General features: G+C 40.8%; 1 protein-coding gene across 2 annotated transcripts; it reads left to right on the forward strand.

The window, feature by feature from the left end:
* The first annotated feature begins 27,516 nt into the window (after positions 1 to 27,516).
* On the forward strand, positions 27,517 to 57,559 carry LOC148032056 (uncharacterized). 2 transcript variants are annotated; one of them, XM_087682678.1, is made up of 7 exons: positions 27,518 to 27,791; positions 28,016 to 29,368; positions 29,456 to 29,515; positions 55,674 to 55,874; positions 56,108 to 56,324; positions 56,518 to 56,862; positions 57,102 to 57,559. In XM_087682678.1, the coding sequence occupies exons 2-7, from the start codon at positions 28,034 to 28,036 to the stop codon at positions 57,227 to 57,229; spliced, it is 2,286 nt and encodes a 761-aa protein (XP_087538804.1). In that variant the 5' UTR covers positions 27,518 to 27,791; positions 28,016 to 28,033; the 3' UTR covers positions 57,230 to 57,559. The 2 variants fall into 2 exon arrangements, with proteins under 2 accessions (XP_087538803.1, XP_087538804.1); XM_087682677.1 differs by having other exon boundaries at positions 27,517 to 29,368.
* Positions 57,560 to 72,089: the final 14,530 nt, after the last annotated feature.

Below are 72,089 nucleotides of genomic sequence, written 5' to 3' on the forward strand. Positions count from 1 at the left end.
ACATTGCGTTGTGTTGGATGGAAGAAAATTAACTTCATGAAAGATGGCACTTCATCCATAAATAAAGACCTTGTCAGTTGGATCATAGAAGTGATAGGCCTTGTGACCATATGGCTCACCATATCCTGTAAAAGTTAGTTGTGTGGCTCTGGGAGAAAACTTGGATTTGTGATCTTAATTGACAAGAAATGCAATGCATCCAAAGACTTTAAGATGTGATAAGTTAGGAGGGTGACCAAACCACAATCCGTAAGGAGTGTTATTGTGTAGAGAGTTTGAGTACAACATGTTTTGAAGATATGTTGTTGTAGCAATTGCTTCTTCCCAATATTCTTTTCTCAAATGAGCTAGTGATAGCATGGCTCTTGCGGCATTGAGTAGTGTACAATTTTTGTGTTCGACAACTCCATTTTGATGTGGATGATGTGGTATGGTAAGTTCATGTGGAATGCCAAAAGCCTTGCAATAATCTTCGAACTCATTTGAAGTATATTCTCCTCCATTGTCTATACGAAGAGCTTTGAGTCATAACTCGTGCTTATTTTCAATTGCTTCCTTATATTCTTGGAACTTGGAGAAAACTTGTGAGTTCCTCGTGAGAAAATATACAACAATATATCTTGAATAATCATCAATAAGCACCATAAAGTATTTTGTGCCAGTGAGAGATGTAGGTTTTATTGGACCACAAATGTCGAAGTGTACTAATTGAAGTGGTTGAGTCGTAATGGAGTAAGATTTGGGATAAGGAAGATTTGTGGCCTTACTGAGAGCACAAGCTTGACAAAATGGAAGTTGAGAGAGAGAAGCTAGAATTCCGCAGACAAGCTTCTTGTGAATAAGTTGTCGGAGAACATTTTGAGAGGCATGACCAAGCCTAGAGTGCCATAGGAGTGTGTTCTGTGATATACTTGTGAGTGAAGTGGAGTCATCTGAAGCATTTGAAGGAGGTTGTAGAAGTGAATACCCAAGTGTATAAAGCTGACCTACTTTGGGGCAGGTAAGTTTGAGAGAAGGTGAGAGTAGCTATAAGATGCAGTGGTCTTTGTAGAAGTGAGCAATGAGAGAGGATTGAGAAGTGATACTTAATAGATTTTTTTTGAGATTGGGAACATAATAGACTCTATGTACCTTGATTATGTGATTGGAGGGAAGCTCCACTTGAATTGTGCAGTAGCCTTGAGCTTGTTGAATGCTGTTGTCCCCCATGGCAACACTGAGTGGAGTGGTGATCTCTTTGAAGTTGACTAACCATTCCTCATGAAAAGTCATATGATGAGTAGCTCCAGAATCTAGAAACCATGTATATTCTTATTTGGAGTTTGAGGAAGGTGCCCAAACACTTGTGGCTAGGCTGATGATAGTTTCTAGTTGCTCTTTTATGTCATAATTGCCGATGCTAACAAAGGGAGCCTGACTTTTTGATTGATATTTATTGAATCTATTTTTTTGACAACAATCCTTTTCAATATGGCATTGTCTTTTGCAAGCATCACATATGAGATGATAATGAGGGTTTCTTGTTGAGGATAGGGATTGAAAATACTGGTAAGAGTTGGCCTTATGTTGAGGATGACCAAGAATTCCTTTGAAGCTAGACCCAGAAGAAAACTTGGGCTTTTGTTGAAGATGTTGAGCTCTTTTGTGAAAATGTTTTGGGTTGTAAGCAGTTACAGCTAGATCCTTGGATTCTTGATTTGAAGAAGTAGAAAGAGTGTCTCTCATGACATGCTCTTGATTGATTCTATTAATAAGTGGGCTAAAGCTTGAGTTTATCAGTGGAGGTTTGAGTAGTAATAAAAGCTCTCCAAGATAGAGGCAAAGAAGAGAGTAGAAACATGGCTTGTAGTTCTTCTAAGATGAGTAAACTAGATATTATGGTTTCATCTAGCAAATATTGCCACTATTCTAAGAACTTAGTGGCAGATTGATCTTCATGCATGGTAGCGGTATATAGTTTTCTAAACATGGTCATTTGATAAACAATATCTGTGTGTTCATATGTATTGTTGAAGAATTCCCAAATACATTTTGCAATGGGTATTGTTCTTACTAGTTGTACTTGTCGATCTCCACAATGGACAAGTATTTCCATTCTTGCAACTACATCTCTTTGCATCCAATCTTCCTTGTCCGCTCCTTCTTGTTTAGGGCAGTCTTCCTTGCCATTGATAATATTCCATAGGTTTGCTTGAGATAGGTAAATTTCCCCATCCTTAGCTTCCACACTTGATAGTTGCTTCCATTGAGTTTGTCAATCTTGATGTGTCGGTTGTAGGAGGTAGTGGCATTGATGAGAGCCATTGGAATAATGAGAGTAAAGGAGGACGAGTAGTTTGTGAATTTGAGGAGAGTATGATAAGCTAGAAAGATAGGACCTGGTGCTCTGATACCATGTAGTAAAAACCAGGAACTTGTAGATAAGAGGATAATGTGCACAATAAGAGATAGAGACAATATAGAAAAAGGAGCGAATTGTAAATGAACATTTCATTACTAGTAGTTGTATATATACATGGTACATTAAATGAGGTAGGTGAGCTTTATCTCTAAATATTTGACATATTTACAAAGTGGATATCTATGAGATCCTTTTGTCCACATACTGACTTGTCCTTATCTTATCCAAACTTTTATCCTTATCCACAACTTTATCTTAACACCAAAGACGTGGTGAAAAGGGATTGTTGGGGTTGCAACTTTGGAGTTTTGGTGGTGGTGCGGATGAAGGTGGTTGGTGGCACTTTGTTGGCCTGATTGGTTGGTGATAGGGTTGTTGAAGTTGGTGATAGGGTCGGTTTTTGTTGGGAGTTACACTCATGGGTTGGCACAGGTGTCAATGTTCCAGGGATGCTGGGGTGGGCGACAATTCTTTGGTGGCTTGCAAGTCGATAAAGGATAAGAATTCAGAGTTGAGGGTTGATGAAGAGCTGACGGTACTTTCATTAGAGTCTGCAATACCTACAATTGAAAACCTTTATATGTGGTATCTCCCTGGGGGTAGTGCTAATCTTCTTATCGTGCATAAGACGTAGTTTGATTAGTTTGGGAGACATGTAGAACTCTAAGTAAGCTAAGAGTATTGTCCTGCACTTGAGGACCCAAACTGTGTATATATTGTGGTGCATATATTATGTGAGTGTATGTGCATACTTAGATATTACGTAGTTAGAAGACTGCTAGTCTGGTTCCTTGTACCAATGGGTGCATGTGTATACTTGAAGGCTTTTTGAGACATCATTTGTGATTTTGACAACACGATATAGAATAATTGAGCTCATTGATGCCTTAGCTTTGGTAGCTAGTGGCTACTTGTAGTGGTTGAAGAGTACAATGTACTTTCCAATGTGTGCTTTGTGCAGGGGTGATTTTCTCTTCCAGCAAGCAGGGCTTCTATCATGGCTCTTTGTTCTTGGTATTTTTTGTTGCTTTCTCCATAATGGTTCTTTGTGGGGTTGGTGGTCTTGTGGTGACTTAGACATTAAACACTTTCGTACAAAGACCTATGTCATCCTACATTCACTTGGCAACTCATGAGAGTACATGCAAGTCATATGCTTCAATTATAATGGACAGGTGTAGCTCAAAGAGACATCGCTTATCTAAATCCCCTGGTGTTGACTTCGATGCATATCACATGTGCTTGATTATCATTGCTTGTGTGTGTGCTGGTTTTGCTTTTTTGGTATTATCTATACACAATTGCAAAACCCATTGTTTATTTATATACACATTTATAAATTCATGTCAATTCATGAGGATAAAAACCAATTGTAGAACTCAGGATTGTATTGTGGCACATGCATCTAGTACTCGTGGTAGCTTGGTCAATAACAACAGATATTTTGCAACATCGAGTAGCATGGTACCTTGTCCGAGTCTACTCGCAACATGTAGCTCCTCCTTGGTGAGAATCTTATCAACCAGAGAGTTCTCTTAGCTAGTTCCAGCTAAATCCATACCCCGAATGGCAATTAGTATTCGAAAGGAAGTTGGTGCCACATAGGTTGGGTCTTTTTGAGACCGCCATTTGGCTAATTACTCCTCTGAGACTACTGTCATGATCCGGGCTCCCAGTTTGGCCATTGTAGCCTGGTTTTCAAACGAACATTTTTCAAATTGACTTGGAATCTTTGATTATCGCTTTAGTTGCTCTATCTCTAAGAGATTTGGTTGGCAAAGTGCTTCTTTGAATGTCATAGTTAAGTGTAGTTTGTCGGCCTCCTCGTCAGAGATGAGTTGCATGCATTCATGTAGGAGCATGTCATAGTGTTCGTTAAGATATTCCTGCTCTTCCCATGATAAAGGATGTGGCAAGTATTCCTCAAGTTGCTCCTTAGGGAATGTACCCATGTCTGTAAGGATGTAGACACGTGCGGATAATTTGAGTTTAGCATCCAACTTAGTTAAGCATTCTGTGACACTTCTATGTTCAATGAGGGCTTTCTCAGTTGCTATCTCATGCAAGGTTCTAGGAGTTTCCCTAGGCTTTAGCATAGCTGGGGGCTCAGTCCTAAATGAGCAAGATTGGTCAATGCTAGGATTGCTTATGTCCTCAGGGTTTCCATGTTTCTCTAGAGGCTTTGCTGTTATTGTATCATGGTTCTCCTCAGATGTGACTGGTATAGTTTTGTCACCCTATTGTGACAGTGTCGTATCCACTCTTGATTGGTCAATGCAAGTTCTGTTGTTATCGATGGATTGAGTGTTGCAAGCAACTGTTGATGGTAATGATTTCTTTGACTTATCAGAAGACACGGGTGTGTCTGAGGTTTCACCACTGTTGGGAGAGATGGCAATATGTTCCTTAGTGGGTGGACACGATGCTTTATTCCTCAACTCTTCAGCACTCTTGGTCTCAATCTTCTTGGCATCTACAACCACTTGCAACTGCCGTTGTTTTCGTTGTTTTCTTCTCTTTTTATTGGGAAATTGAGCTGTACCCTTTAAAGATTCAGGACCCTGAACTAGGTCAGCCGTTGATGTGCTTGCTCGGGCCTCATCATTCTCTGTTTTTGGTGTGCCCTCATGGGACATAGCCGCGACCTGCTGGACAGCCTTGCTCGGTTGATTGGTCAGATGCGCCATCTCCTTGGCCAAATCTTCAAGAGATTTCTCCTCAAGCCTAGGCTTTAGGTGCTTCGGTAGTGCTAGAGGTGTCAAGGATGTTGGTTGCGACACCTCTTCCATGGGTGAAGTGCTTAAGGACACGTTCCGCAAGAGGTATCGTCACGGCCAAAGGCTGTGTGACTACTATGATTCTTGATTGGAAGTAGTAGCAGCTAGTTCAATGGCTTGGCCACTTTTGGTAGACTGTAGTGTCAAGTCCTTAAGCATATCAGAAGTGGTCGTGTCTTTTTTTCCCATTTGTGTATTCACTTGTGCAGATCAAGCATCAATTGAGCTAGTCACAATGGATTACACATGCATATCTTTAAGCTAAGAGCTAATAGTGGTCTCATGTCCCACATCTTGGACATTTGGAAGCTTAGATAGAGATTGAGATAGGAATTGAGCAACTACACTTGACAACTGCTGTCGTGCCTCCTGTGTCCGTTTAGGAAAAGAGGGTGTAGGAGATTTGGGACTCCTAGGTGGTCTATGCACTGGCTGGAAGATTTGCTCGTGGCTGTTAGATGATTCTCCATTTGCTTTATTGAGTAATCAGCCTTATCATGAGCAACATTGCGTATGTGGTGCTCATTATCCTCTTGGGAAGTCAAAGGCTCCTTGGGTACTAGAGGTCTTTGTGCACACTCAACGCTTACATATGATGTCCACTTTTTAAGCACGCTAGACTGAGGATCTACCTTTCGAATAGTCATGTTTGGTTCGTGCCTCAAGACTTGGATTTTAGTTTAGATTTCCTCCTACGCTTCTTTGCTTTTGATGCGATTTGGCCTTCAGCTAATAGAGGAGGTTTAGCAGGGGGTTTTGGTACCCAAATCCATCGGTTATCTGGGTAATACCCACGTGCATGTAGTAATGCTTTGGATATCCATCACGGCGTTGTGCTGGCTCTCCATCAATACCTTCGTCTATAAGGCTTGGGCTTCTTTTGTGGTCTTCTATGGTGCCACGCACCATTTTACTAGCATATGCCCGAAAGGGCAATGCTAATAAAATTGCAAAGAGAGGGACAACTATGGATGCTTTGCCTCACCCGACAAAAGCACTTGTGTTGCCTATAATCCTCAAACTTGGAAGTTGTTTGGATTTTAATGTGAACACAAGGTAAATTCATATTGATGAAAAGCCATGATAGAATCCACCCTGATAATAGGAGTTTCTTTCCCAATGAAAGTAGCATACACATTCATTTGGATTCCATAATCTGAGGCTCGGAGATGAAGCTATCAGTATGTGCAACATCAAGAAGAAATAGAGCTAATTGAACTTTTAATTGCCTCGTAGCCTTGCATATTGTCCTATGTTCAACATATTTCCCCATAATAGTGTGCACATTGGGTATCACATGTAACATTCACTTTAGGCTCTTCGTGTATTCTTGAGATTTTGGTAGACTTCCTAATAACCTGTGCATCAGGTATCGCATTCACATTAGGCTTCTCTTACATGTGTCAGATGCAAGTGAGGCCTTACTGACACATCCAATGCGTTTTCCTTCACCTATTTAATCGAGTCTTTGCTATTTGGACAAGCCATGATCAAATGATTCACCATTCCTTGTAGTGCATTGTTTAATCGAGACAGGTGAGCATCCATCAAAATATAGGCTATTTTTGCCAAACTACAAGAAAGTCGAAGGTAGAAACAACATCCCCCCCAGTATCCTATTTTTTCTATACAAAAGCCTCTCACATTAGAAAAGACCTCCTGTAGACAAGAAAGAAGCAAAGGAGGTCTTAGACTTACAATGAAAGGTCAAGCAAGGTGAAGAAAACAAAGCCTATCCTTAGCATAGTCTCCTAACCTTCTTGTTTTAAGCATGGCCTCGCTCATCACTAGTTCTCTCTGTTCAACATGCGCTCGTATCAACTCTTTCAACAAGTCCTTGCTCTCGTCACTAGACTTGCATGGTATGTCAGAATGTTCCTTGTCCTTCCCTTGAGGTTTAATGAGGTCACCCTTACTAAAGGTTGTGATTATCCTCACACCCAGTAGTGTCAAGTGTATCCTCTGTGCTGCATAATCGGCCTCACACTTCGTCTGAAAGGTGAGAAGGATCGAAGCTTGCACGCGAGCTATGGCGGGAGAGCAAGAGCAAGAAAGAGAGAGACAAGAAATGGGAACTCCAACAGTCACAGTGTGTGACCGGGCCTTCCTTTATTCAAACTGTCACTAAAAGAATAAAGAATAAAGTGACGTGACGGGCGCCCGCCACCTGCAGTGTGCAGTGGCGGGTACTGTCAGTGTAGTAATACACGGGGCGACACGGCGGAGGCGCCTTTACCCCCAATAACCTCCCACTTAAAGGCGAATCTGCCCTAGTGAGAGAGAAAAGAAAAAAGAAAAGACAGTACAAATGTACATAGGTACAAGGGATGAGGAAAGGCAACATCTCATCCAATGCCCATCAATCTCCTGAGGAAGGCAAAGCGCTCAGTAGTGAGGCTTTTTGTGAGTAGATCTGCAGGATTCTCGTCAGTGGAGATCTTGACAAGGTCAACAGACTTGTCCTCCACAACACCACATATGAAGTGATACCTCACCTCAATGTGTTTTGTCTTCGCATGGAAGACCGGATTCTTAGCCAACTGAATGGCACTCATAGAATCTGAATGCAGTGTAGATGTAGCATCAATCTCAAGGTCAGCAACTAGATGGCCTAACCATATGGCCTCCTTGCAAGCCTCAGTGGCTGCAACATACTCGGCCTCAGTGGTAGACAAAGCCGTACACTTCTGAACCCTGGACATCCAAGAGACAGCCCCTCCAGCATAGGTGAATACATAGCCAGAAGTGGACTTCCTACTATCTGCATGTCCTGCATAATCGGAGTCAGTGTACCCCACGACCCCTGTATCCTGGCTGCCATAGCAAATACACATATCTACTATGCCCTTCAGGTACCTCATGATACCCTTCACGGCATCCCAATGTCTGCTGCCAGGTGTAGCCATATAGCGTGCCACAACACCAACTGCATGCGCAATATCTGGACGAGTGGCTATCATGGCATACATCAAACTGCCCACGGCTGAAGCATAAGGGATCTTGGCCATCTCGGCCCTCTGCTCATCTGTCTGCGGACAATCGGCCTGTGATACCTTCACATAAGAAGGTAATGGACAGCCAATAGGCTTTACGTCCTGCATGCGGAAGCACTCAAGGACTTTATGAATGTACTCCCACTGTGAGAGATACAAAAGCCCCTGATGCCTATTGCGCTTAATGCGCATCCCAAGTATATGTGAGGCCTGTCCCAAATCCTTCATCTCAAAGCTCTTCTTCAGCTGAGATTTAAGAGCATCTAGCTCATTATGAGCTTTCCCTGCTATCAGCATATCATCAACATAGAGTACCAAGATAAGCAAACTGCCATCACGGGCTTTCTTCGTGTAAAGACACGGATCCATAGCACTCCTGTTGTAGCCCTGTGACTGCATAAAGGCATCAAACTTATGATACCATTCCCTAGGTGCCTGCTTCAAGCCATACAAGCTCTTCTTCAACTTGCACACTAGGTGCTCCCTGCCAGGTTCTGCAAAGCCCTTAAGCTGATCCATATAGATCTCATCATGCAAGTCCCCATGTAGAAAAGTCGTCTTGACATCCATCTGATATAGATCTAAGTCAAGCTGTGCAACCAAAGCCAAGACTAAGCACAGGGTGGTCATCTTAACCACAAGAGAGAAGACCTCATCAAAGTCCACACCATGTTCCTGCTTAAAATCCTTTGCTACCAATCTAGCCTTGTATGCCGGCTTGGGGTGTCCAGGGGTACTTTTCAGCTTGTACACCCACTTGCATGGCAAAGCCTTCTTGCCCTTAGGCAAGGCAACCAAATCCCAAGTCTCATTCTTATGCAGGGAGTCTATCTCAAATTGCATAGCCCTCTCCCAGGAGTGACTGTCACCCCTGCGCATAGCCTCATCATAAGTGAAAGGCTCTCCTGCATCTATAACCAAAACATAATGCATAGAGGGCTGAAATCTGTCAGGTGGACGTCTGTCTCTAGCAGACCGTCTCACTGCAGGCTCTGCTGCCTATCTAACTGCCTGTCCAACACCTTGGCCCTATGGAGGAACTGCTGCAAGCTGTACTACTGGCTGTGCTGGAGCTCTAGGCTCCTCCTGAAAGATCACTCTGCAGATCTCAACCACCTTCTCAGGCTGCCTGTGCATCTTGTCTTCATGGAAGACGACATCATGGCTGCGTACTATTTTTCGCGCCACCTGCGGATCCCATAGGCGATAGCCCATCTCTTCTGACTCACCATAGCCAAGGAATATGCATTTAATGCTCTTTGGATCCAATTTACTCCTCTTGTCCTTGGACACATGGCAGAATGCCTCACATCCAAAGACACGGAGATGCGCATAAGAGGGTGGCTTACCAGCCCAAACTTCCTCTACAACCTGGAGATCCAATCCATTGGAAGGCGATCGGTTTATGACATGCACTGCCGTACTAACTGTCTCAGCCCAAAAACTCTGGGGTAGGCCTGCATGGCTAAGCATAGAGCGGATACGCTCCTGAATAGTCCTGTTCATGCGCTTAGCCAAACCATTCTGGGGTGGGGTGTAAGGGGCGGTCAACTGACGCTTAATACCCCTGTCATCACAAAATTGCTCAAAAGCACGTGAGACATATTCTCCCCCATTGTCAGTCCTAAGGCATTTCAGCCTATACCCAGTCTGGTTCTCAACAAGAGCAAGCCATCTCTGAAAAACTGCCAAGACATCGGACTTCTGCTTTATGGGATAAGCCCACACTTTCCTAGAAAAATCATCAATGAAGGTAACGAAGTACTTCGCGCCACCCATAGACATGCAAGGCATAGGCCCACAAACATCGGAATGCACCAATACCAAGGGCTCACTCATGCGTGGCCTACCCGATTTCTTATGCGTAGACCTATTCTGCTTACCATAAAGACAATGATCACACGAGTCAAAATGTGCATAGTCCAAAGGCGGAAGATACTGCAAACCAAATAACATTTTCATTCCTTTCAAAGACATATGCCCCAAACGGGCATGCCAAAGTGATACATGTGGGATAGAGCCCAATGCCAAAACATGGTCAACTGAGGACCCAGATACAACAAGAGGATAGAGGCTGCCAGCCTTGGCGCCTCTAACAAGCACATCTGCCACGAGTAATCTTCCAGGCAGAATCCCCAAAACATACATGAAATCCTGCATCATCCAGCTGTCCTGCAGACATAAGACTGCACGTAAGCGCAGGTACATGACGTACATCCCTAAGCAAAAATGAACTGCCAGTGGAAAACTGCAACTGAATATCACCCATGCCCACAATGTCAAGAGACCTGTCGTCTCCAAGTCTGACTGAACCAGATATAGTGCGGTAAGAGTGGAACCACTCACGGTAAGGCGTCACATGGAAGGATGCTCCTGAATCCAATAACCAGCACTGTGCATACATACTAGATGTCTCAGTCAAGTGTGAAGCATCAGAAGAACTAGCTGCAAGTATAAACTCATCACCACCATCGGACTCCTCAGTCTGCGTGACATTAATTTCCTCAATCTTGATGCTGGACTTCGCAGGTACTATGCTGCGATTAGAGGACTTCTCCTGCACTTTATCTTTGCCCTTATCCTTGCGCTTCTCATTGCGCAACTCATGACACTGTGGTCTGATATGGCCCTTTTTCCCACAATGATGACAAGTGACATTAGTGTTGCGCCCACGCGACTTACTACTTGACTTTCCACGAGATTTAGACCGACCCTTCTGTGAGTCACGGCCACGGTTATTACCACGATCATTCCTGTCATTCCTGCCTCTAACTGTCAAAGCATGATTACCACGAGAGGCATCCAAGTTTTTGCGATTCACCTCTTCCTGAAGAAGAGCACTCTCAACATCTGCCAATTTTAGAGTAGCACTAGAGGCACAAAGAGCAGTGCGAAATACATCCCATGACTCATTCAGAGTCCCAAGCAAGAAAAGAGGAGTTACTTCCTCTCCAAAGGTGATATCCTGCGAAGTCAGGTTCTTCAGTATAGCATGGAACTGGCTCAAGTGAGTAGACATAGTCGCATTATCCTTCATGCGCAAATCCATAAACTGCTTCAACCAGTACATCTGACTCGCCGGACTTTTCTTATCATAAAGATTCTTGATCTTATTCCATAGATCCCATGCACTCTGTGCTTCCTCAAATACATTATAATGTACCTGTTCAGTGAGAGACAATACAATCGTGGACTTGCATAGCTCATCAAGTTCAAGCCAGTCGTCATTGTCCATAGTTTCAGGCTGCTCCCCACTCAACCGAAGTGTCTTAATCTGAGATTTCTGCACCGAGACCTGCCAAATTTGACTCTTCCAATAAGAGTAGTTGGTACCATCCAACTTTGTAATGTTAAAGATGGCACTATCATGCGAAGATGATGCCATTATGCAGGCTGGAAATGCCCAAACAGTCCAAAACTGCTTGCTGTTTTACTGCAGAAACTGCCCAAAAATGACCAAAACGGGGTCCAAAGGGCGAGCAAAGTGTGCCAAAAGTTGCTGCCCACTTAGTACTAGGTGCGGTCACCAAATTAGGATATTTCAGCATGAAAAGTACACCTCAGTCCACCAATAACTGCTTGCTGTAATAAATTGCAGGTATGCAGTCTAGAGAGCAAACTGTCCCAAAATAGGATCCAATGTCAAGCAAACAATGCTAGGTCCAAAGCCGGCATGAAACGGACATAAGCAAGGCCAATGACAGTGAAAAGAACATGAGCTCAACACCGAAGCATGTCAAAATAACATCTGCCAGTGAAAGGCACACCCCCAGACACTCTAGGCAAAGTGTTCCTGTAACTGCCAAAACCTGACACAAATAGGTGTCTGCTCAAAGAGAAAGATCCAAATATGAGACTTAGCTCATAAGCATCCTGTGAACCAAGAGTACATCAATGCATATCCATAAAGATCGAAGTATTATCCCAAAGTCTCAATGCGTATGTAGCTGCTGAAGACATAAACTACTCCAAATACATGTAAGTGCTCCAATAGCATGCAACTGTCAAAGGTCAAGCAAGCATGTAAAATGCTCCCACTGGCACAAAAGGCGTACAAAGTGAGCTCAGAAGCTCAAACAACCCAAGAGAAAGCACCAGTGATAAGTGACCCTGTTAATGCATCAAGTGGATCCAAGAGAGCATGACATACATGAAGCACCGGTCGTATTAACCATGAAGCAATACATAAGCCCAAATAAGCTCTCGGTCAACTCAATGACATCCAAATAGCAACCAAGATCAGTGATCAAGTAAGCCGGGAATGCTCAAATACATCCAAATCCAAGCTCCAAATGTCGGTACGGCATACACGAACCAAATAGCATATGTCACGAACCAAAGCATGTAATGCAAAAGCCTAACTGTCAAGCAGAGATAGGAGGCATAGGTGGTCCAGGAGCATGCCAAGTCGGTCCAAATGCCAGTGAAGACGGAGCTAATGCGAAGCTCAAAAGCATCCCATAATCTCATACATATGCTCCAAGTCGTCCCCAAATGTCAGAGACATCATGCCAAAGCTCAAAGCATACATCTGGTATCGGTAGGTAACTGCCAAAGCATGTAAAGTACCTTCAGCCCACTGTTATTCCAGCATGTATTTACTGTTCTAAACAGTAGATTTCAGCCCCAAATTCAAGCCAAAATCATGGTCAAACCAAATGTATACATCTCCAATACATCCGGGTAGAAAGTAGACCGCATACGGGCATCAAATAGCTCCAATGGAATGAGGCATAAGCAACAAATGTCAGTGTCAGGGGTGTTGCCCTGTCTCCAGCACTGTTATGCAGTGAATGACAGTTTCAAAACTGAGAATGATCAGCTTCCAACCTCAATGTCAAGCCAAAGCATCAAAATGACATCCAAAAAAGGCTCAAATGCCCTCCAAATAGGCCAATGATGAGTGCTCCATGAGCAACAAAGCATTCAACTGTAAAACGTGGAGGTCAAAGTCTGAAAATGGGCGCCATATTCAGTGTGTTGAGGCCTGGAGTGTTGCTGCCAATCACGTGGAGTTATGATGGTTGGGGGGGTTCAATGATGGCCCTAGGTAGGCACATACCAAGCCATGAAGGCCCAATGCAAAGGGGAGGTAAGATATGAGCTATGGAGCTCAAGAAGAGTGGCTGCCCTTTGTTCCTGCCCTGTTTAAAACTGAGAATACACTCAAATGCCTGCAAATGCTGAAGGAATACCTCAAGGGCAAGGCCCTGATGAAGTTCAAGAAGGCTGGGATGGAGCTCGGGAAGCCGGGGAGAGTTGGGAGCTCGAGAGGTCGGCTATGGGTGCCGGAATGGAGACCCAATGCGTGAAGCAAGTCGATGCGAAGGTCAGGAAGCACCGAGTCGAGCTCGAGCAAGAGAATGCCAAGCTCTGATACCAGTTGAAAGGTGAGAAGGATCGAAGCTTGTACGCGAGCTATGGCAGGAGAGCAAGAGCAAGAAAGAGAGAGACAAGAAATGGGAACTCCAACAGTCACAGTGTGTGACCGGGCCTTCCTTTATTCAAACTGTCACTAAAAGAATAAAGAATAAAGTGACGTGACGGGCGCCCGCCACTTGCAGTGTGCAGTGGCGGGTACTGTCAGTGTAGTAATACACGGGGCGGCACGGCAGAGGCGCCTTTACCCCCAACACGTCGCCCTTTTGAAGGGTCATCCTAGGAGGTTTTCCTTTCCACAATTGGCACTATTTGGAGGAACATGGAATAGGATAGGCAAGCTTTCAATTTCAATAGTTACAAGGATTTTGCACTTCCCTATAAGTGCTTGTGGGTGTCCCCCATAAGGATTAAGAGTTGCATCAGTTGGTGTAAGCTCTGGTTGGCCTAGTAGGGTCCATGCTTCATAGGTCAAGATATTAAAATAAGCTCCTTCATCGATGAGAGCGTCGACACAATGCTCCCTTTCTCCAATGAGTTTGACCCTAAGATAACCAGGCGGTACTATGTCTTCATCTTCCAGGTCTTGGCTTATAAATTTAAGCCTTTTGATACATGCCTTTAAGTCCCCAACTGCACAACCCGATGTGGATTCTCCACTGATGTCTTGGGTGGTCTATGCAATGTCGTTCAAGGTGCATCTATCATTAGGGTTGTCATGTCTAGTCATCCTCGCAGTTGTAGCTTGATATTGTTGCATTCCGCTTTGACTAGATGCAGTCCGAATGCAACCTATACATGTTTTTGTGGTGTGGCCTTTTTGCCCTTGTTGGCTAGATTGACCCATTGAGGTTCTAGGGTCTCTGTTTGACTTTGTTTGAGTACGGGCTTTTGGTTGTTGTCTTGCAAGTGAGATTCTATGCTTGTGTAGAGCCATTACTACACTAGGATCTAATTTGGAGGACCTACCATGGCGTGCATTTTCTCTTCAACCTACTTGGGGGAGATGCAGAGGGGGTAGAGTCCCCCTCTACGAGGGTCTGAGGGGGGCAGCCTTTCTTGGCCCACAGGGCCGTTACGCTAAATACCATGCACGATTGGAAGGGCTGTTTGTAGCCAAGTTTTGAACTACTTACTCTAGATCTCAACCTAATGGTAGATCTATGATGTGCTTTTGGCTCTAGATAGTCTCTAGGTCGGTTTCAGAATTTACAAGTTAAAAAATTTGAAAATTTTAAAATTCGATCCAACATGTCCGAATTGTAGGGGCCGAATGCCCGATTTGGCCTGTCCCAATGGCTGAGGGCCGAATGAGAACAAGGCCGAATGTAATTGGTCCGAATGTCAAATTCGTACAGTTTGAATGTGGTTGTTTGAGGATCGAATGGCCAAGCGGTAGTGGGCCGAACAATTAGGCCGGAAGCTAGGTGGTTTGTTCTAATGGGTTTAGCAGAGTGGCCAAGGACCGAGTCAGGTGGGCCAAATGCAATAGGTCCGAATGTCAAATTTGACCTGGCCGAGGGCTGAATATCAAGTTGGTTTGAATAGTCAATTCGGACAGTGGGCTAAGTGATGGGTGTCCAAGTCAAGTGGGCTGAATGGCCGAATACAAGGTGGGCCAAGGGTCGATTTTGGGACTTAGCCCAAAATCATCGTCACTCAAACAAGCCGAACATGACGTGATTTTGGCCGACGCAATGATAAATCGCTCGAATCACACGGTTCAGGTCACGACGTATTGCACACACCTCAAGATCAAAGCTATGGATAAAGAGAAGAGTTGTATATACATGGAATAGCAAATAAAATCCAAAATGCAAATCGACAAACAAATCAAACTCTCATACCTTGTTATGACAACAGAAACCCTATTGCTTATTTTCCTTTGTTTTTGTGTGTTTTTTCCTACCTAATGCATCCAAATCAGAAAAAAATTTCCTACACTACTCCAACATGGTTTTCCAAATCCAAAAAACCAAAAATCTACTTGCTAAGGAGATCGAATACCTCTTCAAACTCCCTCGCTTCCTACCTATCTACTTCAAGCACCGATTCGGGAAAAACCCTACTTTGATGCTCGATTCGAAGCGTGCAAGCACTCAAGGCTTGAATCCATTGGTCCCGGCCAACAAAACCAAAATGTAGAGGCGAGCACAAGCTCAACCACCAAGACCCACGGACCGCTTATTGTTTCAAGCATTCCAAGCCGAGCACTAATGGCTACCTCTCACATAGCCGATGCGCTATCCATCTCTAGGAGTGTAGTGAGATTACCTCCATGCTCGATCAAGTTGCCTCCTCTCCCGAGTACTTCGGTAGCTCCACGATCCAACTACAAGCTTCAAGCGAGCTCCATCCTCAAGCTCCACCCTCCAAGTTCCATTGCCGCAAGTAAGAGCCTGCGAGTGCTCTTAAAATAAATCATGGTAGAGTATTGACGTGCTTTTTCTTGTACGCCTTTCTCCTTGATTTAGGACTTTTCTGCACTTCTTGTGTTTCCATATTTTTCTTGGCGTGCCTTTGTCTTCCATTTTGCTTTTGTCTTGGCCTTGTCTTTTGCTTTAGATTTTCCAAAATTTCCACCTTGTTCATCTGAGGGTTAACAAAATGCTAAGAAATGGCTAATGATATTAATGATAACTCTACTACTATGTGCTAGTGTACCTAAAAACAAAAGTTAAATCAAATCTCATACATTGGATTTTGCCCTCACATAAGGTATAGCATTTGTCCAAAAGTTAGTGGGTCTTTAGTTCTTTTCAAAGCAATACACTAAGTGAAACAATAAAGAATGTACAAGTTCACCAAGTTAGTTATATACAAAAGTTAACATTTGTTTGCTTTTTTTTTTGTTCTAGAAATCCACCAAAACTTTGGGTTGTACTCCAATTTAGCAAAAGCATCCAAATTAGTTGGATTGGTAGCTAGTCCACAAAGATAAATAATCAAATCAATAAGTAAGAAAGGGCCCTACAAAGGGACTACCTATATGTGACTCCTCTTCCATCAATATCTTTTGAATCAATCGGTGATATTTAAACTCTTATGGCAAGTTCAGATTTTATAGGTGTTTCCTCTTGTTTCGAGGCTGTCTATAATGCCAAAACACAAATTTTAAGTGGGTGTTTTGCAAGATTTTGAAGATGTCTTACCACTAGTTTCATAGCTTTGATGACATGGATGAGGAGCTTTCTTAGCATTTCTCTGAAACGGCAGCACAATTATCATGCATATATCTAATAATAAATTGGGTTAGAGTGAAGTGTACAAGCTATATGTCACTACTCAACTATGGTCATAAAAAGAATACAATTGCTAGAAAGCTCAAGTCAATGAGAATACCACTTTTGTAAGAATGGACGTGAGGAATTTCAATTTTGTTCAAGCTCATCAAGTAGTGACATGTTTGATTTTGGTAATGGAAGCATAACAAGGAATAAGTTGGCATGGTTGCAATTGCTTCTAAGGGAGGGTTTTAACATATTCAACTTGAACCAAGAGGCTTTTGTGGAAAAAGGTGTTCACTTTCTTCCCAAGTGGGATGCCATTTGGAATCAACTTGAATCGTCTCATCATCGGTAAGGTGCAGATCAATCATTACAAATAGCTTGGCATAACTAGTGAATATGGCATAAAATTGAAGCAATTATCCTACTTCAAAGGAATTGTATTTCATTGCCAAATGAACAACCATGGTACTTAAAGATAAACAAACTAGGAAATATTTCATACTACCACAGGCAAATCAGGTTTTGTGGCACTGATTTGCACGTGAGTCTGGGAAACCTCCTCTGAATTTTTTTGGGATCCAATTGGCTCAATGTGGTCTAACTAGTGGGTTGAGTTAGTACTGACATTAGTAGCCTTAGGCTTAGGGTCTATAGTCTCAAGTGTACTACTTTATATTATTCTATCCTTGTTACTATAAGGTTTATGTACATCACTGTACTTTATGCCATTTGATGAACATTCATTTTGCATGGTATCAGAATCAGAGGAAAGATAGAAGTGGATGGGATTGGATTTGTTGGCTCTTGTTGGTTGACTTTTGCTTCTCAAGACTATTCCCTCTCCATCATTGTTTTTGCTACAATTTTGTTTCTATTTAGTGCATAAATTGTGTAGTTGTTTAAAAAGAGTCTTTTGAGCTATAGTGAATCTAAATCTTGGGTGGTTGCTATGTGGGATCATGTTACTTCTCCTATCGGTGAAGGTAGTCTAGGGCTTGAGTCCTTAAGGGAGAAAATAGTAAGAACAACCTTCTCCATCTTAAAGAAGATGTCCAATGACCAATGTTGAGAACCCTACAAAATGACAATCATTGAAACAATTGAAGCATATAGCCAAGGCTCCAAGTCATTAAATAGCTTAAAATCGAGTCCCAAAGCATTCCATAATCATATCTAGGTCCAAGCATCAATGCTAAATATTAATATATTTAAGTGGTATACCTGAATGGCATCAAACCTCAATAGCCATAACCTTCCCAATTAAATGCTTATTGGCCAAATAGTATACAAAACTAAAGCCTTGCAGAAACAATGTTACTTAAGCTCAAATGAAGCCAATAAACACATCAATACATCCTCATGACATCCACCAATGATTCTAGTCCAAATAGGCATTAATAGAAGCATATATGGGCTTCAAACTTTGAAGTAAAAATGTCTCAAACCTGTACACAGTAGGTCTGTTGTATATAATAGCAATGACAAAGGTTGTACCACTTCAAATGCCTAATAAATAGAAGCCAATGATGAGGGGGAAGTACTAAGATGTTTGTCCAAGTGCCGAGAGTAGTGGGGAATGACCTAGAACAAGTGGAGATGTGAAGGACATGGGCTAAAAGTCCATGTTGAGTTTGTGGCTGTTTGCTGATCAATGAGCCGAAGCTACTAGAGCTAAAATGATTGTTTCCAATGCCTTTCCCTTATTCAATAGTCATTAAGAGAATAAAGAGTAAAGTGCCAACGATGGGTGCTCATCACTTGTAGTATATAGGTGTGTGGTCATGGTGTGTGTGGTCGTGGTGTGAGTGGTGAATACAAGGTGGCATAGGCACAAGCACATTTTTCCCCAACAAATAAATATTTAAAATTTACAAGCCATTCAATTTCATTTGGATTGATCAAGGAATCCAACTATGATAGGTTGGAATTGTGCAAGAATATCCAATTGTTTGGTCTCAATAGTCTCTTGTCCTTGAGATGGTGAAGAAGTACTTGACAAGTTTTGACAAGGTTGGCCAAAGAGTCCTCAAAAATTGAGAGTGATGCTTGGTCTTCTGGTGCGCAGATCGGACGCTGTATACTCGCGTAGTGAATGCCGGAAGGTCCCCAAGAACAGTGAACTCTACTTTTTGCACAAGTTACAAGGTAAAAAAAACATGAACGACAAGAGCAAGAGACCAATTGGGTGCAATCTCCCCCCATGCCTTGTGTGAGCGCTCCACAAAGCATGTATTTTATGTATATTTCATCTTCATGCTCAAATAATAGCCCAAATTACAAAATAGCAAGCTTTTAGCTTTTGAGTTTGCTTTTACACAAAAATAGGAATAAAGCTAATGGACGGTGCCCAAAGAGTCTGGCACGCCCAATACAATGTCCAAATAGAAATAACATAACCGTGCGGCCATGCACATACAAAATAATAATAAATAATCAATGCCTCAATAAATAGGCATGACAAAATATAGGCGTGGCACCTATCAAAATATAATCCATAAATCGAATACTCGCTATCCTCCAATGCTTTCCTCCGCCACTGCTGCTATCTCTACACATCAACTGAAGCATTCACAATCGTTAGTAAAATAATACAATTAAACCGACAAAAGTGAATACCTAGCAGTCTTCAGCTACATAAATAAATCAACTGGTTAGAAATAAATCCTAACCTTAATTTATTACGAGTGCGCACTCAAAACTCATAAATGTTTATTAATTTAATATGCATTTTGCGGAATCACCCGCTATGGAATCACCCATGTACACACTAAATTAATGAAACGCCCGAAAAGGACAAGCATCCCCATCAACTTCTCGCACAAAGAATCCACTTTGTGTATGAGCCCCGATCATCAAAGTTTACGGAATCCACCGTGGCACGGAATCCATCGTGAAGTATGCCTCCTAGCATCATAAGGGGAAAGCATTTAAGTCTCTAGCGTGCATCCATTGTGCTTCCTCTAGAGGATGGTTCTTAAATTTATCTAGATATCTAGAATATCTTCGGCCAGTTCTAGTGGTCATAAAGTCAGTGTCTATGATAGCTTCAGGTTCAAGTATTTCAGTCTGTTCCTCTAATAAAGGTGGGTTTTCATAAACAGGGTGTACAGGTATTTGGCCTCTAAATGGTCTCAATAAACTAATGTGAAATGTGTTGTGAATTTTCCAATGAGGTGGTAATTCTAACTTAAATGCATTATCATTAATTTTATGAATGATCCTAAATGGTCCATAAAATCTAGGGGCTAATTTGACAACTGGATGTCTATCTACACTTTGCAGTCTATGTTTTTCTATTCTCAACCAAACATAATCATCAACTTTGAAATTCATTGCTTGTCTTTTCTTGTTGGCTTGTTTAGTATATGATTCCTGGGCTTTGCCAATCATATCTTTAACCTCATCAAAAATAGTATTATGCATACTAGCAATATCATTAGCACTCTGAATTCTATTTGACAAAGATGCAACAGGGGTAGATAATCTATATCCATAAATCACTTCAAACGGTGCTTTCTTTGTAGATGTGTGTGGTGTATTGTTATATGCAAACTGTAATAAATGCAAATGTGTGTCCCATGTCTGTGGTTTAGAGATAGTATATGCACGTAAAAGATCTAGAATTGTGCTGTTAGTGGCTTCTGTTTGTCCATTAGTTTCTAGATGAAATGCAGATGAGAAATCAATCTTTGTGCCTAGGTTAGCAAACAGAGTAATCCAAAAGTTGTTACAAAATCTAGAATCACGATCTGAAATAATAACTTTTGGCAATCCATGGTTAGTAAAAAACAATTTCAAAAACAACTGTGCTGCTTGTGATGCTGTTAAAGTTTTCTTACATGGAATGAAATATGCTTGTTTACTAAATCTATCTACTACTGTCCAAATCAAATCATGGTTAGATTTAGTATTAGGTAAGCCAGTAATGAAATCCATAGAAATTTGTTCCCAAGGTTTAGATGGAATAGACAAATGCATAAGTAATCCATACTGTTTACCATGATGTCTCTTAACTCTTTGACAAATCAAATATTCAGAAACAAAGTTAGATACATCAGCATCCATATGCGGCCAATAAAAATCTTCAGTTAATGTACGTAAGGTAGATATGATACCTCTATGACCTTGATATGGGGGACAATGAATCTCATTCAAAACAAAAGATCGGAATGGAATTGTAATACACAATCTCTTTTCATAAACCATAAATCCATCATTATATGACAATGAATCAATAGGAATTAAATTATTTTGAACTAATTTATTCCAATCAGCATGAAAAGTAATATCCTGATGATAAGTATCTTTCATAGCAATCAAAGAATCAAAAGATATAACATAAATATTATGAATAGCAGGTCTTCTACTCAATGCATCAGCCACTACATTTTCTTTTCCGGGTTGGTATTGAATGATAGGATGAAAACTTTGAATAAAGGAGGCCCATTTGATATGACGGTCAGAGATTTGGGGTTGGCTAAGTAAATGTCTAATACTTTGTTGATCGGTCTTAATCATAAATTCTGAACCCATTAAGTAGTGTTTCCACTGTCTTAATGCTTGTACAACTGCTAATAGTTCTTTGTCATATGTGGAATATTTCAATTCAGAAGGTTTCAGCTTACAACTAGAATAGGCTATAGGATGATTGTCTTGCATAAGTACAGCTCCTTTTCCTGATCCACTAGCATCGGTCACTACTAGAAAGAATGGTCTATTAAAATCAGGCAACTGTAGAACAGGGGCATGGGTTAATGCATGTTTCGGTAAGTCAAAGGATTTCTGTTGATTTTCGGACCAATGATAGACAATACCTTTCTTCAGAAGTTTAGTCAGTGGTAAAGCAAGTAATGAAAAATTGCGTACAAACTTCCTATAGAAACTAGCAAGACCAAGGAACGAGCGTAACTCATGCACGTTTTTAGGTACAGGCCAATTCAATATTGCATCTATTTTCTTAGGATCAACTTTAATTCCATCAGATGAAACAATATGACCTAAATACTCAATTTTTATTTTAAAGAATTCACTCTTTTCAGGATTTGCATACAGTTGATTTTCTTTCAATAACTGAAAAACCAATGACAAATGCTCATAATGTTCTTTCTCATTTTGACTAAACACCAAAATATCATCAAAGAAGACAATTACACAATACTGATATTTCAAAAATATACGGTTCATCATTCTACTAAACGTAGCAGGTGCATTAGTCAATCCAAATGGCATCACTAAAAATTCGTAATGACCAAAATGTGTCCTAAATGCAGTCTTGAATATGTCTGACGTATCTAGTCTCACTTGATGATAACCAAACTTAAGGTCTATTTTACTAAATATAGCAGATCCTTGTAGTTTGTCCATAAGGTCATCAACTCTAGAAATGGGATACATATTCTTTACAGTGATCTTATTTAAAGCTCGATAGTCAATGCACATACGATAGGTATTATTCTTTTTCTTGACTAACAGAACAGGTGCACCAAATGGAGAACTGCTAGGTCGAATCAATCCTCTATTTAGTAATTCCTCAACTTGATTCTGAATTTCTTTTTGCTCTATCTGGTTATGCCTATATGGTGCTTTGCAAGGTGGTTGTGTGCCAGGGATTAGATCTATCTTATGGTCTTATGGACGTGAAGGAGGTAAACCAGGTGGTAGGTCTTCTGCAAAACAGTCCTTAAAATGTGCAAGAAATTCTTTATGCCTAGGGTGCATATGATTTTCTTTTACTTGCAATTCATTCACCCAAATGAGATAAGATTTACTACTCTTGCGTAATGCACGTTTAGCTTGAGTATGCGAAAGCAGTGGAAAAACATTAGATGCATGCATACCATATAATGTAATAGATTTTCCTTGAAAATTAATATTCATTGAGTGTGTGGAATAGTCTATATCTGGGTTATGCTGGTGACGCCAAGGCATACCTAAAATAATGTCACTCGACTGTAATGGAACAACTAAGAAATTTCTTCTTTCAGTGTATTGACCAATTTGAATCTCTAAGTCTTGCACTTCCTGTGTACCGTTATACCTAGTGCCTAAGAATGCAGCTTTGATGCGATAATGCGTAGGTACAGTCTGTAACTTCAATTCTTTTACTAATTTTGCTGAAATAAAATCATGAGTGCTACCATCATCATGCAAAATAATCTTTTTCCTTTCCATGCACCAAACATTTCATAGTCAATAAAGAATGCGGAGTAGGCATACCTGGTAAAGTATCTGAAGGTGTAGTAGTGTCGTCCTCATCTTCTGTGAAATCAGGCATATCTTCATGTTCGTCTTCGTCCATTGCTCCAAGGTAGTTGATATGGGCAGGTGGCTTCTTTGAATGACAATTTGCTGCTAGATGTCCAGGCTGGTGGCATTTATAGCATACTATTGGCTTGGCTTTGGTTACATTGTTTGCAATGGCGGGAAGTCTAGGTACATTAGGATTTGGTTGTGGAATAGGCTTGGAATTTTGATTTACATTGGATGGTAATGCAGGTGGTTTTGCCCAATTTTTGCGGAAAGATGATGAAAAGAAACGTCCTGGATTAAATCTTCTAAAATTGGAATTGAATTGTTTAGATCCATAGTTACCATTGGCTTGGAATTGCTGTGGATGTCTGTCTCTACCTCGTAACTTATCTTCAATGTCGTGAGCTAGTGAAATGGCATCTTCAAGAGTAGCAGGCTTGAACATGTTAACTTCAGCGTAGTAATGCCCAAGGAGTCCAGACATATACTTGCGCTTGTGTGTCGCTTCAGGTACATCTTCAAGCATGTGTAGCTGGAGTAATGCATTCCAAAAAGGCTCTATATACTGAGGAATAGGCTCACGATCCCGTTGCTGAAGAAGATCCCATTGCTTAATAGCTTTCTCATGAAATTGTGGTGGAAGGAAATTCTGCATGAACTTCTTCTTGAAATTCTCCCAAGTATCAGGACAATCTATGCTCTTGCGTACTACAGTCCACCAAAGAGATGCTCTATCTACTAAATGATTAGTGACACACTTGATTTTATCTTTTTCTGCATAGGTTTTCTCATGAAAATAGTCATCAAATTGACTAATGAATGCTAGAACAGTTTTTCCTTCTCGTATGCCATTGAAAGTACGAAATTTGAAACTTCTTTTACTTATCTTTAATTCCTTGCGGATGGTTTGAGCTTCAAGAGTTGCGTCGATGGTACATCGAATAAGATCTTCAGCTTGAGGTTCTTCTTTGTCGGTAGACGCTCTTTGTAAATTTGCCATTTGAGCTTGCAATGCTTGCCTAGCCCTTCGTTCTTCTTCAAATTGCATCATGATTAAGTCCAGCTTTTGCTCCATCGTAGACTCAGGTAAGTCGCCTTCAGCCATAAGATCGTCCATATGTGGTTCCATCATCCTACAAAACTCAAAAGACCTTTCTCACTCAAAATCAAGTTAGCGGGATGAGCGTAGCTCAAGTTCGGGAATACAAGGCTTATGTATTTTTGGATATAGCTTTGTCAATCTTCGGAAAATCTTCATTTTATCCTTCTTCGTATGCTGAAAATGCTTCAACAAACCTGCATATGGGTAGAGTACCTTCCAATGAACAACTTTGCAATTCGGAGTTTCTGCGCAGGAACAGTCCTTCTAGGAGTTTTGAGCACAAGTCAGTTTTGACTCCAGTTGACTAGTCTGACTTGTAGAGTTGCAGACTTATGTGACTTGCAGAGTTGCAGACTTGCAGAACTTAGTCGCTTTACAGAACTTGAAGAACTTGACCTGAAGATACTTGCTGAACTTGATTAATTGGGTGTGACCTGGAGTTAGTTGTGACTTGCAGGATTGAAGAGCTTTGTGTGACTTGTAACTTAGGAAACTAAGCTTTTAAGCTTAGCTTAAAATCGTGAAATCGTGGGGGGGGGGCGCCGTTTTGCTGACGTCGCGGAAAAATCGGAGGTCTCTGAAGACCTTGCGATGACAAATCGAAGCTTTTCCAAGCTTCTTAAAGCTTAGCAAGCTTTAATGCTAAGCTTACTAATAATAAAGCTTTGAAATTTATGAGCTATGGAGGATTTCTCACTGTTTATCCACGACTTGATGAAGGAGATGTAGGAGTGGTCCTCCGCCTCTGTAGCCCGGTCCTTCGCGATCCAATGACGGAAACAGGGGTTCTTGATTGCCAGAAGTCTGCCTGTATCGACGGTTCGCGACGATATTGACCGTAGAGCCCGATCGTTCCAGGAGCTCCGCCTTCGCACGAGATGGGTAGTGATTGGAAGCTCTTGATCTCAGCTTCGCTCTGATACCACTGGTGCGCAGATCGGACGCTGTATACTCGCGTAGTGAATGCCGGAAGGTCCCCAAGAACAATGAACTCTACTTTTTGCATAAGTTACAAGGTAAAAAAAACATGAACGATAAGAGTAAAAGACCAATTGGGTGCAATCTCCCCCCATGCCTTGTGTGAGCGCTCCACAAAGCATGTATTTTATGTATATTTCATCTTCATGCTCAAATAATAGCCCAAATTACAAAATAGCAAGCTTTTAGCTTTTGAGTTTACTTTTACACAAAAATAGGAATAAAGCTAATGGACGGTGCCCAAAGAGTCTGGCACGCCCAATACAATGTCCAAATAGAAATAACATAATCGTGCGTCCATGCGCATACAAAATAATAATAAATAATCAATGCCTCAATAAATAGGCATGACAAAATATAGGCGTGGTGCCTATCAAAATATAATCCATAAATCGAATACTCGCTATCCTCCAATGCTTTCCTCCGCCATTGCTGCTATCTCTACACATCAACTGAAGCATTCACAATCGTTAGTAAAATAATACAATTAAACTGACAAAAGTGAATACTTAGCAGTCTTCAGCTACATAAATAAATCAACTGGTTAGAAATAAATCCTAACCTTAATTTATTACGAGTGCGCACTCAAAACTCATAAACGTTTATTAATTTAATATGCATTTTGCGGAATCACCCGCTATGGAATCACCCATGTACACACTAAATTAATGAAACGCCCGAAAAGGACAGGCGTCCCCATCAACTTCTCGCACAAAGAATCCACTTTGTGTATGAGCCCCGATCATCAAAGTTTACGGAATCCACCGTGAAGTATGCCTCCTGGCATCATCTTCTTAGGAGTCTCTCTTGACAAGTATCTCTCTCTTAGAAGCACCCACATTATGGTTGGAAGTAGTAAATACCACATGGGAGACACAATTGATGGATGTCATACTATGATAATAATCATTGACCACTTGCAAGTATGCTTCCTATCATTTCTAAACAATGAATTGTGAGCCTTATCTATCCTATATTGCCCTAATGTTGCACACACTTTTTTCAACACGCTTCAATATCTTTATCAAAATTGTGTTAAGAGGAGAATAATTTGCCCATGCTACTTTTGCCCAAAGGTCTACCCCCTGTTTTTGTAGGTTTCCAAATTCCTCATTTATGCCACCATGAACATTAGTAATTAGTCCACCCAAAAGTCATTTCACTTGCATTTTCCTTATTGTTCTCATCATCATTGTTGACAAGCTCCACCACACCCTTCTTCTTTGCAATATGTGGCTTCTTAGATAAAGCATATTTTTGCACTTTATTGCAAGGCTCCAAGGACTTTTTCTTTCAAGGTTTGGCACATGGTTTAAGGGTGTTGAAAAGTTATATCCATGGTGTGAGAAGTAGGTGGAGGTGAGAAGGGCATGGCAGCTTAGGAGCCAAGTTTGGGGAAGGTGTTTTAGAGAAGAAGGGAAGGTAAATAAGGGAGATCTCAACATGGCCATGAAGCCTTTTTTTTTTGGGGGGGGGGGGGGGTGGGGAGGGAGGATTTGAGAAAGGTGGGTTTGAGAAGGCATAGCAAGTAAATAAGGAAAACATGGTTTAAGAGGCATCTCTTCATCATTAAAATTGGGATCAAATATGTGAGATTGGTTTTTATCCATAATACTTGCAAAAAAAAGGACATCGATATGAAAAGAGAAATATGTCTGTATGTGTGATATTATGCGGGCTTGGAAGTGTAAGCCTACCTTCATTGCACATGTTGCACCTGCACCCACACTCATATCTACAAACAATGAGAAGATGGTTTGATAAAGGTAATTGGAAAAATGCAAATATGCTTGGTGAATGTCATAGATGTGTTATTATGCGTCCCTTCAAGTGCTTGGCTTCAAGTTTTGAAGTCTTCAAGGCCAAGCTTCATGCCAAACAAGAGGCAATATGTACCAATGTAAAGAAGGCTTCTTTTATAGTGTAAATGAGGTTGAACGATGAAGCCAAAGGTTTGTTTTGGGATGCTCGAGATTTGTTAAAGCCAAACATTTGCTTTGAAACATTAGAGAGGGCTAAACTGTTGGGTAAAGAGGGGGTTTGAAAGAAAAATCTTGAAGGTGTGTAGTGACGTGGAAGGGGGAGTGAGAGGAGCTATCGTACCGTGTGTGAGGGAGGGGGTTTGAAAGAAAAATCTTGAAGTTGTGTAGTGACGTGGAAGGGGGAGTGAGAGAAGCTGTTGTACCATGTGAACTTTGTCCATCATGTGGTTGAAACTAGAAGGGGCTAGAATGGTTGCACAATGCCTTCCACTCCCACACCCTAGGGCCTAAATTTCATTTTTGGGGGACGGAAAAAGAAAAAAGCAAAACTCGTTTAAAGCTTCATTGACAAATCCCACAAGTAACCATGCCACATGGGGCAAAAAGGGAGATGGTGGTGTCACACTCACATCCTTTATAGGTAGGCATGGTTAATAATTTTGTTGTCGATTCACCTGAACTTCGGCGTTCTGTCAAACATTTCCATCAATGGAACTGCTCGCTGCGTTTCGCAGTTATTATAGTGGCAGATCTGGATCTAATTAGCAGCAGGTTGGCTGTCGTTTGATTTTCCGATTTGGTCTGAGCTTTTCGGTGCAGGATGGCGTACACATACAGTGCAGGCCGCCACACCGAGGATGAATTGCTTGTCGTATGAAGGAAACGTGGCATCTGTGGCTGCACATCGGCCTCAACCAATGTAAGCTTCTGTCACCTGTGAGACGTTTCTCAGCGCCTCCAAGTTGAATGGAATGGATGTCTGCTATGGAACAGATTTCTATGCCTGCTCCCACCGACCCTGTCAGTCTTCACCGTGCAAATGACCAGTCGCTGGAATTCAACTTTCTGTTCTCAGCTGCTAAACATGAAACTCCCTCAAAGACAGAATCTTCAGCATTCTCATTGTTTGGTAGTTCAATGCAGGCAACTTCTCACGCGGTCATGATGAGTATGTCTGATTCGGATGATGATTTTGGCGAATTCAAATCCGTACCACCTGACGAGTCTCATGCCAATGTACTCCCAGTTGCTCTTTCTAACTCACCAGATTTCAGCAGCAGACAGGGATATCAAGCATACGATGATATGTTTGATTTCTTTTCATCAAAACCAAACGGCCTGCGTATTGGTAAATCTGTGAGCGAGGGCTTTGAGGATCCTTTGGGTAGTTTGACTTTCTCAAACGGGAATTCCTTGGTGCACTCAGAAAAGCTTGAAGGTGTCACGGATTCAGCGCCACCTACTCTGAAGCCACAAGAATGCAGTTCTGATGATGATTGGGGGGAATTTGTGGAGCATTCAACATCAGCTTATAAAGAACCATTTGATTGGTTTGAGCATTCGAGTGAGTCGGTATCATCTGTGAATGATGGAGTTTCAAGTGCTTTGTTTGAATTTCCCAAGGTAACAGGCTTGGAAGCTGTAAGTACATCACAAAATGCGCGTGCTAGCACAGGTTTCTCAGGTTTTGAAACAAATGGTTTCAGCCTTTTTGACAGACCTGATCCTATAGGTAAAGAAGGCTCCATAGGGGTGCTTGGAAAGAGGTTTGATGAACAAGAGCTCAAGAGTCTGACCAATGGTGTTACAGCATCACCTAGTGGGTTAGCTCTTCAACGCATGCTTTCTAGACATTCAATGAGTTATCACAGCAGCCATTCTGCTGTCGAGAAAATCTCTACTCCTATTCCATTGTCACTATTTGGTGAGGCAGATGTGGAAACTGAGAAGTCTCAGGTCCATCTTGGAGGCCTTGTTGCAAAGCCTTTCCAAGGGCATTCTCGGAGTAAATCTTTAAGTGGCAGCTCCCAACCTTCAGGCACAGGGAACTTTGTAGACCTAATTTCATCTCTATATGCAGAATCCAGAGAAAATGTAAGTTTACAGCTTCCATTCAATGCGGTCAAGACTAATGTAAAAGCGACTGAGGAAAACAAGGTTATGGAAAATGGCAATAAAGATTTGCCTGGTCATGAGTTTGATCTGAGTGGATGTGCCGACAATATAGCTACTTCTGTACAACCAAATTTCATCAAGACTGTAAACATCAGTTTGGAAGAACAATTGTTTGATGTCAATCTGTCTTTTGAGGACCTAGAAAGCTACTGCAAAGTTCCAAGCATGCAGTTGTCAGATGCAGATAAGTTTGTCATGGAGTCTGCTAGCAGTGTAGACTACAAGCAGCTTTTACAGCGCCTTATAAAAGAGGGTAGATATCATGAAGTCTTAGCATGTAGAGAGCACTTTTTGACTCTCCACCAGTTGGCTTGTTTACAGGTACATGCTATTTGCTTGGTTCTCATAAATCCATAACTTGATTGAATCTACAATGCTCTTTACCTTCTATTCTTTGGTTGTGAGCAGGAAAGATCTGCATTGGAGGTGGACACAGCGGAGTCTCAAGCATTACATAAGGAAATGGAGGTACCTTTTTGGCTTTTTTGTTTTTTGGTTTGTGGTTGGTTTGATATTGCAAGAGTGCGCAACAAAAGAAGATCACAAACATGGAGAGCGAAGGGAAGAAAGAGGCTTGATGAATGTAGAGAATGAAGGAATAAAACTGCACTGATCTGAAAAAGAAGGCTGAATACAAGACTGTGCCAATCAGCTCCTGCATGCTGCTGGTTGTGCATCAGTGAGGACCTCAGAACAAAGAGGGGAGGTATGCACTGCTGGATGAAAAATCAGGCCGAGGGGCAGCTATAAATAGATGGCAGCTCCAAAACTGGCTGACCTGCTGAAACTGGGGTGAAAATGCTGAAAATGGCCAACCATCAGCTGGAGAGGTTGAAAATGCTGTCTGACCTGCATAAGTGTTGCCAGTCTGCCTGCCACGTGGCACAAACTGTGAAATGCTGCCAATGATAGGCGTGAACGTAGTCGGGGAAGAAATGATCAGGCTGGCAACTAAAATGCAAATGCATGAACAGCTGTTAGAGCTCCTTGGTCTCCATCAGACTTTGACGAACCTCACAACCAGGATATGAACTGCATGAAAAACATGAAATTTTAACACCCCCTCTTACATCTTGGGAGTGGCTGAAGGCCAAGGAGATGTATGCAATGAAACATGGAGGATTGTGGTAGAGGCTTTGTAAAGATATCCATTGTATTGTCTGCTGTAGGACAGTACCACCTCCAACTCAAAATCCAAGATCCACTCTAAAACATAGTGGTATTGAATCTCAATGTGCTTTGTGTGAGCACCAAGCACTAGGTTCTTTACGAGACCGATAACACTCTAATTGTTGATGTGAAGTAAAGTATGTTGCATTTGAGGGAATCCAATCTCCGCAAGTATACGATAGAGCCATATTTCCTCTTGAGCGGTAGAATACAATGGTTGATGCTTTGCTTCCATTAATGATAGAGCAACGATAGGCTGCCTCTTACTGCTCCAAGAAAGTATATGTGATTGAAGAGAGAAAGAAAGCGTGTCTAGTAGTAGAATGTTGAGAGTCGATGCCACCAACCCTATCTAAATCACTCCATCTTGTAAGAGTGACCCCTTCTTAATACAAGTTCTTGTAGGATTGAGTAGTGGAGAGTGGCTCGTGAGTGAGCCTGAAAGGGATTCTTCATAAAAGAAGGCAACAAAGCTGCCACATAAGAGATGCCAGGCCGAATGTGGATGAGCCAAATGATACTCCCAAACAGCCTTAGAAAGGACTGTTCGGGAACTCAAAGGTGAAGAGTAACTCAGAGATAAGGAAGAATTAATCAATGCTCAATGCAGTAAACACACTATGCAAGAGTGAATACAAGATCTTGAATTCCCATGTCTCAAAAAGGACCAGGGCAGAAATGAGCTAGAGAGTGTGTCAATGGATACCAAATCACAGTAGGTAGTCTTCAAATAGTGATCAGCTGCTGTAAACAGCAGTGCAGGCTGCACTATCTCAAAAATGTAGGGTTGTGGCTGAAGAAGACTGAACTGATGAAGCAGGCAGCAGCAATACAGCAGTCAACAGTTGCTGAAGGAAGAAGCTGATTAGGGTGGCAGCTTCTGGCAGCAAATGCAAGCTGTGGAGGACCAGGCGGTAGCTGTTTTGATGACATCAGCAGTTGTATGATGGCAGGGCTGAGCAGCAAATGCAGCAGTGGCAGCAGTCGCTTGGTTGTGGATAGCTCTGGAATGGCTGGTAGAGGTCTTGTGTAACAAAACATAGTAGCAGTGCAGGGTTGGAGCAGGTGCATGGTTAATGGACAACTCCATGAGCTGAGATATCCACTAGAGGTGTGGACAACAGTGGAACAGGGCACCAACGGTTAGAAGGATTTGCAAAAGCAAGGATACCTAGACTGCTTGGGCGGCCTTCCTTCCATGGATGCGTGGTGAATCCTTGATTCCAACTTAATTACAGTAGCAAACAATTAGTGCAAATCTGAAAACACAAATTTACCTATTGGTCTTGGATAATGGACACTTGATTGGCCCCAAAATTGGCGCCCCTTTCGGTATTTCTTTAGCTTTATTGAAGAAGAAGTTGATTTACAATGGGATTCTCCCAATCCCTTTCGGTATTCCAACTCCCCTTGTTCAAAATCACAAGCAAGTCTTTAATCTGATTTTCCCCTTGATCTCGGGCAATCAATTGGCCTTCACCCGCTTTGATGGAGAGGCAAATGTCCCAAAATCAATTATTCCTGGTCCCTCCACTTGAGTAGGCTAGAAAAAAACAGCTTCAACCCCGTTGAATGCAAGACTTGGAGCTTCTAATTTGTGGCATGCTTTCTGAGGCTGCTGCTCAACACTAATTTCTGCTGCAAATTAGGGTTTATAGTAGAGAAATCTGAAATTTCTCAGCCTCCAAGGGCCCAAATGCTGAGATCTTCAAAGCAAGACTGTGAAATGGCAGCATTGCGCATTGCTCTTCAACCATTCCTATACCATATAGAAATTCCAATGTAGTACTTTGCTTTTGATGCATTTGGCAGTGTTATCGAGATTGATTGCAAAGATTTCAAGGGGAAGGATTGTTATGAGGACATGTATTTTTGAAACCTCACTTAACATGTGGATTAATTTTTAATCACATGATTAGGTAAATGTTGCACATGTGAGTTGCAACTGGGGTTAAAGTAAATTTACGAGCCCGGGACCCGAAGAAATCACAGGATGTTAAAGACAAAAGTTGCTATAAGTTATGTCGCACAGGTACTTGGTAGTAGTTGGTGCCAGTTGTTGGCCTAGGTCATCCATTTGGCCATAAGTGTCAGTTGTTGGTGACACTAGAGAAGTGGCGTTTAATGGTACCTAATACCAATCTGATGGTCAAAGATGGTGCTGAGATACTCGGAAATGGAAGTTGACTAGTCAATTTAATTATTGGACAGTCATATTATTTTTCAAGGCATTGAAATAATTATTAGATTAATTTTTAGTATTTAAATACTGAAATTTAATATTTAATTATGAAAAATATTGAAAAAACCATTTGAGAAGGTTGTCACTTGTCAAAAATGCCCATGCAAGACTAAAAAACGTATTTAGTGGTTGGAGAGAAGTATTTTTATAAATTCAGCTTGCAAGAGAGAGAGAGGAGAGGTTGTTGGTCTAATTTGCAACCATTGGAAGATCTTCTAAGGCAGCTGTGGGGAGATGTAGACCAATCAATAGCATGTGCCAGCATCTGCAGGCTGTTGAGATAGGGCAGCACCAGTAAATGACTTATTTGCTTCAGTTCTTTGCATCTACATGCTGTTGTGGCAGGGCAGCAGTTGCATTTGATTGATTTACAGTCATTCTTTGTGACAAAACTCTAAATTTTCTCTCTCTACAGCTTTCCCTCTCATCTCCTAGCCATTTCACAGCCTCGCTCCGAAGATCTCAGTATTTGGACCCTTGGAAGCTGAGAAATTTCAGATTTCTTTAGTTACATTTGATTGATTTACAGTCATTCTTTGCGACAAAACTCTAAATTTTCTCTCTCTACAGCTTTCCCTCTCATCTCATAGCCATTTCACAGCCTCGCTCCGAAGATCTCAGTATTTGGACCCTTGGAAGCTGAGAAATTTCAGATTTCTCTACTATAAACCCTAATTTGCAGTAGAAATTAGGGTTGAGCAGCAGCCTTGGAAAGCGTGCTAGAGATTAGAAGCTCCAAGACTTGGATTCAATGGGATTGAATCTGTTTTTTTCTAGCCTATTCAAGTGGAGGGACCAGCGAATAATTGATTTTGGGGCATTTGCATCTCCATCAAAGCGGGTGAAGGCCAATTGATTGTCCGAAATCAAGGGGCAAATTGGATTAAGGACTTGCTGGTGATTTTGAATAGCAAGGGGAGTTTGAATACCGAAAGGGATTGGGAGAATCCCATTGTAAATCAACTTCTTTTTCAATAAAGCTAAAGAAATATCGAAAGAAGCGCCAATTTTGGAGCCAATCAGGTGTGCATTGTCCAAGACCAGTAGGTAAATTTGTATTTTCAGATTTGCACTAATTGTTTGTTGCTGGAATTAAGTTGTAATCAGGGATTTACCACCCATCCACGGAAGGAAGGTTGGTTACATGGTTCCGTTGCCGAGAGATGAGAGGAAAAGCTGTAGAGAGAGAAAATTCGGAGTTTTGTCGCGAAGAATGACTGAAAATCGGTCAAATGCAGCTGCTGTCCTACCACAACAGCATGTAGATGCAAAGAATTGAAGAAAATTGGTCATTTATTAGTGCTGCCCTGTCTCAACAGCTTGTAGATGCTGTCACATGCTGTTGATTGGTCTTCTTCTGCCCCTAGTTGCCTCAGAAGATCCTCCAATGGTTACAAATCAGACCAATAGCCTCTCCTCTCTCTATCTTGCAGGCTGAATTTATAAAAATGCTTCTCTCCAGTCTCTAAAGATGTTTTTCAATCTTGCATGGGCATTTTTAACAAGTGGTAGACTTTCAAAATGGTTTTTTCAGCATTTTCCATAATGAAATATTAAATTTCAGTATTTAAATACTGAAAATTAATCTAATAATTATTTCGGTGCCTTGAAAAATAATATGACTGGCCAATAATTAAATTGACTAAAAATTAATCCACATGTTAAGTGAGGTTTCAAAAATACATGTCCTCATAACAATCCTTCCCCTTGAAATCTTTGCAATTGTCCTCGATAACACTGCCAAATGCATCAAAAGCAAAGTACTACATTGGAATTTCTATATGGTATAGGAATGGTTGAAGAGCAATGCGCAATGTTGCCATTTCACAGCCTTGCTCCGAAGATCATAGCATTTGGATCCTTGGAGGTTGAGAAATTTCAGATTTCTCTACTATAAACCCTAATTTGCAGCAGAAATTAGTGTTGAGTAGCAGCCTCGGGAAGCGTGCCATAGATTAGAAGCTCCAAGACTTGGATTCAACGGGGTTGATGCTGTTTTTTTCTAGCCTATTCAAGTGGAGGGATCAACGAATAATTGATTTTGAGACATTTGCATCTCCATCAAAGCGGGTGAAGGCCAATTGATTGCCTGAAATCAAGGGCAAATCAGATTAAAGACTTGCTTGTGATTTTGAACAACAAGGGGAGTTGCAATACCGAAAGGGATTGGGAGAATGCCATTGTAAATCAACTTCTTTTTCAATAAAGCTAAAGAAATACTGAAAGGGCACCAATTTTGGGGCCAATTTGGTGTGCATTGTCCAAGATCAGTAGGTAAATTTGTATTTTCAAATTTGCACTAATTGTTTGCTGTTGTAATTAAGTTGTAATCAGGGATTTACCACCCATCCATGGAAGGAAGGCTGGTTACATGGTTCCGTTGCCGGGAGATGAGAGGGAAAGCTGTAGAGAGAGAAAATTCGGAGTTTTGTCGCGAAGAATGACCGAAAATCGGTCAAATGCAGTTGCTGCTCTGCCACAACAGCATGTAGATGCAAAGAATTGAAGAAAATCGGTCATTTACTGGTGCTGCCCTATCTCAACAGCCTGTAGATGCTGTCATCTGCTGTTGATTGGTCTTCTTCTGCCCCTGACTGCATCAGAAGGTCCTCCAATGGTTGCAAATCAGACAAGTAGCCTCTTCTCCCTTTCTCTTGCAGGCTGAATTTATAAAAATGCTTCTCTCTAGCCTCTAAAGACGTTTTTCAGTCTTGCATGGGCATTTTTGACAAGTGGTAGGCTTCCAAAATGGTTTTTTCAACATTTTTCATAATGAAATATTAAACTTTAGTATTTAAATATTAAAAATTAATCTAATAATTATTTCGGTGCCCTAAAAAATAGTCTGACTGGCCAATAATTAAATTGGCTAGGCAACTTGTATTCATGAGTGTCTCTGCGTCATCTTTGACCATTAGATTGGCATTAGGTACCATTAAACGCCACTTCTCTAGTGTCACCAAGTGACACTTATGGCGAAATGGATGACCTAGGTCGACAACTGGCACCAGATACCACCAAGTACCTGTTAAGTGAGGTTTCAAAAATACATGTCCTCATGACAGTATCAATATCCTAGCCTCTAGCGACAGTCTACATCATCGAGCATCAATGATTTCATCACTCGTCTATCATGGGGGCTGTTGGGACTTGTGTTTTTGCAGCCAGCTCCTCCTCCATCACCTGGCATCACTCATCTGTCACAAGGGTTGCTGGGACTTGTGTTTTTGCAGCTTGGCTCTCCTCCATCACTTGGTGTCACTTGTTTGTCAAGGGCTGTTGGTACCTTAATTTTTGCAGCCTGGCTCATGTTCCATCATTTGGCACTGTCATTATTGACTTGGCATTAGCATTTCTAAGGTGCAAACTTTCAATTTAATGAAAGTTTCACATTGCCCTTATTCCTTTTGCCTTGATAGTACCACATAGCTTGCACACTTGTTCCACAACATGCTCGGTGTTAAATACTTCACTGTTAGCACAATGGTTAGCATGCGAAAAACAAGGGATACCAGAACTAGAGTGTATTTTACTTAAATCATTAGCCCATTTCTCATTGTAGTGACATACCCCCCTCTTGAAACATTACAAATGACTTGGATTAAATAGTTAAGATCCAACATGACGTACAAAATGAGTTTCCCAGTAACCAAGGATACTGCCGTTACTACATATATTCTCAATGTATAGTTGTCTATATATGTTTCCAAGTAACTAAGCCAATTGCTGTTACTCCATGTACTGGCAATGTGCCATTGTGCAAGATGGTAGTTATGCGAAGAAATACCCTAATGCAGAAACACAAATGAAAGCATACGACAAAGTATAAACTCAAAAGAACACAGCTAGGGTTAGGGTAACTCAAAGATAATAAACACATTGGAATCTGAATGAATGATTGAATAGTAAATATACAATGCTCATGTAGCAAACAACCATGCAAGAATGAAAACTTTACCTCGAACTCTCATGTCTTGAGGATCGAAACAGAGGTGTTGAGCAGAAGAGTGTGTCGTACTCCTGACAGATCCCAAAACGCTAGGCAGCCTTTAGATGTTGGATAATAGCAAACACAGTAGTGTATGGCGTTGGATCAGTGCCAGATAGACAGAGGAGAGAGAGAATAATAAACATAGCTGTAGGTGATGACATGGCAGTCTATACGGCAGCCAACAAGTGAAAATGCAGTAGTTGGATGCCATGTGCAGCCAACGGTAGTAGGAGAGTGGTATGTTGCAGTGGTCAGGGCTGGACAGCAGCAGAGGGCGTTGAAAATTGTGTGATGAAGTCTAAAAATAGACACATGATGGATGTAGACAGCAATGGGAAGCTTTGCCAGGATGTGCTTTGCGATCAGGGTGTAGCCAACGAAGCTAGAGGGCATGAAACGTGCAAAAATGAGATTGCATCGAATGTAGGGTAGCCTACCTATTTATAGAAAGTTTTGGAACCTCATACTGCACACTATTTTAAAACTCTCTCAAACCACACAACTTTTTAGGGATTTCATTAATTAGGCATTTTTGGGGTTGTTTAAGTGGTGAATTCAACATGTAACGCTCTCAAATTACGCACCATTTTAAAACTCTCTCAAACTATGCACCATTTTAGGGATTTCATTAATTAAGCATTTTTGGGGATGTTTAAGTGGCGAATTCAACACATAATGCTTATGCTAGCTCAATACTCTCTCTTAGGCCCAAAAACTTGTAGTGATGGGTCAGCACAAAGATCGAGACAATAGGTGTTCCTTAGGCTCGGAGAGACAAAGAGTGGGAGAGAGCAAAGCAGAGTGTGCACAATTTTTGGTACAATGATGAGAGAGTACCTTTAGGTTTTTAGATAGATATATATGTGTAAGTACAAGTGCTAAGGGTGTGTTCACACCCGAGCACATTTAAAGGCACGAGGGCCTTTATTCCCAACAACCTCCCACCTAAAGGTAATGTGCCTTAAGAGGAGAAAAGAATCAGCTAAGTCTAGGTATGTACAAAGCTAAAATACATATATCTATCCAACTCCCATCATCTGTCGGCAATGAGCAAACCGCTCTGCTGGAAGACCCTTCGTGAGAAGGTCTGCAGGATTATCATCTGTATGCACTTTGACAAGCTTAATGCTCTTGCTGTCAAGTACATCTCTAATGAAGTGGTACTTCACTTGTATGTGCTTTGTCTTTGCACGAAAGACAACATTCTGTGCTAGCATGATAGCACTATGACTATCACAATGGAGAATAGGTAACTCTGTGATGCCAAGCTCTCCCACCAGACGTGAAAGCCATAAAGCCTCCTTGCATGCCTTAGTGGCAGCCACATACTCTGCCTCTGTAGTAGACAATGCAACACACTTTTGTAGCCTGGAGATCCAAGAGATTGCTCCTCATGTGAAAGTAAACACATATCGAGAAGTGGACTTTCTGCAATCCGCATGACTAGCATAGTTTGCATCCGTAAAGCCAACAATAGATGCCTTCTGCTTTCCAAAGCAGATGCACAACTCCTTTGTGTCTTTGAGGTATCTCATAATACCTTTCACTGCATCCCAATGCTTCTTTCCAGGGTTTGCCATGTATCTGCTAATCACTTCCACTGCAAAGGCAATGTCAGGACGTGTAGCAACCATAGCTTACATCAAACTGCCAACAGCTGAAACATATGGGAACTTGGCCATTTCAGCCTTTTCATTATCAGATGTAGGGTTGTCCTCTGCACTGAGTTTCACATATGGAGGCAATGGAATCCCAATTGTTTTCCCCCCCTCCATATTGAAACGCTGCAAAACTTTGGAGATACACTCCTGTTGAGATAGATAGATAGAGCAATCCTTTTTGACCTATCTCTGAGTATTCGCATACCAAGAATGTGATTTGCATCACCAAGATCCTTCATATCAAAGCTGCCATGAAGGCTTTGTTTCAGTGAATCCAAGGCATGAGTATCCCTGCCAGCAATCAACATGTCATCAACATACAGAACCAAGATAATCAGGCTGCCATCTGCTACCTTCTTAGTGTGCAAGTAGTGATCCACTTGACTTCTATGGAAACCTTGAGATTGCATAAATGTATCAAACTTATGATACTATTCTCTTGGTGCTTGTTTCAGCCCATACAAACTTCTTTTGAGTTTACATGCCATCTTTTCTTTCCCTTTTTCAACAAATGCTTTAGGCTGCTACATATATATATGTCCTTATGTAGATCACCATGTAAGAATGCAGTCTTTACATCCATCTGTATGAGCTCCATATCTTCAGCTGCAACCAAGCCTAAAATGGTTCTCAATGTAGTCATCTTGACTACAGGAGAGAAAATCTCATCAAAGTCAATTCCATGCTCTTGTTTGTACCCCTTTGCAGCCAATCTTGCTTTGTACTTTGGTGAGGAACCAGAAGTGACCATCTTGTAAACCCATTTCCATGAAAGTGTTTTCTGCCATTTTTCTCAAGAGATTCCATTTTTGACAACATGGCTTTCTACCATTTCTTGCTATCTTGTTTGTTCATTGCTTCCTTGAAGCAAGACGGTTCATCACAGTCTGTCAACATGATATAATCAGCCACATTATTTGCACTAGGAATGAATCTGTCAGGTTGTCTAGTAGCCCTAGACGATCTCCTAATCCAATGATCATTGTTTGCTGGTTGTTGAGTATTTTCAGCTTGCTGTCCTGGCATTTCAGCCTACAAATCAGCATTAACAGCTTGTTGTCATGGCTGTTCTTGCACATGTAATGGCTCATTATCATGGGCAATAGCTGGTCGATCATTTCCAGCATTATTTTCTGCATTTACAGGTTCATTTACAGCAGGTATTTGCTACTGTACAATGGGCACATTTTGCTGTCCAAAAGGTATTTCTTCTTGGAATACAACCCTGTGGACCTCCTCAATCTTTTCAGGCTGTTTATGCATGTGATCTTCCCGGAAGATAACATCATTGCTGTGTACTACTTTCCTTTTCTTGGGATCCCATAGTCTATACCCCATTTCACCCTCATCACCATATCCTAGGAAAATGCATTCACAGGACTTTGGCTCAAGTTTATTGCGTTTTTCTTTACGAATGTGCACAAAAGCCTTGCAGCCAAACACTTTTAGGTGAGCATATGAGGATGGCTTGCCTGACCACGCTTTTTGGGGAACTCTCCCTCCCAAAGACCTGTTTGGTGATCGATTAATTAAGTGTACGGTTGTCATAATAGCCTCTGCCCAAAAACCATGGGGTAATGCAGTATGAGACAGCATTGTACGGACCTTATCCTATATGGTGCGATTCATATGCTTTGCAACTCCATTTTGGGGTAGATTATGAGGGGCAGTGAGCTCCCTCTTTATCCCTTTGCTGTTACAAAATGCCTGAAAGGCCTTGGACACATATTCCCCACCATTATTAGAGCGAAGACACTTGAGTGTCTTATCAGTTTGATTTTCAACCAATGTCAAGAATTTTTTGAACTTGTCAAGCACTTCATCTTTGTTGCGAATAGTATAAACCCATATCTTTGGTGTAGCATTATGGACAAAAGTGATAAAATATTTCTTTCCTCCTAAAGATAATCGTGGCATCTCACATACATCTGAATGTACTAACTCTAGAGGAGAAGATTTCAAAGAAAGAGATTTTTTATGAGACGTTTGTATATGTTTATTATAAATACAATGATCACAATGCTCAAACTTAGCATAACGATGACAAGGCAAGTAACCCAAATGAGAAAGCACTTTCATTCTTGTTTGACTCATGTGTCCCAACCGGCCATGCCACAAAGAAACGCTTGGCTGCTCAATCACGGCAACAACATGATCACTTACACTAGATACATGGAGAGGATACAAAGTATCACTTTTATAACCTCTGGCAATCACTCGAGATCCCTTACAGATCTTCCATTTTTCATCACCATGTTAGCAGAGTATTTGTCAGCTCATGTGTGAGTCTGAGCTTGATCTGAGCTGGGCATTTTTATTAGGTATTTTTCTGGTGTGGCATTTTATGCCATTGGGGCATTTTATGCACCAGTCGGCCAGCATTAAATGCTGTCCGACCAGCATTTTTTCTCCCCACTTTTTCAGCCTATTTATACTCAGTGGGTCCTCCTCAGTCAGTCACTTCATCTTCACCATCTGCAGACTCTGTGGAGAGAGGAGCCAGTGCCAGTGCCCACGCAGCCAGTGACTCACTGTTGTATGCGACTGTCTCGTGTTCAGATATATGGATTCCATTTCTCGTGCATACATCTGAGTTCTCATCTGTATCGTGTTTTTTTCTTTTCTCTTTTTGTCTTGTGTTTCAGCAGTTTATTTCAGCACATGTTTATGCTTCCACCGCTGCTCCACTTCTGACATGGTATCAGTTTTCAGGATTTGTGTTTCTGCTGTGTTTTCTTGCTGATTTCAGGACTGTTTTGTACCCCTGCTGATCAGACGACTGCTGTCGCAGCCAGGCGACCTGTTTTGGGGCTGTTTTCAGCCTGCGTTTTTTGCAGTTTTGCCACCGCCTGTTGCCTACGCACCCTCTGCAGCCTGCGTTTTTTCATCTACAGCTGCTGGCGACAGTTTTCTACCTGTTTTTCTGCAATTTACAGTCTGCGTTTTGCTGATTCAGCATCTCTTGTGGCTGGGTGACTGTTACTTCAGGCCGTTTTCTCTGTTTTTGGTAGTTTTTGACTGATTTTTTGACTTTCTGCAGCAGATTTTGTCTTCTATTGATCAGATTTTGGGTTCTATTGCATGTGAACTCTCATTTTCTGTAGTCTGTGCTTGTGTTTTGGCTGTGTTTCCTCTCTAAATTCCATCTCTTCTCTACTTCTCTTCTTATCCTCTCCATATGGCTCCTACGTGCACTTCCACTGATGATAAGTTACATGGACCTGATTCTCTCACATGGAGTGCTGTCATGAAAGCTTGGTTTGTGCAGAAGCGGCTATGGTATATCGTCTGTGGAGCTATTGCTCGACCTCTCCGTCCTTTTCTTCTTCCTGAAGATTTTGATGAGGACAACCATGCGACATCCTTGAGATTACAGGGGCGGCTTCCGGCACATTATGGAGGTGAGGCTTATGTAGCTTCAGAGAGGGGTGACGGGAAGAAGAAGTCGAAGGCCCAGTGTTACCACTGTGGCAAGAAGGGACATTTGCGGAAGGACTGCAAGAAGTTAGCGGCTTCCAGGAAGAAGGAGCAGAAGACGAAGCGGGATGCTGACTCTACCGATGAGTCCTCTCCTTCATCAGACTCCGACTCCGCTCCTCCGACCAAGGTGAAGTCCAAGGTGCGGAAGGGCTCCTCTTCTTCGGATCGCGGGAAGGGCTTGGTGGCCCCTTCCTCGGCTGCTTTCTAGTGATGGTGATGAGGTCATCCCTCACGACTCTCTTGTGCCAGAGAGGGAGTATGAGCGGGTGTTCAGATGGGGCAGCCGTGCCTCATCTATATTTTTATACAGGTGCACAGGTTCCAGAGAGGGACGTCCCTGACGCATCGACTTCAGTCTGGCGGAATCAAATCCTGGAGCTGGGATTGACATCTATGTTCATGCTGAGCTGGTTATCTGATAGAGAGCGGGAGGCTTTCGTCTGGAGCTCACATGAGGGGACACTTTGGCGGTCTGGCCAAAGGCAGGGACTCCATGGTTACATATGTTCAGAGGCATTTTTGACAGGCTGGTCTTGTATGCTACTGCGAGACATTGGTGATGGACACAGAGACATGCTATGATCTTCTCTATTTTCAGGTGTTTGGTACGATCGACATCGACATTAGGTTCTCTCCGAGGCACCTTGGTGGTGGCTTGATCACCCACTGCTTGGGTATCCATGGTTCTCCTTGGTGGTTCTATGTTGTATAGTTTCTGATCCCTTTTCATTGTACTATTGTATTGTATCAGATCACTCATGATCTGAGAGAGGGTGTTAGCAGAGTATTTGTCAGCTCATGTGTGAGTCTGAGCTTGATCTGAGCTGGGCATTTTTATTAGGTATTTTAGGTATTTTTCTGGTGTGGCATTTTATGCCATCGGGGCATTTTATGCACCAGTCGGCCAGCATTAAATGCTGTCCGACCAGCATTATTGCTCCCCACTTTTTCAGCCTATTTATACTCAGTGGCTCCTCCTCAGTCAGTCACTTCATCTTCACCATCTGCAGACTCTGTGGAGAGAGGAGCCAGTGCCAGTGCCCACGCAGCCAGTGACTCACTGTTGTATGCGACTGTCTCGTGTTCAGATATATGGATTCCATTTCCTGTGCATACATCTGAGTTCTCATCTGTATCGTGTTTTTTTCTTTTCTCTTTTTGTCTTGTGTTTCAGCAGTTTATTTCAGCACATGTTTATGCTTCCACCGCTGCTCCACTTCTGACACACCAAAGGTGGTATGAAAACCATCATCATTTAGCTGCCCTGTGCTAATCAAGCTCTTCTTGTGTTGACGTACGTGCTGTACATACTGTAGTGTAAAGACAGAGCCATGCTGAAATTGTAAATGCACATATCCAATACCTGCAATGTCACATGCATAGTTGTCTCCAAGATGGACAATACCATGTCGACCCCCTGTATAGGCAGAGAACCCCTCTCGATGAGGGGTGACATGAAAGGAAGCACCCGAATTGAGAATCCATGTATGCCTGTCCTTATCTGTATCTACAAGTAAAGCATGTGCACCAAAGTGTGAAGAGACCAAAAGTACGTCATTCCCACTGTCTTCACAGTCATGAGTGACTATGTTCACCTCTTCAATTTTGACACTGCTTTTCTTGGGTTGTCCCTCTTTCTTCTCTTCCTTGCATCATCTGTCTTATTGCCTTTTCCTTTCTCTTTCTTCCATTTGTAGCAATCATGGTTAAAGCGATCCGTTTTACCACAATGGTGGTATTCAACATCTTTGCCATGTGATTTACTGCGTCCCTTGCTATCAGATTTGCCTTTCTGCTGTGATCTGCCCCTAGTATGCAAAGCACTAGTATATTCATTTGTTGATTGCTGCAATTAAGTGCTTGATCAGGGAATGACTACCCTTTCCAAGAAGGAAGGCTGGTTTCATGGTTCCATTGCTGGGATACAATCAATTCCCTGACTCGGTGTGCCTGAGACACTTGATTGAAGGTCAGAAGCTTTACTCTAGTGCTAAAATTGTATTTAGTTGAGCATTACATCAAGAATGTCCAAGATTAAAGGGGTAAAGTGTGCATTTTCAGTAATTTTAGGCTTGCTATAATTAGTGCTCAAGCAGGTTGGCAGTTTTGGGGCCAAGAAGGTGTCCAATGTGCGAGATTATTAAGGTAATTTGTGCAATTCAAGCTATGTAGATTTGCTGATTGCTGTAATTAAGTGCTTGATCAAGGAATTACCATCCTTTCCTAGAAGAAAGGCTAGTTTCATAGTTCCATTGCCGAGATACCATCAATCCCCATGACTTGGTGGACTCGAGACACCTGTTTGAAGGTCAAAAGCTTTGATCTAGTGTTGAAATTATATTCAGCTGGGCATTATAGCAAGAATGTCCAAGATTAAAATGGTAAAGTGTGTGTTTTCAGTTTACGTGAATTTTAGGCTTGCTGTAGTTAGTGCTTAATCAGGTTATTTACCACCCTTTCCGAGGAGGAAGGCTGGTTTCATGGTTTCATTGTCGGGATATCACTCAATTCTTTGATTTGGTGGGCTCGAGGCACTTGATTGCAAGCCAAAGCTTTGTGCTAGTGCTGATTTTTGCTCTCAGCTGCAAAATTCCAGCAATATGTCTTTATACTGTGAGATGCAATTAAGCAACGATGATATCTCTCAATATGAACATTCACATGGGAATGAAGAAAATGCAATGCTTGATCTAGAACAAAGCTCGGACCATGGATAACAAGCTGAAAATGTTGCTGTTGGGCAAGATGTGGATCCTTCTAGGCCTTCAGAAGCTGATGATTAGCAAAAGGAAGAGGAATTTGATGACCAGCTTAAAGAACAGTTGAGGATAGTAGCTTAAACGTTTATGAAATTGGCAATTGATCCTCGGTTTATGCACTTTTTGAATCCTTAAAGGAGAGTAACAAAGGCAAGAAGAGAGCTTTAGGACAACAAGATACATTGAAGGAAGAGCCAATACGATAGCATGATATTCCAAATGTAAGTAGTGAGCATAAGCAAATGATACTAGTGGGGCAATTAATGCATATGCAAGGCCAACTTGAAATGCCAATCCAATGCTTTTTGGAGAGCAAGGCATGCATGCAATTATGGGGCAGCTAGGTTACTTTTGTGGTGGCACTACTTTCCATGCTATGGTGGATCAGGGACCTCATACAAAGATGTGTGACACAACTTATGATATGTAGTAGCCAATGCGTGGTGTACAAGGCCTAATGTATTCAGGTATGGTTGATAATATGCATAACCCCATGTATATAATGTTGGCATGAGGTTGTTGGTCATGTGGAAAAATATTGCTAGTAATGCATGGAATGTATGGGAAAATGTATATTGGTATGGTTGGTAGTATTCAAATTCCCATACACAGTCACATTGCAATGGTCTAGAGTATGCAAAAAAGAATGTTTCCTAATGCATTTGGTGCTCCTAGCATGTTAGGTACATATGAGGGGCTGGTCAACTGGATGCAATGTTGCATATTAGTTAAGTTGGAATTGCAGTCATGTGAAAGTATAAAGTATCGCAATGCTTAAGGGGAAGAAAGGCCTACAACCTAGTGGAGGTTTCGAGGCAAGTAAATTTAGAGGTAAAGTTTCTATATGCTTCTTGGTGAAGCTTTAGTATTGTTTAAACCCATAGATGCAAAATGTATGGAAGAGGATGACTTGGCAAACCATCCTTAGATGTTGCAGCTTTACTTAGATGCCTTTCAGTTAGATTTGACTTTGGTTCTCGGGCTTAGTCAGGTTCAGTAGAGCAGGGGTCCGGAGCATTGCCTAATGCTCAAGGGGGAAGTAGCACTTCCACTCCACGAGTTGTGGACAGCTCTCATATGTAGTGGATCTCAGATGTATTCAGCATGCATCCAAGGTATTGTGTTGACAATATATTTGCTATGAGGTCACTACTTAGTGTATTAGTCACTGTGAGATGTATGTAGATGAGTATGAGTTTCATTCAGGCACTGAAACTATGCTTTTGCATTAGTTTATGATCAGTTTGCAATGAGCTTTTGCCTCAATTTTGAGATAAAAGTTCTGATCAGTTTCAGCTCAGCTTTTAATGAGTATGAGAACCGTTTATGGTCACTTTTGGGATCAGTTTTGCATCACTTTTTTCGTTGATTGTTGGCTAGTTTTTGCAATGAGTTTGTGATCAGTTTGGGGTCACATTTGCAGCAGTTTGTGATCAGTTCTCAAATCCTTTGAGCTGATGCCCGACTTGGGATATGGCATCCCTTTGAGGGAACCCGCTGGGATCGACGGTTTTAGCTGGTGAGAGTACAACACTACCTGAATCCTTGAACCGGGGTGCTAGGTGTCTACCCACACTTTGTCCATTGGGAGGAGTCTTCCAAGGACCTTGGTCCTAAAGGAAGTAGCAAAATCATAAGCTAGTGGCACAGGGTTCTGCCTTTGAGTCCAATTAGGCACCCAGCTATTTAAAAAAAAAAATAAAAATAAAAAATCACTTCTCAGATCAACAAGTGGTGAGTTTATCATTAGTTCTCAATAGTTTACAGCTGGTTCCATGGACAACAACATTTTAGCAAATGCCATTGACAGTTTCAGCCATGGTTTGTACTGAAAATATGCTTTATTATGGTTTAAAAGTCAGAACTGTTGAGAAACACGAGCTATGGAGGTATCCAATGGGTTTCTAGCAAGAGTTCTCGATTGTTTATGCTGGTTTTCAGCAAGGTTTGGGGGCATGTAGCATGGTTGGACAATAGTATGCAATGTTGTAATTGTGATGCCTTATGGAAATTCTAGTGCAGTACGCTTTTCCATTGGCACAATGCAATGCAATTGAGGACGATTGCAAGGATTTCAAGGGGGAGGTCTGTTACGAGGGCATGGAATTTTGAGATGCTTTAATCTTGCTGATAACATTTGATTAAGTTATTAATCAAATGTGCAAGGTTGTTTAGCACATGTTGCACATGGTAGTTATTTCATGGTAACAAGCCAAGGACCTCGAGGATGCAATGGGTCAAAAGTTGTGATGAGTTATGGTGACTGGGTGTTGGTGGTTAGTTGCTATCAGATGTGAGCCTAGGACAGTGGTTTGACCAATAAGTGTCAGTGGGGTGACACTAGGGACTAGCGTTAATTATTAATTAATTGATTAATGCTAGTCTGAGGGTCAAATAGAGGTTGGGGGTCACTCTAGGTTGCAAATGGCCTAGCCAATTAAATTATAGAGGAGCACATTTAATTTTGGGCAAGGTTAGAAAAGCTAAATTTAATTTTTAAAAATGTTTAAATCTGAAAATTAATTAAATGGTTTGATAATGTTGGAAAATGAAATTAAAAGGTTGCTACTTGGCAAAAATGCCGATGCAAGGTTGAAGAGAGGCATTTAGTTCATTCAGCTTGCAAGAGAGAGGGAGAACATGTTGCTCGTCTGGTCTACAGTCATTGGAGGACCTTATGAGATAGTCAGGGGTAGGCGAAGACTAATCATCAGCAAGTGATAGCAATTTTGAGGCTTCCTAGAGTTGGCAACAATAGTTGATGGCTAACGACAGCAAATTCTGGCATCTTGGGTAGTAGGCAATAACTCTTGGGCAGTATTTGACATAGGCTGCAGCCAATATGAAGGCCTTTCTTGCAAAGAATTCTTGATTTTCTCTCTTTTGGCATTCTCTCACCTTCTCCAGCTTGTGCTTAGTCAATCTCAGCATTTCTCAGCCTTTTGGATTAGATTTCAGTCAAATTTGGTGGATAGTAGAGAAATCTCTGTTGTAAACCCTAAATTTTTGCAGAAATTAGGCTTTGACAGCCACCTCAGGATCTGTGCCAATTAGTGGATGCATTGTACACTAAATTCAGCACCTGAAATTTATGTAATTCTAAGGGAATTTAGATGCTAGCCCATTCATTGTAATTTGGGGCGGCATTTGGCTGGTTAGAGGTTCCGTTCGTGCAAGTCCTGGGTGAAAAATCATGGGGCAATCGGCCTAAATTGATTACTGATTGTTGCTACACCAAAGGGGCTTTTGGAACAACAAAGGAGATTGTGAATCTCAGCTTGTACTCATTCCATTAGCAATCAAGTTAAAGAAATACGAAAAGGGGTGTTAGCTTTGGGGCTAACAGGGCGTCTAATATCCGAAATTATCAAGGTAATTTGTGCAATTTAAGTTATGTTCATTTGCTGATTGCTGTAATTAACTGCTTGATCAAGGAATTACCACCCTTTTCGAGAAGGAAGGTTGGTTTCAGCTCTTGCATAGTAGATGAGACTAGATTGGCCCTCAAGGTGAGCGCCCCTTATGGTATTTCTTTAATATTGAAGACGAGCCTTTACACGAACTACTTGTGGCCTACCCATTTGATCAACGTGGTTATTATAGAGCAGCACTCTTTATGCTAATGATTGCGCGCATACCTGGCTTTTCAATGGACTAGATTTGCTCCAACTACTATGTCTTTAGTTGCTCTCACTTACCTTGACCGGTGAGCTTTGAATTTATCTCAATTACACACTCAAATTAGTGTGTCTTCAAGCATATATAGCCGCAATCTCTTCAATGTTGACCAACTTGACATTGAGAAATGCATTCATGGTTTCTCATTGTTGCCACATTGCAACCAATGAAGATTTTGCAGGAGCCTTAGTCCTAGACCGATCCAATTCGTTGAATAAAGCCTTAACCTTGATTGTCGAACAATCTTAGAGCTTTACCCTAACCAATATACCTTCAATTCACTGCCAAATTGAGTAATTTAGACCTATAAACTTGCTATCCATAAGCCCTTATCTTTGGCATGCATTTGCCCTGAGATTGGATGTTGAATTTAATGCTTTCAGTGGCTGGAAAATCAGACCTGCATGTCTAAATACATTTTCCTTGATGCCTCGGATATGATTTGATGACCCAAAATAAGGGGAAAATTGGGGGTTTTAGTTGGAATGTCTTCAGCAAGTAATTCCACATCTAAATTGATTGATGTTTGCAAACTCTAGCCATTGATCTACCCTAATTCTAATTTGTTGTGAAACAGAGCTTGCCCAGCTCAAGAGAGAGAAAGGAGAAGAAAGAGACTAATTCCTGGCTGTCCAGCATCTCGAGATGGTTGCAAAACACTCTCCTCTTGCTGTTCATCACAAAAAATCTGCAAGCATGCATCTCCTTTTATTGCCATAGCTCTCCAAACTTGGGCTGCTCCAAATTTGAAAGAGAAAGAAGAGAGAAAGAGATCCCCAAATAGCCAAGTTCAAGTTCTCAAATGAATAATTAGTTGCTTTTTAATCAGATTACGTTTTTGATTAAGGGATAATCAATGAATTGATCATTAATCATAAGTGAGTTGCTCACTAGACAAAGCTTAGCTCAAGGCTTGATTAGTAACTTAAGTGCCCTAAGTGAGTTGCTTATTGGGTAAAACTTTCAACGTAACTCAATTTTAAGGTACAAACTTTCAATGTTAGCATGCTTTTGGTATTTCTTTATCGTTATTCAAAACTCGGATAAACCCACACTGTCTTGTACTTGAAGCAACCCAAACTTGTCTCTAATGTGGTGTTCTCAGTTTTCCTCACCAGCCTTGACGATATGCGTATCTAACAAGTGTAATGAATAAGAATACATGTTGTCCTTAGTCCAATGACCTGTAAAAGTGACATTCAATGCGTAAAGCTGGTTCTACACTATTGCATGCTGCAAACAATGTATAGGACATAAAAGACATGTAGAAATTAGTTCCGAATTGATGCAATCTACTCTACAAAGCCTCATCCTTGTTCATGTGTCAATGCCAATTATTTTCCCTTGACTTTGCACATCCAATTCACTATAAAGTTGAGTAAATTTTGACCTGCACTCTTTATGTTGAATGTGCTGTTAGCTTGTGGCCCATGGCTGAAAACTGCAATTTCTACAACAAAAAAGAGAAGAATGACGGTCTCTGAACTTGTGTTGCTCAAAGGGAGAGAGAGAGAGATCCCAAATAGGCAAGATCAAGTTTCTAAATGAGTAACCAACTACTCTTTAATCCGATCTCACTTTTGATTAAAGGCTAATTAATGACTTCGACATTAATCATAAACGAGTTGTTCATTTGACCAAACTTAAGCTGAGGGCTTGCTTTATAACCTAAGGTGCAAAATTTCAATTAATGAAAGTTTCACATTGCACCTTGTCTCTTTTGCCTTATTCTTATACAGCATGTACACTTGTCCATTGCATACCTCAGTGTCAAATCCTTCACTATTTTTGCAATGGTCACCATGCCAAGAGATAGAGATACCACAATTAGGTTTTATTTTAATTAATTGTTAATCCCATTTCTAGTTTTGGTGACAATACATCATGGTTGAGCCTTCTCCTATATATAGGTGTGGATCCTTTCAAAGTTTGGGTGTTGGCTTATGGGGCATACACACCTTGGTGATCTTTAATAAAGTTTGGTTATTTTTGAGTTTTGGGATTGTTTAAAGAGCTAATAAAAAATTTAAGTTTGTTAAAAACACTTTGCTTACAACACTGATAATACATAGTATATACTAAGGAATCACTTGCTCTAGAAAGTTTGGACTCTGGGTCCATGGGGCAAGAAATAGACTTAGAAGAGGCCATGTCGAATTCCATCAAAAGCTTGAAGATGTTCTTGTTCTAAGACACAAAAATATGCTAAGGTAATTAATAAACCTTAAGTCCAAGAAAGAAGTGGAGGAGACCAAGGTATATCATGTCAAACTCTTGACTCAATATCTCCCATGTATAGTTCACCTCTTATGAGCGGCTACTTGTCAAGATGAGATTATCCATATGAAGGATCACAAGTACAATATCTTGGCCCTCCAATTGAAAGTAGAGGTCGGAGTTATAATTTGAGCGTTGGAAGCCAAGCTTGAGGAAAAAGCATTCGCGGTAATACTGTCACCAAGTGGTGATATTTTTTGCAGTTGCTTATAAATATTTTATTTTATTTTTCTTTAGTTACTGTTGCTTTTTACCCCCAGAGTTCTCTTGGATTAAGCCGAGATCTTTGCATGGCCAGAAGATTGAAGATGGAGGATTGAGGTTGCTTGAGCTAGTATCTCAGATCGTGGAGCTATTGGTGTGCTTGAGAGAGAAGGGAGACCGGTTCCATATTGAATGGGCATTGAAGAATAGAATGCCAGTGGTTTGGGATTGTGTGCTTAGCCACTGGAGATGGTGTAGGACAATGAGCCTGGCGAAGACAGAAGATGCACATGTGAGAATGCTCACCGAATAAAAGTCACCGTAACTGAGCCACATTACACTTTTTGATATGGTTGCAATGATAAAAGTTGCTCAAAACAACTTGAGGGATGCAGGGATCACTATCCCTAAAATTTAGGGAGTTACTATTTTTGAACCTTAAAATTTGTTCGTGTCATTATCTTCGTTTTTGTACGAGGGTTAATTCTTTGGTTTGTGCCAAGGTCAAATTTTGCACCGATCATGGAGAATTTTAAACCAGAAGATGTAAATGGGAAAATTGTTACATGCATGCCATATGGCACAAATTCCCGAGAGAGAGAGAGAGAGAGAGAGAGAGAGAGAGAGAGAGAGAGAGAGAGAGAGAGAGAGAGAGGCATGAGGGGCAGATTTGAGAGTGAAGTTTTGAGGAGCTGAGGGCGGATTGCTGCAGGTACATCAGCTATGGAGAGTACTTCTTCGTCTCTGACTCATGTACGGAGGTAGAGCTTGCTCCCTCTGGTCAACTCTCTCTCTATTCTCAGAGGAAATGCTCTACATGATGGGGTGATTCCATCGAAGGTATAGTTCTATGTTTTCTTTGCACTTCTGCTGAGGCAAGAGTCTCACTGTCCATGTTCAGGAGCAGCTGTTGGCTTCTCCAATGCAGGAACTAAAGAAAGTGATGACCATACCACTAGGAATAGGGTTTTTCAACTCAGATTTAGTGCTGTTTGTGGGACTGTTTTACTGTTGGAATGATGCCAGGGTAAAAGAGATGTAGTTCTGGATATGCTGGATAGTAAAAACAATAAATAGAGAGTTCTGCAGACTGCAATTCTGCACATGAAATATCGAGTTATGGTCACAAAAAATGCTTTCCTAAAAGGGGTGTTTTGGATACGCTGGGCAGTAAGAACAGTAAATACAGAGTTTTGCAGACTGCAATTCTGCACATGAATGATTGAGTTATGGTCACAGAAAATGCTTTCCTAAAAGGGATGTTGTTTTGACAATAAGAATAGTAAATACAGAGTTTTGGAGACTGCAATTCTGCACATGAATTATTGAGTTATGGTCACAGAAAATGCTTTCCTAAAAGGGATGTTGTTTTGGATATGCTGGACAGTAAGAACAGTAAATACAGAGTTCTACAGACTGCAATTCTGCACATGAATCATTGAGTTATGGTCACAGAAAACGCTTTCCTAAAAGGGATGTTGTTCTGGTCATGCTGTATTGTCCTTATGCAGCTGGGATTTACTCAGAAAAGATGAAAACCAACTGTTCATAGGTTATGTATTTTGGAACTTTTTTTTTAGTAACTTCCATCTTTTAATTGATAAAGAAATATCGAGAGGGGCGCTGGTCTTCGGGGCCAATCTGGTGTTGAGCGAGGGAGTGAGGTCTTTGTTTGTGTGTGTGTGTGAAGAGACCAGGTGTTAATGGAAGGAACTACCGCTTTATGTGAGTCATAGACTAGTTTCAGATACCAAGCTCTAGGGGCTTGCCTCAACCATAAAGAGCTTGATCCATATAAATCTCCTTTTGTAAGACATTGTTAAGGAAGGTAGACTTCATGTCCATTTGATGCATAAGCCATTGATGACGAGCTGCAAGAGCTAACACGGTCTGCATGACAAACACTTGGGCACTTGGAGTAGGGGCCTCTTAAGTAATTCAAGCTTGTCTTTTGCGCAAAACCCTTGGCAAGAAGCCATGCCTTATGCTTGTGGAAAGTGCCATTAGACATATATTTGGTCTTGTAGACCCAATTCATGACAATAATCTTCTGTGTGGTTGGTGGATGGGGAACTAACTCCCATGTCTCCCTTGTGCAAAGGCCTCCTCAAAAGTGGTAGGCTCATGGTTCTTGAACCTCTTGGTCATAAGGGCATAGTTAACACATAGTGAACACCCACTCCTCTATTGTATCTTGGTTGATTGACAGGGTCCTTGTAGTGTCACTGGGAAAGAAGTAACCCGAAACTCCTATATCAAACACTGAAACCATCGGGGGATAACATGAGGTTGCTCATCATGTGAAGGAGGTTGAGGGGGTCTCTGGTACTTGCAGTGCATCTAATCTAATGGAGGCAAGGGTCCCCCGGGGGGGGGGGGGGGGGGGGGAAGGGCTAAGAGACAGCTTGGAAGGAAGGGGCAGTGCCAAGGGTGGGGTAGAAAGGGAGTCATTGAGAATCCACATGCCATAGCACAACTGGGGCAAGTGTCCATAGAAGAAGTAAGGTACTTGTCAAAGACAACATTGACTCACCACCACTTTTCTAGAATTGGGATCATTGAGCTTGCATCATGTGCTTACATGACTGCACCCAACAACCACGTGCTGCTTGGACTTTGCATCGAGTTTGCCACACTTTTTCTTGTCAACATGAATGTAGGCATCATATTCAAAGATGCAAATGTGGGCCATAGAAGGCTTTTTTATCCAAAGAAAGCCTCACGGGGAGTCATGTCCTGTAATGCAATAGTTAGGGACTCATTGTGAATGTGAATTGATGTAGACACCTCTTCAGCCCAAAGGATATGAGACAACCCTTGGTGCTCAAGCTTGGAACGGCCAGGCCATCTCCAATATGGTCTAGCTCTATCACTCCACAACACCATTCTTAGATGATGTATTGTTATGAACTCCTTGAACGTTGAAGGCAAATTACTTTTTAACCAAGGTCTTCCATTCACAAAATTGGGAATAAGCCTCCAATTTCAACTCTAGATATGTATCTGGAGAAGTCATGAATGAACCACAAGCATGAGGTACTTGGCTTTCCCTAAGGAAGCCGTTCACATGAGGCCTATAAACGCCCCGAACAACGTAGTATGCTTAACAATTATGATATTCGCTTGTTTTCGAGATTTAATATATAAAAGAGAATGAACACTTAAAGCTGAAAATGAAAATTACTCACAAAATTACAGCCATGAAAATGTAAAAGTAATGGAGACAAGATTGAGGGTTGAAGATGGGCAATCCCAAAACACACCCCCCCCCCCCGCGAAGGAATGTATTTCTGTTCAACCCAAGTCCCTTAGGGAAGAGCTTAGTTACAATCAACCTGAGAGTGAGGAGAAGTAGTTCTCACTCTCACAAGATCATGCAAAGATGTACAAACACACATGCATTATCTATTATGCACTGATAAGAACTGATTTCTTTACAGTATGAGAGAAGAAAGAGGGAAAATCAGCCTTTCTCCATCGTTGCTCAGCAGTACATGGATAGGGCTTGCTTCTTGTTACTAAAATGGAAGAAAGAGCTCGAGAAGGAGGTGCTATAATGAATTTACAGGCTTGCTGTCCTGTAAAACAGCAGTGATAGAAGATGGAATATGGAGGAATTTGATAATGGAGAAGTGGGGGAGGATGATGGGGATGGATGGGGCCAGTTTCTGGCTATCTGTGGGTGTTGTACATGAGTTTACAGCAAAGAAAAATGATTCTGAATGAAGAAAAATGAGCTCTTATTTATAGGAGAGGGAAGAGCTAGTACAAAAGGGGAAAGTGGAGTAGCACAAGACAAGTGTCGAGCCACATGTCATGAGATGTGACAAGTGGTGGGACACTTGGAAACTTGTGTGACAAGTGTCTTGACACTTGTCTCTTCTCTATGGCCTTCCTTTTTGGACTGAATACTGTCAAGAATAGAAACAATCAAATTTAGTAAGCACAGTCAGAGTACAGAATTTACTATTTTTAGAATGACATTCCTATTTTTTAGGACTAGCATTTTTAGGCTAATTCGAGGCTTCTAAAATTTAGGGACCTCCTAAAATTTAGGGACCCCCCAATATGGGTGTCATATGAAAGCTTTTTCCGTGTACATCGCAAAAACGGTATCAGAATCTTCATGTGACTTTCCTATGCAAAGAAATGTGCATTTCAAGCTTTCAGCTCACACATGCACATTGTACAAGCATTTCATGATCATGCCATATTGTTGATTGTAATTGTGTGTTTTGGCGGATCTAGCTCACACTTCAAGGTATCAATTCTTTCTGTGTGCGAGTCTAACCCTGATATGCGTGAGTTTTGGTTACAGGCGCCCAATCGGCCATATAGGTGGAAGTGTGAACTATCTTTTCTCTAACCCACCGCGTGGGTCCACCATAACCTGTGACCACACATCAGTGGCCAGCTCCAATGCACTTTTCTTTATATCTAATTAGTGCAAAGGAAACAAATTTAATAAATCATTATATAGACAAATTAATGAAAAAGGATACAAATTCTGTTTCTATAGAGTTGTGACAGGGCCACACAAGTCTGTATGTACCAACTCCAAGGAAATAGCTATCCTCTGAGTAAGTGTCTCAGGAAAAGACTCAGAATGTTGTTTGCCCCTCAATTTTGGAACGGAAATCAGGCAAGCCCTTTCAAGAAGCCTGCCATATAGAGCTGAAATCAAGATGACCATAGCTGGCATGTCATAAGAGCCCAAGGGCTGAAGATATTTAAAAAGAATTCACAAACAGAGCGAAAAAGATTTATGCTGAGCCACTGTTGGACCTGAAATCCAACAGGATATGTCCTCTTTGCTCATCTTCTTTTTTCTGAAAGTGTTTTGCAGCACTATTCATCACTATATGTGGCTTATGCACTGTAATATTACGTACACATATGATACCAATGCAATAAATCAATGCTTGTGTGGATAAGTGCAGTCCTCTTCTCGCACTTTACGTGTGATTAACACTGGACAATTGATTGTCATTCGAGTGTGCAATTGGTATGTAGGTTTTCTTAAATGTATAATAACTGTGTACAGTCTACATTCATCATGGTTTCTGCCTGCTTATCCAGTCTGCAATTGTAGTAGATATTTAATCGTCTTTGAGAAAATTGTGAAAGTTTAAAATGTCAACTGTGTTAATTCTTATGTTTATAGGGAATAAAGATGAAGCTGGCAAAATTGGATGCGGCATATCAATGGCAAATACAGAACAACTCAAACAATTGCAAGACAGATCTGAATGCTTGCAAGGGGCACACATTTAGTGATATGCTTGAGAAGCTTGGTAAACCTTCTTCTGATAGGCATTCTATGGTCTTTGAGGCAGAGTTCCAACCTGACAAGCTTCAATTACTGGTAAGCTGTACTAAATTTCAAGTTCTAACTTTCTTAACTAATTTTTGGTGTTTTTGTCATTTGGATAAACAAATTTGTCTTCTTCTATTACATCTGTGTTTTGTTTCTCTTTGGTACTGACACTATCTCATAGCATTCATTCAATTGTGGTGTCTAGCATGTCGTGTGCCACATAACTGTGTTAACTTATTTGCAGCCAAAGTGTACCATAAAAGATTTTTGAACCAATGCAGGTCAACAGTGACATGAATTCAGCGGTTGAATTTGTATCCAAAGCAGCCTCAACGTTTTTAATATTGGCTTGTGCTTCAGTCCATGATCAGCAAGCATTTGTAAGGGCTTGGGAGGCTCTTCTGAGTGTCTGTGCTACTGAGCTTGAACTTGCCCTAAATGTGTGGGAGCAAGCTCAAAGGGTGGATGTCCATCTAACTTTAGTTGCAGATCCTAAAGGTATATTTGCAGATTTGTATATGTTTACTTCAGATGCGTGCGTTGATCTTATACGTTTTTACAGCAAAAAGGTTTCTGCATTAGAATTACTCAGTTTCTCATTTGCTGGTAATTGATGGTTACTGCACATTCCAATCTTGCAATTCGGATGTGGTGAATCCTGTTCAAGCTGACAGCTTCTGAAATTTCTCAGGAAAGTCATATTACGCCTCTGTAGGGCAGGTTTATGCTGCTGCTTTGATTTTAGCAGCAGCATCAAATGTGTACAGGCCATGGTTGGATGTAGCAGCCGAGGAAGGCAAGAAGGTTCGGGCAACATTGGTCCGGTGTAAGGCTGCATGGGTGGGAACGGGTCTGAAAGATGCTGTGAATCTTGCACTTCATGGACTGGAGAGCACACTGCCAGCCTCAATTCTTTCATGGAGAGACATAGATAGTTTTCCAACGACTGCACAGAAGGCCGCTGTACAGGCTGCCAGATTTGAGCATTCACAAACTGTTTGTGGTCTATCACTCTTGCCTCTACTGTCGTTTGATTGTGAGTAGCCGCTTGCCTTTGTTTTTTACACTTGCCATTTCAATCTATGTTAGAACTAGGTAACATTGTTGCTTATAAGTTCTGAAATTGCCATCTGCATTAGCCTTAGGGTTGTAATATGGATATCAAATATTCATTGTGCATGGGAATACCCGAGTTCATAAAATGGAAGTAAGTTTTAATGATTACTGTTGTTGTTGGTAGCTCAATCTTATTCTTGTATGGTTATGTCTGTGCAGGTATTCCCTCTGTAGAATGGTCAGGATGTCATTATCTTCTGCCACTGGCTAACTTATGGAGTAACCGCGTGTCAGATGGGGCTCCTGCATTGCCTTCACTTCAGCCAGGAAGCATTATGTCTGTGTGATAGATCAGTTCATGCATGATTATTGTAAGTATTCTGTGCAAAAAGTCAAGGCAGGTTAGATGTGTCTCATGCTGAAGGCCTGGCCCAAGTTTACAATGCTTGTGGGCCTCTCAAACTCTATTGTAAAAGTTGCTGCAGTATGGTTGTGTGCCCAGGCAAAGCTTGAGCATGAGTTTCTCATGTATTTTATGCTTCTTGATGGTTCTTAATGTAAGAACTATCTGAAATTTTTTTGCCAGCAGCATACTAAATCTCAAGTTGCTGGCTTTGATCATCAGCTGTATCTTAGAGATCCAAGTTTGTGCATTGTTCAATATATTTCAGTTTCCATTTTTGGGCATTCTAGAAGCAATGGTGGTTGACCATTGTCTTATTTTGGATTCTCTGTTTGTTATCCATGTACGGGCCTGCTATTATTGAAAAGGCTGGAGTCGTCAACATTGGTGACACTTATAAGGTGTGTCTAGTGTATTCATAAAACATAACCTTCTCCAGGCTATACAAATAATTTCCATCCTAGTATTTTTAGGCCATAAAAGCTGGAACTCAGTTGTTGAAACGACATAATGTCACTTTAGTGTAGTATGTGTTGCCTCTAATACATTGTATGTGAAAACCAATGATAATCATTGAAGCTGCACGACTTGTAAATCCAGCATGAAATTTACATGCATTTGATTTGTGCCAAAAGGCAATTGTGTGATTAAAGATACTCGTAAGGAAGTATACATATACTTACATCGAAGTGTATGTAAACTCTTTTGAGGCCATGCTTTACAAGAATCGCCAAGCAATTGCTACTAAACTTATGTGCTCTGGGTTTTGTGTTCGCGTTTTAGCTAAGATGTAGATTTGAAACACGCAGGGGCCATGGATCCGTTCCGACTCCTATAGATTCTCAGCATCACATAGAGACTGAGCAGTGTAAACTAAGTGTGGCAAACTATTTAACTAAATGAGACCCATATAGTAAGAGTAAGTCTTGATGGCGTGAAGATGGTCCTGTTGCGTTTATGGTAAGGCAAGTCTCGATGGCATGAAGATGATCCTTTTGCTTCTTTTGTTTTGACCTCGTTTTTGGTTTCTGAAATTGGAGTGCAAGGGAAAAGATCAGTTGTACTTCATATCGGCCACATTTAGAAGCAGTTGGTAGAACTCAATAACTTCATGTGGGAATGTGGTAAGCCTAAGTGAAGAGTTTGCCTTTTTCGAAACATTGTTGCTTTGGGTTTCTAGAATTTGAGTGCAAGGCAAATATCATCTTGAACATGACACGTATCACATTCAGAAATAGTTGCTCCAAGGAAGGGATGGCTAAATTCAAAACTCAATGTTGGAATGTGTTTAGCCTTGGAGGTCTAAGTGGAGGGAGAGAGAACTCGAATGTAAATGAAGGCCAATTTGTGTGTCCCAAAGTTACGAATGCTTGTACCATGCCTGTAACAAGTGGAGCTCGAAGACATAATCAAGATGGCTTACTTAAAGATGGATTACAAACAATGTAAATTAAGCATGGTTATGCAGTCTAGACTATCTAACTAAGCAAGAACAATATAATATTATTGGAAGGCTAATTGCTTTTTCTTTTATAGTAAGATTGTCTTGATAGATGGCATGAATGAACTTTTTGCTGTCATTTTTTTTGACACTCATTTTTGGTTTCTGAAATTTGAGAGCAAGTCAAAGGTTATCTTGAACATGATCTGATCACATTTGGAAATGGTTGTTCCAAGAATGGTCTTCTATGATTTGATAGAGCTGATAGAAGTGGGAGAGTGTTGGCAAGAACTTTGGTCGAAGTATCATGGCTTGCACCATGCATGCATGGGAAAAGGGGAGGAGAGGAATAGTAGTACGGACAAGGTGATGGGCGCCAAAGTGTAGAAGATTAATGAGGGTCATGAAATGGATGTAGAGACATGTGCCTCTCACACCAAGGCAAAGTAGTGTATGTGGAGGCTTGTGGAGAAAGCATTTGGCACATATATACATAAAATCAATGATGCAAGGAAGCAAGCTATGGCAACTATTGGAAAGAAGGTTCACAAAGCAAGCATTAACTTGACTCTCAATGCTTCTATGCAAGATATAATGTCTTTTTCAATGTTGGTCTTTTTTTGTACTTTATGGGGTGGGTGCCCTTTGATGATGAATTCAACATATGGTTTAACTCAACTTACCAAGTCCATTGTTCTTTGCACTATAAATTCGTTGATAAAGGATTCTACCAAGTATTATAGGGAACTTAGCAAGATAGAGGTTGTGTGCTCTCATGCTCAGTGGGTTAATGGGAAAACTTGGTCCATTGCTTGCCATGATCAACTACTCCCTCCCTAGAGGTCTAATTGTCAAGATGGCTTGTATGGGCCTCATTCACAAACCTACATGCTATTTTGGAGACAAAAGTTTGCATTGCATGAACATTGGGGAATGTACTGTATGTTCACCCCTTGTCCTCAAATCCCAAAGAAGAACATTAGGTATGTATTCTTTGGGATTGGACCTCCAAATGTACGAAGTTGCATGACAATTGGGGATTTAAGGCGGTTTGCCAAGTTAAGTTTTTACAATTCCCCAATGGATATTGTCATTGGCATGAAACATACAACTTTGCTTGAGTGTACTTCAAGAAAGTATCAAAGATGATGACGATGAGAAAAACACTTAAAAGGTGCAGTGGTGAAGAGGAGGTGTCAAAGCCTCAGGATGACAAAGTGGAGGCCAATTGTAAGCAATAGGGAGGCTCACTAAAGGATTTTGACAAACTTGAAAGTGGCATGACCAATCTGCTGGACAATAAAACTAAGTAAACAAATTCAAAGGTTGGCGGTGAGAAGACTTGGAAGAGTCATGAGGGTAGTGATCAAAATAATTAAAGTGTGATAGGAATTAAGAAAATAAATATCCAAAGAATGTCAAGTAGAATACATATTTGAAGAAATTGGCTAGGAAAACACAATGTCTCACAAACCTATATGGTCAATTGGGTGATCTCGACCTTTGTTTGAACTTTTTGCTTGGATGCATACCAAGAGGTTGACTATAATAAGTTGGAGTATCAAAGGTCTTTGCTAGAAAGAAAAAAGTCGGGCATTTAGGCAGCTAATCAAGTGTAGAAAGCATGATTTGGTTGCCCTTTAAGAAATGAAGACATGCTTAATGTTTGAATTACAATATTTGGATATGTCTACTATGAGAGTATATGCTCTAGAGGAAGGGAAGATGTGCTTATTTGAGGTAGGAAGGAATCATTGTAGTTGAAGTTGATACTTTAGGATAAGAGTGGTAGTGTAATTGTAGTGTGAGTTAGAAGTGATGGTGAAGAACTAGGTCGAGTATAGTTTATGTCCCAAATTCATTACATGGCCATGTTTTGAATGCCTACAATGGTTGGCCAACAAACTACAAAATCCTACCACAATGGTATTGAGAATTGCAATATGACATGCCATCGAAGGGATAGATCACATGGTGCAGGTAGAATGATTAATGATTGAAGATGAGAAGATTGGTAGGCAGGGTTTAATAACTAGAAGTGGTTTAGTGGATATTATTACCCTTACTAGATAGGAAAATCATGGATTTACATTGCATAACAAGCACATTGGTGATACATGGTGAGTTAAACTTGACAAGATGTACACATATGTGAAGGTAGAGTAGTTATCATGAGATTTTAGATATCATGTTCGTGGGGTATCAAGGGAATTTAGACTCAAGTTTGGGCCTTTTTAGGTTTGGAGAGAGAAAGCTTCTCAACCAATAGAGAGAGCTACCATCACAATAGAAATGGGGTTTTCCAAATTTCAAGTCTTTTATCTCATTTTTAAAGATTTTGAAATACACTATTTTTAGGTATTTATGGGATGCAAATTCGTGGAGGCACAGAAATCAAGAGATATTATCACAATTCAAGATACTAGATGGAGATTTTTTTTGTTAGCTCCACATAAGCTTGTGGTCTCCTTATCATTTTCTTGAAATTCTTGAATATTCCACCCAAACACTTTCCTTCCATTGTAGTATGCCTATCTTTTCCTCGAAAATCTCAAATAGTCCAACAAAATGTATTTTTTCCATCCATTTTGCACATGATTTGTTGTTCTTACATTTCATTCAACATCTTGTTTTGCTCCACCTTTTGTTTCAATGGAAGCTTCACATCCTTGAACTCCTTTCTCTTCTATTAGAGCAATCACAATATATAACACTTTTGATCTTGACAACCAAAGGTGGATTCCTATGACCATCCCTATTGGTACTTGGGTTATGTTGCAAACTAAGAAGAAGAGAAAATATGGAAATAAATTCGTTGACACTTACAAGGGGTGAGCCAAATATTTCAAGCTTGAAAGACCAAGAAAAAGGATCAAAGAAGTGCTTATAAAACATGCATATATACACTTAGAATCGCACTTACAAAACTAGCCCACTAACATGCCATGCCATATACCAAAGTGTAAGTTACAAGATATGTCAATAGGCTTTAGAGTGGGTTTATATGCTATATAGTTGTTCAAGTGCAATGGTTGTGAGATAAACAAAATACATAATCTAAACCTATGTTAGATTGACTAAGATACATGTTTTTAAACTAATAATGTTAATTATGGCAAACCTTATGTGTAGGTACCTCAGAGAAAAGTGAGGAATACTCATGTATGGACATGGTCATTGAACAAGTTTTTGCCTTGCCACAACCTATTTGAAACGGATGCACCAATTGTAAATATGACAAGAAGTAATACAAATATAGTTTTAATGTGATAACAAAAATGATTTTAGTATGATTATAAAGTTATCTTTTATATACAAGAGGAAAATTTGTGTTTTGAATATAAATTTTTGTGGCTACCATATATGTGATTGGGTCTACCTATAGTCTTTACATTTTGTCTGATATCTGAACTCATTGCACCCCAACTCTCTCAGTTATATGTGGCATCATTTGCTATATTAATTTGCTCTAAATCATCTAAATGTATAGTATTTAGATGAGTAGACGTGGATACATTCCTTCTAGTAGCTTTAGGTGGTGGACATGCTAGTGGAAGCTCATAAGAAAGTGGTATTTAGCCGTTTCTTTTCAACACACAATTGATGAGATTTTTCACAATCTTAACTCTAAACATTAGAAGGTCATCATTTGTATAATTTTCCAAGTGATCAAGTTATATAATTTTTGAAGTGATCACCCTACATAAATCATACAAAATGAGGCTAACTGTCAAGACTTTAACACACATGCTAGGTTAATTAAATAAGAATTAAACTTACATTGCCTATTTGTAACCCCCAATAGATGCTATGCGAGCAATTTGACATTATAACAAACTCTCTAGCTATAGCTATAGCCATCACCTTGCTTTAGCACTTTGCAAAATTAACAATTCTATTACGCTCTAATATTTCATGGACTCGGATAATGGGCGTGAAGCCATTGATAAAATTTTGAACAAATCTCTTTTGGTAAAGAAAAAAATCACACACACACACACACGCACGCACGCACGCACGCGCACGCGCACACGCACACGCACACGTGTGCGTGCGCGCCTGCACCTGCACCCACACACGCACACGCACACGCACGCACACACACACACACGCACACACACAGAGGCTTCAGCAACTTATTGCAAGAAACCTCCTCCTCATTGCAATATCACACAATATTAGACTTCAATGGGATCTTCATGGCAAGGAACACAAGTTTATACAACTTAAAAATAACTTGAGATAGCCTCAAAGAAACACATGAGAGAGTCCCTTATCTTTCATGATATGCCATAACAAGACATCGCACAAGATCCAAAATACAATAGCTAGACCAAATATGAAAGAGTTCCTTACCTTTCATGATCTGCTATATCACAAGATATTACATAATATCCAAATTACAATACCTAGACCAAGGGCAAACATCTAGAAGTGATCTTCTCTCTTGTATTAGCATAGTGGAGAAGAGAGAGTCTAGTATGAACACCTTCTCCTCTACTGATAAAATGGGATATTTACAAGAATCAAGATGTAAAAGCAAATAAATATTGTTTCAAAACGTATGCTTACAATGGAAAATATGTAAAAGTTTCTAAGTATTAAGACAACCATATGTTTAAAAAACATTTCATTATGCAATCATTAACCTCATTGGGAAGATCCTACAAGGACTAAGATGCCCTCATCACTAAAACGAATAGCACTCAAGTACTACTGGTGTAGCCTTTATAGAGGTAGAACGACATCAAAATGTAGACCTAGAATTTCTAGGTCCTCATGGTTCTGATAATGCATGCTAATATGCCTCTCTTAGACCTACTCCCTCCCTCCACGCCCCCCCTCGGCCCCCTCTCTATCTCTAATGCACAAAGTGTTCTTCTTCACTTACTCTTTGTGCACTTAAACCTTGTATTGTGATAGTGGGATGGTATCTTTGTCACATGAGTACCTTGACCTTCTTAGACTTTTTAAGACAAGGAATCTCCAAAACTCCCTTCATTTTCCTATCAGTTGTTCCCTTTGGGCTTAGCACTTTATAGTATTTAAACCTCAATACCTAAGAGATGTGAAGTCCCTCAACATAACAATGACTTTTTGGTGTCATGGGTAACCAAAATGTGGACATCTTGAAAGAACTCCATTATGAAGTCCTTGTTGGCGGCCTCTTTTAGGCAATCCAAAGCTGAAGCTTGCCAGTGGTAGTCAAGGTGATTCTCCTCGCATATCTCATTTATTACCCTTGTGAATAGTAGCTTGGGGACGGCCGCCTCAATGAGGCTTATGATTCTTTTAAGCTCCTTTAGGACTAGCTTGTGTTGCATGTACGGTCTATGTTGAGCTCTAGCTTGCAAAGCAAGAATACTCTTCCTCGGGATGATGCCTTTCGCACAATGTGAGGATCTCTCATGGACACTAGTTTGGCATTTAGCTTTGTCTAATCAATCTATATGAATAAGTAGAAGACCAACTATATAAGAACTCTAACTAGTTTATGAGGAAAGATTGGTATGTGAGGAGGGGGTATTTTCTTGGAGGGTTGCTATTTTCATTGTGCTGGTTTTGTAGCTTGAAGACTCACCATTATAAATCATGATGAGAGTGTTTGGACTATAAAGACTATGGAGCTCCCAGAACCATGTAAAATATTATATTATTTTTGGATTTGGGATATTTATGGCAATTGCATGTGTTGATGTCACTTAGTGCCACATCATCACCCACAATCACCCACACATGTGAAAATTGATTAGAATATCATCAAAATTCACATCCCAATTTTACACATTCTAACTCTCCCTCCCTCTCTCTCTCTCTCATGTTGCAATGCAAGCCCTCTCTCCTAAGGTGGGGTCATCAATTTATTTATTTTTCTTATTCTTTCCCACTTGGGCAGATGGGCCACTACAATGTGAGAGTGGGGCTCTAACACTCTTGAAGCAACACCCCCCACCACCAAAAAAAAAAAAACATTGTGCTGGCCTTGGGAGCACCCTCCCCTTGTGTTGTGTAGGTCCAAAGACCTGCACAACATGGGGGGGGGGGGGGGAGGGCCTTGGTATTTTTGGGGATTGCCCTCATGTTGTGTAGTCCTAGACTTGTACAATAATGTGAGGGGGAGGAGGACTCTAGATCTTTGAGCACATGACACTCCCCCCTTCAGTTCGTATTGTGCATGGGCAAGCCTCATGATTTTTGAGCGCCCCCTTGTATTGTGTGGGTCCTTGATCTACACAACGTGTGGGGCCCCTTTTGAGATTGTTCAAGGGCCCTACCTTCGAGGTTAGCACAACGTAAGAAGCCCCCCCCCCCCCCTCCCCCCACTACATCCCTTGTGTTGTGCTATCCTTGATTTGAGGGGTCTAGACATTGGAGATCTTGATACAACTGTGTGCTTGTTGGAGATAGATTTTATCAAGGAGGATATGGAGGAGACTCAATAACCTAGGATAAGTGAAGGCACTCCTAGTAACATTCTTATAGATTTCCTATTTGAGTACCCCAAGAGCATTAATAGCCGTGTCCCATGTGTTTTCTATCACCGCCTCTATGCAAGAATGGATTAAATTTTCATGAAGCTATTTTGAAGAGGAAGAGGCCAAGGTCTTGGAGCACACATTTATCAAAGTTCATATAGAGGGTGCTCGATATGTGCACTTCAACGATGTCTTCATGGAAAAGCCCCCAAGGAAGAAGTTCAATTGAGCAATGTTGAGGGTTCCAAAAGTCAAACTTTGATTACATTGAACATAATTAAAAATCCCATCTCATGGAGCATTTTCATAGGCTTTTTTACTTTTTGTATGTGTTGCTAGGATACTAAGGGAAAGAGCTAGTCTAGGACATAGAATTTACATACCAATCCATTGAAGCAAATATTGATGAGGTGTGAGAGGTCTCCAAGCCATTAGATGCAACTAGTGAGAGGGAACAAAGTGCTTAGCTAGATGTTGACATTGTGAAAAGGGAGAAGAAAGAGGAGGGTTTGGTTCATGAGTAAGCAGTTGAGGAGAAGGATAGTGATATTCCAATAGCTTTGCTCCCCACTTGCCCTATTTGCAAAAATCCACCATCAATTGCCATGCTAACTCATTAAGCCTCCTTGCATTCTGTTTCTCCAGGTCCACTAGCATGTTGAATTTTTTTTCTTTATGTGTCTCTCTGTTATCTCTACTCTTCTTGGCATCCTCCTCTTACATAGTTGAGCCTTCCCACGAAAACACCACACACCCACCCCCCCCCCCCCCCCCCCCCCTCCCAACCGCCCCACCCAGCCTTCCTATAGGAGGAATATTCAAAATCTCATAGGCTTTCATGTTAGTTTTGTGGAGGGACAAACAACTTGTCAAACCTTTTCCCTATCCTTTTGTAATGTGGATGTCCTTGCCTATCATTGTTACCTTGTGGGTATGGGCAACACACACATTATTGTCTTGGAGGAAGTAAATAAAAAACTCTTGGAGGCAAGCCAATGCAATACTCTATCACATGATATTTAGACAATACCTATCACACATATCTTTGACAAGCCTCAAGAAAGGAGCATTGGGAATCTACAACAAGTCAAAATACTTTTGAGCCCTTTTGATTTTTCTAAAAGCGTTCATCTATTGGCTAACCCTCTTTTCAAAGACTTTTTTCCTTTTTCTTTTGCAAAGCTAGACAATACATGGCCAAAGGCTTCTTGATTGCCCTTGCCAAATTTCCTAGCTTTTGGGGACTTGCCCACTAAAGGCCCAATGCTGGAGCATGGAGCATATGTATCAGTGTGGCTAGTTGGCCTTGAGCCTCTTCTACCTATGATTAATCTCTTGTAGCCTCCTTATCATGTGCTACATGGTCAAGTAATCCCTATGGCTATTGAGTGTCTTCTTGATTGATGGATGTCCTCTCTACCACTTGGGTCTCATGAGAATCTCGTCTTTGGACACGACTTGCCTCTTCCTAATTGATGGGTGTCCTCTCTACCTATTGGTTGTCCTATGGATTTGGTCTTTGGTCAAGGTTTAAATCATCCTAGTTTGCAACATTTCCTTATTTGGCTCTTCTTGATTCCCCTCTTTCTAACTTGGTGTCCTCTCTACTACTATATCAAGTGGCACCTTGAGAACCTTCTTGGATGTGAACTTGAGCCTTGCCATTGGACTTAGTATATCCCACAGGACTACAAAATAATAAAGGAGGCAATTTGACAATATGAAAAATAAGAGTTAATGCACAAAATTTGAGTGAATATAAGAAATATGAAAACCCAACCGTACAATGTAGGAATGCAATATAACAATGTAGAATTGCATTCTTGCATGCCATAGGGTTCAAGTCCATGTGAATGGAAACTTAGTATGGGTTCAAGTCCATATGAATGGAAACTTAGTAAGAATGTGATTACAAAAAAATTGAAGGAGAAGTTTTGGCAGTAAGGTGGAGACATGAACTTGACAAGTATACTCGACAAGCTTGTGTAGATGTGAAATTGACGAGCAAACTTGGCAAGCTTTTGTAGTTGTGTAGATCTTGAAAAGCATGTGAAAACCTCAAGCAAACTCGAAAAGAATTATGCATTTCAATGTCCCAAGAAATGCCAAACTTGGAGGGAAGAATCCTTGGAAGCCTTCAGTTGGAAGGATCTTTTGTTAGCCTTTGAAGGTGTTGCAAACCTTTGGAAGAACTTGCAAGAAGGTAGGAAGGAAGGTATGATGGTAGTAAAGAATTAAATGGAATTCAAGAAGGTAGGGCAAAGCTTTGAAAATGGAAATGGTAAAAATAAATGTCATTTTATACTTCTATTCTCAAACGTGCAAGGCCATATCAGTCATCTTGCCACCACTTGCATCCACCCATTAACCTTGTAGTCAAGATGACATGTGTCAATAGGATGTGTTGCCACGTCTGGATGGATGAAAAATTTGTGGCCAATTGTTTGCCACATGTCAATCATGCCATGATTTGCACATGATAGTTGGGAGGTGATGTCATGGATAAGCAAAGACCAGTATATTAATGCACAAATGTGAGTCATTTTTGAAGTACAATTCTTTTATTTGAGTGCCATCTCACAATCCATCTTGATTTGTTGTCTAATTTTGAGCTAGATGTACGCTTCTTTTCTACTTCATCTTGTTTTATTCTCTCTTATTCATTGCCTCACTTGTAGCAAATGCGAAAAAGAAATACCTAGATCCTATGGCATGTGGGTAGCTATTTTAGAGGTTTTGAAGAGGCTACCCGCATGTCATAAGGTCAATGTATTCTTGCCCTGAGTTCTAGATGTGCTACATGCATTGCTCTCATGTCTCATAGCCTACCATGGGTGGTAGCTAACATTCAAACTCATAGTAGAAGGTTGATAGTCCGAGTAACAAAATGACTTGCTGCATAAAGTGGAAGTATTTAGGAGTCATCTTATCTAATAGAAATGTGAATTGATTGGCATCTCTCTCCTTTTCTTATTCAGAATCCTCTCTCCTTCCAAACCTTGTGATGTTTGAGTGGTGTGTTCAAGAATACTTCCTACGACGGAATCATCTCTCTCCTGTCCATTCTTTCAAAATCTCAATCTCAAACTTCTTCATGGGTAGAAGAGTCTCTCCACTCCATGCTTTTAAGTTCATGTGGTGTTCAAGTGGACCTCCTAAGCTTTATGTCCCCTATATGATTCTCTTTTTTACATGGATCAATAAATGCCAGGTTTGCATTAGGGGATCATTAGCATTCGGTTACTATAGGGATCTAATCCTCTCAACCATGAAAAAATTCTTAGAGATAGAAATGGTAGTTTGCTCTCAAAATTTAGAGGAGATGGAAAATGCCTACTCCCTTCAAAAACCAACATCCATGATTCTACTCCACAAGGCAACAATGGAAGCATCTACTCTTAAGAAGTGCATCATTCCATGGTAGCAAAAGAGGATACCTTCCTACCAAACCCAAAAATTTTCGAAATAAAAACCATGTCCTCTATGAACCATCTACAAGGAGCTCTACATCTACCAATTTAAAATGTAAAGGTATATCATTGGAAGATTGCAACAATACCATGAATTTATTATTACATGATTGATGCAAGTCTCTTTTCTTAAGCAACCTCATGGAGGAGGTCCCTTGTTTCAAAAAGATATCAAAATGTTATAATCCATGTGCTTTTTGCAACTGTACTCATGGAAATAAATACATTTCAAAACTCTTCTGATAGTTCTTTTTTGCTCAAGATATATCTCTCCCTAGCTCAATTCAGTCATTTATCACCTTTGGATGGTCTTGCCTTCCTTCTCTTGAACAATCATTGTAATGTCCAAAAGAATGCTTCTTAAATAGAAATGATCTTTCATTGTTTGTCACCTCTATGACTCAAATTCTTCTTTCAAGATCATCAATGTGTAGTAATTACTGATCTTAGTATCATCAAGAATAGTTCTGTTAAAAGGTTGCTCAATTAGGCTTGAATCATTTTCCCTCATGGCATCCCAATGTTCAAGAGTCAAAGCAAGCCCTATTTGATGCATTTGCAACTTGCACTAAGAATTTTATTTTGGAAATCTCCAACCTTACTAATTCTTTCACTCATTTCATCCATAACAAACTTGAACTTTTGTTAAAATCTTGAAATTTTCAAGTTAAGAAAGTATCCCCATGCTTTGATATTCCTACATCACATTTTTTCATTGTGGGTTTGGAAAAAGCTCTAAATAATCCTTCATTCATATGCAAAAGTTATTGTTACAACTAGTTTAAATGAGTATTAATGGACCAAAATTTTCCCATGTGACCCTTTGCCAAATAGACATTCAATATCTCTACAAGAACTTATAACTAGTTTAAATCCTAAATTCAACTCCTCTTCCTTAACACATCACACTCTATGAGCTTGATGTTAGGACCATTGGACACATCCTTATCAATGCAAGGCTCTTGACCTATGAAGTGTGGCTATTTCTCATGTAGCCTATTGACATGCCACATGGATCTATGACCAAATATGACAAGAGAACGCACTTATCTATACTTACTATATTGTAGCCATTGTATTAGTGAGCATATCCTCAATCCACAACATGCTCCTTCACCCTCCATCTTGCTTCCATTGTTGCCACAAATGAGAGGAGATACATGATGAGAGTAAGGAGATGAAGAGAAGAAGAAGGCTTCATGAACCACATCCCTCACTCTTCCACATTCTCGACTCACATCCACAACATGCTCCTTCACCCTCGATCTTGCTTCCATTGTTGCCACTCATAAAGGATGGAGAAGAAGAAGAAAGGATGTAGGGAACTTCTCATTGCCATGTCCTTCACTCCATACACACATACACTCACACTCCCTCTCCTTCACTCTCACTCTCAAGGAAATAGAGTAGCAAGAAGGCAAGAAGACAAAGTTTGCACATAGATGAATAGGTTGTTCCTTTAGTTTTTATTTCTTTTATACATAACATCTTGAATTAGGATTTTCCCATCCCCTTGGCCATCCAACCCCTTTTGGTGACCTTATGATCAAACATACCTTCAATTCATGCACCTAAAACTTATTCTTGATCTAAAACATTGGCTAATATAAGCTATCACCACATGGTGTAGCTTGATCAATACAATTTGCATAGGAGGGGTCCCAGGTCTTGATCCAGTTGAATTTTACAACAATTAGATTTCCAAATATTCCCTAGATGAGTGCCATTTCCATGGCACTCTTGCCAAGAGTAACTTGCAGCTCTACATAATTGAGAAATGCTAGGACAACTGGTAAGGAGTCTTGATAGAATAGAGATGGTGTGTTGATGCATAATGATAGGGATATAGGCTTATAATGGTGCCCACCAGAGTCAAAAAGGAGGAAAAAGAAGCTAAGGGAATTAGTTGAGTTAAGCTTATCATCATTAGTGGAATTGGATGAGGGACATACAAGAGGGTAGTGTACAATCATTAAAGCTGCTAAAGGGAGATTGAAGAAGCAATGAAAGAAGTTAGATGCCTGAATGAATTCAAGAATAGCACAAAAGAGAAATTAGAGCTTCCATTAAAGAAGTATTGTGCACAAAGGATCAGTCCATTTCTAAATAGGTGGCACAATTTCTAGCAGAAAAAGGAGAATCCTTGAAGGGAAAGGAAAAAACAACAAAGAAGTCACAATCCTCTAAGTTAACAAACCCCCATGAGCTAATGACTCAATTAGAAAGCATAAAGGCACAAATTAGTGAGCTCACAAAGGCAAAATAGACCACAATTGTGAATTAAGAAAACATGTCACATCCATAGGAATCATCCAAGAGCACACATGAACCACCTATAGGAGGCTAGAGCACAACAAGTAGAGTGAGTGCTTTGGAGTAGCTATGTGATTATCTCAAGAGAGACAAAGCTAAAGCCATAACAATAAGACATGATCTTCAAAAGCGATTAGATTAAACTTAGGAAGCATACATGAAGTTTGTTGTGGAGTTAGAAGATCAAGTGAAAGAACTCCAAACTTATATTATATTAAGGAAAAGGATACATAGCTTCATATAGATAGGTGCTTGAAATGAACCAGAAGCTGACAGTCATCTCCCTCCAATTGACTCAAGAAAAAGCCAAAATAAACTTGAATGAAAACCAAACAAAAGTACATCTAGAGGTACATGGCCAATGGAAAGTTACACATATGGGCCTACAAGAAATTATAATTGTTAGCTTGACAAGGGATGTTGGCCAAGTAGATGGTGAAACATTGAGATTGTATGAAACAACCCTAATGTTGTCCAATGATCTAGGTGTAGCACCATATAGTGAGAGCCAACAATAGGTGCAGCTAGAAGTCTACAAACCTCCATGGCCAAGCAATAAAAACTATTTATGGAAGCCACATTGTTGGCCTCTACACCCCACAAATAGATGATCTTGAAGAACTTAAGGCACAACTAGGATTTATCTTAAGCGCCTTGGAAAGTATAGAACACATTAGAGATATCAACCTGATGAATGAATAGCTAATTAAATAAGACTTACTTTGCCAACTCTAATTTCTTATGAGCTTACACTGACATGATACAAACCTTAAGAGCTCAGTCTCCTGCAACTTGATACTCCCTCGACAGCCTCTCCCATCACCTTAGGACCATAAACATCCATGACACCCCCTATTATATGCCAAAGCCACCAAAATTTGACATAAGGGATTTGAAAGAGTGCTCAATGGAAGAAGACAAAGATCCAAAGTGCAAGGAGGCATACATTGCCATGAAAAAAACCTTAAGAGCTCAGTTTGCAGAAGGTAATAGAACATCCTATCTCCCTTGAGCTAATACACAGGAAGAGAGAGAATCGAAAGGAAACTCTACATAGATACAAAGAGAAATAGAAATCTAGCACCTCAATAGGTTTTTATTTTA

The sequence above is a fragment of the Lygodium microphyllum genome, chromosome 8 (genome assembly GCF_053477565.2).
Source record: "Lygodium microphyllum isolate KBCC chromosome 8, Lygodium_microphyllum_v1.1.10, whole genome shotgun sequence".
Taxonomy (NCBI): Eukaryota; Viridiplantae; Streptophyta; class Polypodiopsida; order Schizaeales; family Lygodiaceae; genus Lygodium; species Lygodium microphyllum.

What these genes read in the sequence shown, in the direction of transcription:
- LOC148032056 (XM_087682677.1), top strand. Translation starts at nt 27,839, where the DNA reads ATGGAATGGATGTCTGCTATGGAACAGATTTCTATGCCTGCTCCCACC. An exon ending in TTTAGTTGCAGATCCTAAAG is followed by an intron (nt 56,325 to 56,517) that starts GTATATTTGCAG and finishes GAAATTTCTCAG; the next exon opens with GAAAGTCATATTACGCCTCT. An exon ending in GCCTCTACTGTCGTTTGATT is followed by an intron (nt 56,863 to 57,101) that starts GTGAGTAGCCGC and finishes ATGTCTGTGCAG; the next exon opens with GTATTCCCTCTGTAGAATGG.